The sequence below is a fragment of the Aythya ferina genome, assembly GCF_964211825.1.
Source record: "Aythya ferina genome assembly, chromosome: 2".
Taxonomy (NCBI): domain Eukaryota; kingdom Metazoa; phylum Chordata; class Aves; order Anseriformes; family Anatidae; genus Aythya; species Aythya ferina.
In genome coordinates, this window is record NC_140297.1 from 69,702,749 (window position 1) to 69,774,837 (window position 72,089).

The window sequence follows — 72,089 nt, forward strand, 5'->3', positions numbered from 1 at the left end:
CAAAACGCCTTAAGCACTGGTGGACAATAGATTCTATGGGAAGGAGTGAATGACTTAAACTAGATTAGAGCTGCACCATTTAGGATTCTTCAGGCTGAAGTCAGGCCATCAGGACAATTCATCTGTTCTTTGTCAACCTATTTCTCCTGGGGAGGCCTTTTTGCCTGCATGTGTCCAGTCTGCAGGTGGTACTTAGTGTATGATGGGCAGCTAGGTGGTCACAAGGTGGAGATGTGTGTTAAGATCAGGTAACTCAAACTGTATATGCTTCCCATTTTTCTTTGTTGGGTATTTGCTGATGTGACAGGAAAGATTGTACTTTGGATACAATCTCATCAATGGAACTAAATTCTACTCTTCTATGCTCTCTGTCACATATTGAGTTTCTTCTTTCTTATTTGGCTGTGCTATTTGAAAAAGAAGATCCTCCAGTGCCAATTTTATTTTGCAAGAGTTGGGTCAATGTTAACACATCTATAAACTAGTTGAAGGGAGAATTAAATCAGAGCAGGAAGGGACAGTGCATCTCAAAAGAAAACTAAAATGGAAACCCTAACCTCTTCTAATTTACATATGGTGACATTTTGCAGAAATATTGTAACATTAGCAGTGGCATAATGAAATTCTGCCTATCAGCCGTGGAAGGAATAATGTTACTGTAAAGGTAACCTGTTCACAGTTTGTTATCAAGAAAATATTCATGCCAAGAAACATACATTTACCAAAGAGTGTTAAGAACAGTATTTTTTTTTCTTATATTTTTTCCTCATGGGCTATCCATCTTCCCCTCCAGATTTACTGCATGATCACTCCCTTTACATGCTAATTATGTGCAGCTCTGGTGAATTTGTTAGTAGTGACACTTTGGGCACCCAGTGGGACTGCAACTCATTATGTGGCAATGTCCAGATATATCAGATATTATTAGCTGTCATTAATCTGCTGTGGAAACATTGAGTGCACAGCCAGGAGAGAGACCAGGAAATAGAGTAAAAATGAAGTCTGCAACTGCCCTGGCCCCCAAGAGGTCAGAGAGCAAATCAGCAGGGGAGAAGAATACACCTTAAAATGGCCAGTGCTTAGCAGCAGACTTTTAACCCATTGTAAGCCAATATTTCTCAGAATAGGAAAGACAAAAAGAAACGATCCTGTTTGTAATGTTTCTATGACTGTGCTTTACTGGAGCAAGCAGGAATATGTTCTCTCAGACTAGTGCTTTCTTAAAGGGATGTTGTACAACTGCATCTCAGAGAGAAAAGAAGTATGTGAAGAGGAGGCATAGTAGGCAAAAGACAGTATCTGCCTCAATGTGGATAGTGCCAAAGCACAAGGCTTTGAAATTATGCACCTGTAACTCAGAATAGGATTAGGCTCACTCTCCATTTGAACGTCATGTTTTATAGAATCAGACTTGGCAGCAGAGAGAATCCTGCAGGAATTGAGAACTTGCTCTTGCTATTCATCTTGTTCTGGAATTCACCTGTCTGTGAGCATTGTGCCAACTAGCATCTGCTATGCAGCTTAAGAACAGAAATAACAATAAGGTTCACTTTTGGCATCAATTCTGAAGAACAGTCACTTGTAGGAGTTATGCATATTAATTTCATTGCTTGGGTAGCAGAAGCAAAAACAAAATAAAGTTTCTTCCCAAAAAGCTCCACAGAATTTTCAGTTTCCAAACTGGCTTGTAGAATATGGCCTAGAACTCCAGGAAGTCATATCTTCATTCTTTAAACCAGGTGAGCTTAAAGACAAGTGACGTCATCTCTGGTCTGAAATAAAAACAGAAAACACTGAAGTACTGTCTGGAAATCTGAGTTTGGTTTTATATTAATATATTAATGAGGTAGATGATTTTCAGAGCAGGAGAAAGGTAATGGGTTGGTTAGTCTGCATGCAACTTTAAAATTTGGGTGTTACTGACCTTAATATAAAAAGTCAACAGTGAGATAGGGAGATTCAAAATAGGAAAAATTAAGATTTATCAACAAAAGTAAAAAAAGATCTTTCGCTTCCAGGATAGCAAGGACCCATGCTCCTTTATCTAGAGGTTGCAGTGCTCTTGTTGGTAGGTTTAAGCATACTTAAAGGAATAAAAAACTCTTAAAATTCCTCAACATGCGATTGTTGTGAGAAGCTGAAGTAAACTTCTTCACACAGCTGCTTGGAAATTTCCAGGGAGATTCCAAATCCTGAAGGAATTTGGGAAGTAATGATTTAACTCCAATTAAAGGGGTTGACTAATGTTTTGCAGTCTTTCTCAGGCTGTGACCTTTTGCATGATCTAATCTTGTCTTAATGAGGATAATAACAGATTTTTATTTTTATTTTTATTTAAAAAAGCTTGATATTTTATTTATGGACCTATCTTCCATTAGGCACACTCTGATAAACCTGTATAAAAACAACCATGGTGCCCTCTGTTATAGGTTGTCTTAAATTCTGCACAATCCTGTGAAAGAGAAAACAGTATTTGGTCAAATGGCTCCCCTTAATAGTTCCTAAACTAATAGTCATTCATGACCTCAGATTCTAGGAAAAGATTTAGAAGTCATTTTGGTGGCATTGTGGGCTTTGTGGAAATACAAGCGTTATGGAGTACAGTGTTAGTCATGGGGCAGGTGGCAAGTACCCAGGGAAATAAACAAGAAGCAGTTTTATCATTGGTCTTGGGACCTTTGCAATTTTGGTGTAACAGAAGGGTTTGTTTATTTTTATTTGAGAGCAATGCAATATCAAAAAAGAGTTACAGTCTAATGGTGTTAATGCGGTAAAAAAATAACTAAAGCCATTCTGAGTGCAGTATGAATATATTTAGTAGGTCAGTAATAGGTTCTTTTGTAGTCTCATTCTAGTGTTTATGAAATTTTACAAATGTGGCATGGCTTGCCCTTTTTCCAGGGGAGGGGAATAAAAATGCATTCTGTTTTCTTTTTCCTTTGAGTGCTTCGAAGAACCGAACAAGAGGTGAATGCTGTTTTAGTGGTGGGTTAATGAGTTACAGGTCAGGCTTATAGTGGAAAAATTGCAGTCAGCCTCCATGGTGCTTTTTGCCAAATTTGCTTTGATGAGGCTATTATAGCAGGCTTGGGTGTTTGCTTTTTCTTGTCTGCTGCAACGTTTGTTATTTGCCCATCAACATTATGCTGTCTTTTCAGTGTCTGTATTACTCCTTATGATCATGCAGGCTCTTAGTTTCACATTTAACATGACACGCATGACTAGAGATCTCTCAACTGGCAGAACTAGTCAGGTGTAAAACTCAGATGCATGGATGTCCGTAGGGCTGGGGCCTGGGCAAATTCCACAGAATATGAAAGTGTGTTATGTTTGACAGAGATCTGCAGTATTTCTTACTCCACTGTTTGTAGCAAGTTGAATTGTCACCCAAATAAGCCTGTATGAGCAATGCTACCTAGGAGGGATATCTGCATAGCTGGCTGTGATCTTTTCTGTACAGAAAAAATGGTGTGTTAAATGCTGTCATGTTTGTTCCTTTAAAAGATAGGTCTTCAAAAATATATACTCAGAAGAATTTTCAAAGTAAATTCCTACACATGGGTTTAAATAGACTGTAAGGTGTAACATAACAGGAGAAAGCCATCACCTTCAATTTGGAGTGCAGAGAACCAGTAAACAGAAAGTGCCAGATTGCTCTTTTTCTTGAGACTCAGAAAATTAGGAACTATAACATAAAAGCTTCAGCAGCAATTATACCTTCTTGGGTATAATTGAATACCCTTAGGTATATCCTAACTCATGCGCTTTTTTTAATGATCAACTTTGTAAAAACTAATCATGGTTATAGATCCACAGTGTATGAAGTGTGCAAAGTTAGCTATGATTCATATTATATTCAGCTTTCTGAAAACTAAGAAACAATGTCAGTTCTGAATTGACTAATATATTTGCTCAGGAGTTGCTTTGGTATGTGCACTTTTAGATCAGCTGCAGTATTTCTTCTGAGAAATGCCATGGGAGGGCCCTGTCCCCAGAATTTTTGGTGGCATGATACCAGGATCCAACAATTCTTCAGTTCCTCTGCAAATGATGGCAGGTGGCAGGGCTCTATCACAGCTCTGTTCTCATTACCTCATGTAGTGCTTTAGAGCATGCAACACTGCCAACACAGTAAGTGATAGGTGCCATAAATTCTATTACCCAATGTAAAGGGTTATCAATTAATATTGTGTGATTCACTGTTTTTGTGGTGATTGCAGGGAAAAATTGAAGGACAGATGAGTTGAATTTTTTCATTGAGGCTTCAGTGAGCAGACATTGCAGCTCTCCTCAAATTCCCGGTCATTTATTCATTATCGCCTTCACTGATTCAAGTGACTTACATTTTTGCAGAATGAGTTAGCATGAGTGAAGAAGGAGGAATCTGACCTGAAATTTCTAAGAAGTGAGTTCTCATTATCTATTTATTTGAAAGGATTCGTGTATACCTGAGACAGGAACAATAATATGCAACCAGAACAATAACACCACTAAAACCCAAGGTGAATTGTCAAGAATGCTTACTGGAAAAACAAATAAACTGAAGACTCATACTGTACTTTGAAAAGCTGGGGGTGGCTGTTAGTTTTATTGGAAATTACTCATTATTTTTATTTCATTATCACTAGAAGAATGGAAAACAGTGTCTCTTTACTGTTATTTTAGTAAGAAGAAAGATCTTTTTTTCTGAATCCCAGAAAAAATGTAATTTAAATGAATAAAAGCAATAAAAGTGGCCAATGAACATTTGAGAATTCCAGCTCCATGGGCACAAATGGTTGCAGAAATTGAGTTCCATGTGTTTGTGTATAAGTATGTTAAAAGTGCATGCTGTTGGAAGGGTAAGTAACAACTCCATAAGACTCTGCTAGCCAGTTGTAACTGTTCATTTCAGACTCAAACGTATTACTTCACAACAAAATATAGATAAATATCAAATTAACTTTAGTTTCTTTTAATGATAAATTACACTGTGCAGTACCAAAATGTAATCATTTTCTAGATTTATTGTGATCTGTTTCTAAATGTTACAGGTGTTTACAGAGGTTTTGTTTGCTTAAAAGCATTGCGGTTATGCATTCAACTTTTGAACCTCATTTTGCACAGAGTTGTAGAATCAACTGCCTCTGAATAATAATAATAATTATTATTATTACTATTTTTTTCAGGTAAGGGGAAATGTAGAGGTTCAAGGGAAATTTTGATATTTACCTTAACAAGGGCAAGATTCAGCCCTGGTAGCCCAGACCTCTATCTAGCATAACACTGCATTAGGTAAATGCCTTTTCTGGGTGCGTTAAAAATGCCACTGATCTTTCTCACTTTCTTCCTACTCTGAGCACTTGAACTGACCCTTGACAATGAATTTTGATAGTGTCCCTTTTGAACAGCTTTGTGATTGCTTCCATCCACAGGTTACTTTTATTCAAGTGGATTTGCCACAGAGCACTTGCCCATTAGCAATCTTTTCTGCTGCCTGCTTTAAAATCTGCTTATGGTTATGGTCAGATAAAAGCATGGGAGGTCAGTTTGATGGAGCAGAGACAAATACTTTAACATAAGGTTTTCTATTCTATGCAAGCAGCTAATAAAAGTGCCCGCAGGTGTTGAGAATTATCCTTCTCTTGGAGATTTCTTTACAATCTGAACCTAATCTTGGCAAAAGCTTTTGCAAGGATATCTGGCACATTAATTAAATGACTCTCCCTCCCCCACAGGTCTTGTGTTGTAACTGTGATTAACCACTTCTGTGCCCAGGAAACGAACTGCTGGTAAGACATTATCAGTTTTGCAGGTGTATGGATGTTAGAGATAACATGGGATTCCTCCTTTATCTAGATGGATGCTCCTTACTGTTTCAGCACTGCACAGCTTTTCCCCCAGCTGCAGCTGTAGTGATCCTGCAGGCATGTTATGAGATTTTAGTATGAGAACCTTTTTATTCAATATATATCTCTGAATGGCCTCTGCTGAGAAGTTTTAGATCCTCTGGGGGAAATGCTTAACTCCTATAGAGCTCCCCCTTTATTTAAATTGTTTTTCCTTGCTTCAGTATCACAGCTGTGACACATCAAAGCTGGTAGCTGGTGTGGCAGGACATGCATGCCCAAATCAGTCTCAGTGACGAAAGGCACAAACATAGGTGATTTGTGGTGACAAGTTTCATATTGTACGGTGTCATTTTCATGAATGATTTGGCTAATTAAATTTAATGTGGAACAAGAGCTTGCTTACATTATGCTAGGCTTAAGATGCTCTTAACTTGCACCTTACTTAAGGAACAATTCCTACTGTTGAATAAGGGCTCCAGGATTTAGCCCTCTGTTAGCAGTCTTCCATAAACTCTTTGTTTTCCTAACATGTTAAAAAACAAGGCTTAATGGGTTCATGATGACATCAGTTATCAAGATTTGTGTGGTGTTGGCAGATGTTGAATTTTCAGTGGAAAACCATTAAACAGATTTGAGTCAATGCAAGTTTCACAACATGCACGTATTATACTGGTGGTTATACGCGTGCTGACTTCAGGTTTATTTATTACAAGGGAAAACAGGCCTGTACTTATACAATAGCTATGAGAAATTAATCTTCCCAATAGGAAAATCAGTCTTGTCTTGTTAAAGGTACTCAAAGTTGCATATTGAGCATGCTGAGATTGCAAAAACTGCAATTTTCAGATTTATTAGATCTAGAATTAAATTAAAAAATAATAATAAAAATAAGTTTTGGGTACTTTTATTTTTGGACATCCAGTGTAAAGACAAAATTTCAGAAAGTGCTTAATGTCCATTCTTTGACAACTGTCCTCTCCAAAATGTCTTGTGTATGTTTATTTTCATATGTATTTTTCATATCAGCTCACAATATATCAGTTCTATATTCTAATATTCTTTTACTCTGCAAAACTTGCCCAGTGGTATTGTCTAGGACAGTGATGCAGGCCTACATGTTATGTGCTATGTGAATAAGAAATATATGCTATGCATTGAAACCAAGTACATGGGGAAGAACGGTACTCAAATAACAGCAAGACCTGATATAAAAACAACAAAAAGCAAATAATAAAAATAAAAGGAGAACGGGCTGGATGTGGCTCTGGGCACCCTGCTCTAGTGGTTGGCAACCCTGTGCATATCAGGGGGGTTGAAACTAGATGATCTTTAAGGTCCTTTTCAGCCCAGGCCATTCTATGATTCTATTACAGTTCCATTCTGTGTATGCATATAGTAACTTGCAATCCATTAGTTGAAGCAATGTTTGGTTCCTACATTATTTAGGACTTGAGTTTGGAGAGGTACTCATGCAATGCACCAAAACAAAAATGTCACTTTCCATTCATCTCTAAACATGTTGAAAACTTTGTATTTTCACAGAATCACAGAATTTCTAGGTTGGAAGAGACCTCAAGATCATCGAGTCTAACCTCTGACCTAACGCTACCAGTCCCCACTAAACCATATCCCTAAGCTCTACATCTAAACATCTTTTGAAGACTTGCAGGGATTTTCTCTGAAACTAAACTTCACTCAGTTATTCTTAATTACTTCAGGTTTTGTTAATGCATCAGAAGGCCTTTAATCTTGGGACATGTTAGAAGACACTAGTAAATTTGCTCTTATAATGCACTCCTTCCCATCCCCCTGAATTATTCAGAAACTTTGATTGTCAGTGGTGCTGTTAAGGTATGAAGTTTTCTGAATACCAGAATTCTCCCCGATAGTGACTATGAGGTTTCAAGAGGTAAAACAGTTCTTTTACAGTTATATGGTGCACTACACAGAGAATTGGTAGAACAAAAGGGGATGTTGCACTGCTGCCTGTTCAAAAGCAAATAATTAGAAGTGAGAGAAAAATAATAGCATTCTAGCTTTTTATGAAACATTACTTAATTTTATATAAATTTTAAAGATAATTTAAGACAATTTAAGTTTTTTTTTTTTTTCAGAATGTGCATATTTTTATAAACTGAAGTGCTTTGCAAAGTTGCATTTATTAAAAAAAATGAAATTAGATATTGAAATATTGCTTTGGTATTGTGCAATTCAATTTTTTTTTTTTTTTTTTAATATTCAACAGCTTTTCATTTTGTTTTGATTTAGCTTATATCTGCACAAAATAAGATCAACGTGTTTTGAACAGATAATGAAATTTTCATTCAGAGACAACTCCACTGTTTTAGGTTTTGCTCCAGTTTGGAACAGGACCAATTTTGTTTTATACAGGATTGTAGGATAGAAAAGACTTTGACTTCAGGGAAGCTCTATACTTCATCAGGCAAACACCCCAAAAATATCCTTTATTGGGTAAACCCAATAAAACTATTGTTTCTTCATCAACAGCAACTGTACCAGTACATGAAACCAAGCACATGATAAGAAGGATAGGGCAGATAACAAGCTCTAAATTAGGACCTTAGTTTTCAGCAGATGAAGAACAAATGATCATCCACAGATGCACGCATGCAAAAGAAAAATTGTTCCTTCCCAAGCTTTCCAAGTTAAAAACAAATGATGAAATGTTGGATAATTATGATTTCACTAGTTACGTGATCTTGTAATTATTACAAATGGGTAAATAGAAAGACTCTGATTATTTATACTGCTGACCTGTCCCAGTTTTATGCCATTCATTATAGTCAGTAATGTTTACAGCAATTTTTTTCCTAACAATAACATTTATAATATTTTAATGTGTGTGTATGGAAGGGAATAGCACATGAAAGAATTTCAGTGCAAAATAAACCTAGTCTATTTTACATTTGGAACTCTGCTGTATTATTTTAGGCCCCTAGTCCTCAAAACACTTATGGTTAACTTTATTCACACAATTCCAACGGGACAACTCATATAGAAAGCCAAAGCTTTTCTTAAGCATTTTCTTTTGTCCTTTCCTCTTCCACTCTTCACTTCCCAGAGTGCAGGGTAGGATAGGCGTGTCTAAGCAGATTCCTGTATACACTGAACTCTCTCTTCATTCTCTGCTGCATGTCACTTTAATGATATAGGGTTTTGTGTATGGATGAATCTACAGATGTTTACACAAATATTAATTAATTTATTCTGTGGGCATCAAGTAATTATCTGTTTTGCTGCAAGGGCAATTTGCTGCCATACTAAGCAGAATGCATTCTTTTACCAGACAAAACAAGCATAGAAGCATTTTCAGTCATGTGCTGAAATGTGTGTTCACTGTTAAAATGTGTTAAGCATGGCATCGTTATTCTAAAACCAGCCACAGAGATATAAAATGCACCATGGTATTTCAAACTGAGCACAGTTTGATTGTAGGACACCCGGGTAAAAGGACTCAGGGGATTTCCATATAGCCACATTTCTTCCCACATGTCCTTCCAAATCATAAACGGTTGTCTTCCTTAGAAATGGATTAGGACAAATTGCATTAGGACACGATTGTGAATCTGATTAAGGTGGAACCATGATCAGTTTTTTTTCTTTTGGGCAACCATGTTTTCTTATAACAACCAGAAGACAAAAAAGCCTTTGGCAAGATGTTTCAAAGGCATTTCTCATATGCACATAAAAGCAGTTTTCATGCAAATTCAAAAATTGGTCCACACCTATAATTTCTTTATATAGCCAAGACAAAGCTTTGGGCAAAATTTGCAGTAGTATATAATTCAGATACAGACTTGTGGTTTCAGTAAAAGCTCATAAAAAGGAAGTTACATGCATAATTTCCTTAAGGAGAAAACTGAAGGCAAATTGCAAGAGACTCGCAAGATTAGGCATTGATTCCCAATCGGTTAAGTGAGAGGAACACTGAGAACAAAAACACCCTGAGTGGGAAAACCGATTTAATATGCTGAATAAATACCTTTTCAAATGAACATACTCTCAGAAAGGCCCAAGCCCCTCCTTTTTTGTTTTAGCCTCTGACCCAAGCCAAGCACATTGCATAACGTTATTTTACATGGAAAGAAACTGGCACAGATATGTCTGTAAATGGGCAGGATTGCAAATGTTTGGACTAAAATTGCTGTTACTTTATTCCTTACTTGTTCCTTTATTTCTCTCTCTCTCTCTCTCTTTTTTTTTTTTTTTTTTTTTTTCTCTTAATTGGTGTTTAAAATGCTGCTTCAAACTAAAGGAAACTTGATTACTGCCATGTTATCTCCTCATCCTAGTCAAAGCCATTGGGTGTTCTGTTGCAACTCTGTGAAAAACAAAACAAAACAAACAAACTGGAAGAGGCTGGGAAGCCTGTCTTCCTTCACCTCATTACATTGCCCATGAGTATTTGATCTCTTGAACTAACATGGGATTTGGCTGAGAAGCAGAACTCTACTGCATTAGGAACTGAAAGTCCGTATGAGGAAAGAAGGTCCCTGCCTCCAGAAGCTAGCATTTAATGTATTAAAATAAAGCGAATAGGTGGATGCAGTGAATAAATTCTGGAAGCCTGAGGAGTTCCATAACCTTTGTGCTTAGTATAGTATCGGTGTTACTATTCTGCTAAAGTAACTGCAGTCTCCTTTATTGCTAGCCTTGCAGGTTTTACAGATTTTTCTCTTTCCTGTTTAGGCCAAGATTCAGTGAGGCTTATTTTAAATTGTTCATGTTTGATGACCTGATATTAGCACTGTTTTGGCAAATATAAGAAATAATCTGAATGCTTCATATCTCTCAGGCAGGCAGAGTCCAGATCTCTAAATAAAATAACAGATCTGAAGCATGGTCCAAATTTCAGGGTGTACCTATCTGAACTACATTTTTTTTTTTTTTCCTGAGGCTGAAAAACATCTAGTTATCTTTTTCTGTTGTTTTTGGCAACTCATTCTGGTTTCATTCAGAAGCTGAGGGCCTGACACAAATGTGGCTGGAAGCTAGACCCAGCAAGTGAATTCTCACCAGATTTCAAGGCTGACAATTGCTGGGTTACCCTCCAGATTTTGCATGTTTATATAAACTGAATGTCTGAATGCATTATGAATCACTAAGATTAGCTTATAACCCATTTTCCACAAGTAACAATGACCAAACAAATGTATTTAAAATGGAAAGCTTTTTTTTGTTTGTTTGTTTTTGTTTTGTTTTGTTCTTTTTTGTCCCCTGGCATTTTCAAATGGATTTGCTCACAACTAAGGCTGTGAACGTGTCTAGAGGAAGATCACATTGAAAGGGACAGAAAATCAACAATGGTGGGACATGTTTCTGGGTTTCTTGGCCAAGCTGTGACTCAGTTCTGAAATATAAACATGGATCTCCCTTTGACACTTCAAAGTATGGGTTCAGCTACATTTCACAACAGTAATTTTCAGCAGACATGGAGAAGGTGCAAAAAAACCCTCCCCGCAAATAGTCCAAACCTTCTCTTTTACAATGTCCTTTACAAGAGGATATCCTGGCATATTCCATTACAGTCATGGATTGTTATAGAATTCAGGTCTTACTAAAATTGTTAGAAAACAGAAAATCAAAAATAATTAAAGTCAGTGGGGAAATAATTGTGTTAATCAGAAATAAAACAAGTCCAAAGAGGAGAAAGAAGAGGTTAGCCAATATTGTCATATCAAGTTTCCTTGTCTGTTGGAGTTCGTCTCAGGATTATTCATCCAATTTATACATGTGTACACATACACATATTGCATATGTATATAAAGAAGAACTTTAGATCAGAAATCCGAAATGTAAAATTAAATAATTGGAGGGTGTAAAAGGCACTGTCTTCAGTAAAGTCTTGTGCTGGATAATCTATCTGTAAGAGCAACTTATTTTTCCTCTCTTTTTCAATGATAAGTAACCTCTTTAATGCAAATTTTATTATTTTTGTACACAGACATTTTGTTGAAAAGTAGAGTTGGTTCAGAGGTCAGGCATTGAAAAATTTCCCTTAAAACAAATTACATGTAGTTAGAAGTATATTCAGAGATTTTCAGAAATTTCCCATTTCAAAAGCTAACCAAGCTACTTGCTAAAGGGGGGAAAATGTTATATTATTTTTCTCTGCTTATTTTTCATGATCCTTTCTTATTTTAAACTGACAAAGAACAATTTCAATATATTTTTTTTTTCAAAATGGAATTTTTATCTAAAATATCAAAAAAGTCAATTGCATATCATGCTAACAGTATTAACTTGATTTTTCTCACTGATTCTGTGCTTGGAATGATTCAGTGCTTGGAACATTCCTTTGAGAATTAACCAATATGATTGTATGAAGTTTTTATCTAAATCATTCAGTTTCTTATTTTCCCCGAATGGGTAAGGTTTTTAGAAACTTCTTTCACTTCCGCTTGAAATAAGGATTATTTATTTCACAAAATTATTTTCATATCACAAATGTATCTTGGTTCGAGAAATAAAAATTCACTGTCTTGACACTGTACTCACATTATCATATTTGTGAGAAGTAAGAATAAAGATAAATTCAGTTTCTTGAAAGTGTAATATCTGAGTATTTTTACCGTTCATTCACTGTTACCTTGTGGCTTGGCCATCACAGCAAATCTGTTCTTTAATTTCTACGCAAAAAGTGGCAAATTAGTCACCAGAAGACCTAGCAATTCAAAGTGTACAGAGAGTAATTGGAAAACCTGACTCCTGGTTGTAATTATTCGTATGATTTACCTGCAGTCATGTCATTTTTATGGCACTCAAAGATATGCTGTGTCTATTTATTCAGTTAATTATTCCAGTCAGTTTTTGTGACAAATGTGCTTAAATCCAATAGAGTTGGAAGCCGGATTATTAGCTAGCTTAAAGCTTTATGTAGGTCAGTGGAGTTGCAGTGAGTTATATCAGATGGAAAATCTGGCTGAGGTGGGGTTGGAAAAGAAACAGACCAGGATGATCCTCACAGCCTACATTCTCTATCATAGTACTGACCTTTACTGTAAAAAGAAAATGACAGAATCGTAGAATATCCTGAGTTGGAAGGGACCCATATCATCAAGTCCAGCTCCTGGCACTGCACAGGTCTACCCAAAAGTTTAGACCATCTGACGAAGTGCACAGTCCAATAGCTTCTTAAATTCAGACAGGCTTGGTGCAGTGCAGTGACTACTTCACTGGGGAGCCTGTTCCAGTGTGTGACAACCCTCTCTGTGAAGAACCTCTTCCTGACGTCCAGCCTAAACTTTCCCTGCCTCAGCTTAAAACCATTCCTGTGGGTCCTATCACTGGTGATTACAGAGAATAAGTCACCTGCCTCTCCACTCCCCCTCGCAAGGAACTTGTAGACAGCGATGAGGTCTCCCCTCAGTCTCCTCTACTGCAGGCTGAACAGGCCCAGTGACTTCAGCCGCTCCTCATATGTCTTCCCCTCTAGGCCCTTCACCATCTTTGTCGCCCTCCTCTGGACACTCTCCAACAGTTTAATGTCCTTTTTGTATTGTGGTGCCCAGAATTGCACGCAGTACTTGAGGTGAGGCTGCACTAGTGCAGAGTAGAACAGGACACTCACTTCCCTCAACTGACTAGCAATGCTGTGCTTGATGCACCCCAGGAGACGGTTGGCCCTCCTGGCTGCCAGGGCACACTGCTGGCTCATATTCAACTTGCTGTCAACCACAACCCCCATATCCTTCTTTGCGGGGGTGCTCTCCAGCATCTCGTCACCCAGTCTGTATGCATAGCCAGAGTTGCCCCGTCCCAGGTGCAGGACCCAGCACTTGCTTTTGCTAACCTTCATGTGGTTGGTGATCGTCTAGCTCTCCATTCTGTCCAGATTTCTCTGCAAGGACTTTCCACCCTCATCCGAGTCCACAACTCCCCCAAGTTTGGTGTCATTGCCAAATTTGCTCAAAACACTTTCTAGTCCTACATCCAAATCATTTATAAAAACATTGAAGAGGACTGGCCCTAAAATGGAGCCTTGAGGGACCCCACCATCCACCAGCATGATGTGGCCCCCTTTACCACAACCCTTTGAGCCCTTCCCATCAGCCAATTGCTCACCCATCGTATGATGTTTTTGTTAAGTTGTATGCTGGACATTTTGTCCAGTAGGATCCTATGGGAAACTGTATCAAAAGCTTTGCTGAAGTCCAAAAAGATCACATCAGTTGGTTTCCCTTGATTGACTACATGGGTGATCTTATCATAAAAGGATATCAGATTTGTTAGGCAGGACCTACCCCTCATGAACCCATGTTGACTGGGACCAATGACTGCATTGTCCCCCAGGTGTGCTTCTATAACATCAAGGATAATCTTCTCTATAATTTTACCAGGCACTGACATGAGACTGACAGGTCTGTAACTGCTAGGGTCTTCTTTCTTGCCCTTGTTGAAAATTGGCACAACATTTGCCAGCTTCCAGTCTCCTGGGACCTCTCCAGATTCCCAATATTGTTGAAAAATAATTGAGAGAGGTCCTGCAATGATGTCAGCCAGCTCTTTAAGCAACAAACAAATGAACAAAAAAACACCCAGACTGATGGGTCTGGCATCTCTGACGAGGTATACAGCCCAATAACTAATTTCATGCCAAAATACCTGATTTCATGAACATGCTGATGCTGCTCAATGTTCCTTTCTCCTCCCAGGTCAGGCTCACCACTAAGGAATTTTTACACTCTCCTCTAGGATTCTCAGGTACTTGTTGCAGTCAGTAAGAAAGGCTCTGAATTAATTCTGCTTTTAATATGAGTATCTGCGCAGTGGTGGATCTAGTACATTCCTTGATACTGGGAATAGACCAGGAGAAAACAACTCTGAGAGCAAACTGATGTCCTGAAATAACAACCTCAAATAGGTGACCCATAAACTTTGAAAGTGACTGAGAAGAAATCATTTTGCTAAATGAGCATATGCTAATTACAATTAAATATGTATGTATGTGCATACATGCATGCACACATAATATTTGATTTTTTTTTCTTCAGTATTTCAGCTGTTTGTTTCAAAAAACACAGACTTGGTTAAATAAAGTGGACTTGATAATCTATCTTGCAATTGAAAAATTAGATATCTTAAAACTTAAAAGATAAGTTGCTAATGTGGGCAAGGCTGATAATATGATTAAGTACAAGAACTTAACTGAAGTGGTTCACGTAACATCTTAGAGCTATAAATTGTTAAAAGCAGTGGAGTTTTCTGACAAAACTGTTGTGGAATAATTATAGGATTAAAAAGCTGAAATAAGGTTATTTCAAAACCACTGTAAAGTAATGTGAGCCAGAACTCTCAAAGTCCCTTAATAGGTGTTCTTAACTCAGTGTTAATACTTTATTTAACATAATGTGCTGTGCACTCTTTAAATTGTTAGCTTGGAACAGATGATTTATGTTGCTCTTGAATCCAAACTAGAATTAATGCCCTTATCCGATTTGACTGGATTTGTTAAGCACGTTTGTTCAAGGACTTATATCAGAATGATAACAAAACCAGAAACCTTTTTAATGAACATGGTGTTAATTCAAAGTGCTCTGATTTACAGGTATTAGAGCAACACTCTCTTTCAAGTATTTACTGGGGTGTTAGAAAGTTTGTGCTCCCATTCAGCTCAGACAGCTACTGTACTGCAGTTGCTTTGCTACCAAAATATTAGAAAATGAAAGTTAAGTAGACCCACATCATAGTTCAGTCATTTGTTTTCATTACTTTTATTGGCTAACCTAGGTAAAACTGGATTTTGCCAGTATAAAAGACAGTACAAGAACAGTTATTGATGCAGTTGTCCTTATTTTACCAAAGGATATGCAATTTTATATTCAACTGTACAAAAGATTTTCACTCCACTTAATTTTATTTGAACTACTGGGATAAATGCATGTACTTTCTTTTCTTGTTATTGTCCCTGTGTAGGTTTTGTTGGTAAGGGCAGGAGGAACCACTGTCTGCAGTGCTGCTGCTGGCTGTTAGAGCTGCCCAAAGGAAGTAAAGAATAGGTTCATGAGAAGCTTGTTAGTATTCTCAATTTTTACGAGTAAATCTTTTGTCCAAAATTTTAAGAAAGGCTAAGCTGTTTTATGATCTGACATGTAAGGCAAGAGATGTCTTCATCTAGGCATGGATTTGATATAAATCTTAGTGGAACATCTTTAAAGGGCTATGTAGAGCATATAAGTGATGTCATGTTCACATATATTCTGGAGAAAAAAAAAAAAAAAAAAAAGAAGAAGAAACATGAGCCGATGAAGGCTTCTTGTGCACGTAGTTGAGAGGAAAGTGAAAATGAATGTTCAATCCATGGCAATGTGAGATGACATTTCCTATGGCACTGTTAAATGTAGGGCACATACATAGAAAAATTCAGTGAGAATCATAAGATGGCAACACTGAAATTGTCCTGAGATTAAAAAAAATGTGAAAAAAAATAGTGAATATCTAAGGCTGGTGGGATGAACACTAGCAGAGAACCTGATGTTTCTTTCCAAGCCTTGATAGAGCACTTTGGATTCCCTTGCTCTGCCAGGGAATTCCCTTGCTTCTGCCTGAAAATTCATCAAAATGTGATTTCTGATGATTGCATGGGTCTGTAGCTTACCTCAGTCTCAACAGGCAAAATGTTGGTGAAGTTAGAGAGGCAGTATGCAGTGTATTTGAACCTCCTACGCTTGTTAATTTGACAGATTATCATGGTTTCTGTCTGCATTTGTAATCAGATGTAGTGTTGTGGTTTAACCCAGCAGGCAGCTGAGGCATTCCCTCACTCCCCCACCCCCACTACAATGAGATGGGGGAGAGAATTGGGAAAATAAATAAATAAAATAAAATAAAATAAAATAAAATAAAATAAAATAAAATAAAATAAAATAAAATAAAATAAAATAAAATAAATACTCTGGTTGAGATAAAAGCAGTTTGATAGAATCAAAAAGGAAGGCAAAATAGTAGTAATAATAATAAAGGGTATAGAAAAACAAGTGATGCACAATGCACTTGCTCACGACCTGCTGACTGATGCACAGCCAGTCCCCAAGTAGTGGCAGACCACCCCCTTGCCAAAGTGGCAGACCACCCCCTTGCCAAAGTCTTTCTGTAAAACCTATAGTGTTGTGGACTAAGTTTAGGAACAAGCTATCAAATCATGCCATATATAACTTATATCAAACAGCTCTGAAGCCCTGAAAGGGTCAAGAAACAGGGATTCCATAAAGTCTATTGAGACATTTACTTTTGCTATTGGTTATACATGCAAAAGACACAGATACTCAGGAGATGAGCAGAATGAAAGCCTGAGGAAATAGCATCCATTTCTGAAAATGTTACAATAAGTGACTTTGCCAAAGTTGCTCAGGAAATGAGAGTCAGACTGTATAAATCCAAAGTTTTTAGTCATGCTAGCCCTCCAAAAGCAGCCCTTTCTTTTCTTTCAGATGAAGCTGCTACAAACCACATTTATATTCTAGATGTTGTCCAAAAGAGAGGAGAAATATTTTCAAATTTTCTTTCTGTTGCATCATCTGTTTAATACTTGCTGTGTTGTTGCACATAATGCCAGGATGTAAAATGATTCAGGAAATAATGTCTTCAGTCATGATGTGGGAAAACAGTGAAGCAGTTGGAGAGTAATTTCTCACACCATTCTGCCATGGCAATTCTTTCTGCTATGATTTAAGAAACTATAGGCAATGGAAAAGGTTCCCTTTGAAAGTGTTTTAAATGTCAAATATAAGATTCATTTCTATACTACTTTAATCCAAATGCCAGAGTTCTGAGCAAAGCTATCAATCTGACCAGAACATCAGGAGCTTTGCCTATCCAAACAGCTGTCTCTTGAACTGGAAGTTCTGCTAACACCAATGCATTATATCAACATATATTCTAGGAAAAGACAAACTTTATTTAGTTGTGATCGTGTGCTGCGGTATCCTCAGGCTAGTTTACTACAGATATTTGAGAAGGGCTCTTTGATGCAGAGCAGACGCATCATGCCTGGTTGTTATACTACGGAACAATGGGCTGTGAAGCCAAGACTTTCAGAGGAGAAGAAATCCTGGAATTATTCAGGTAGTAGGAGAAAATCAGAAGGGTCAGGGATATTTGTTAGAGAGATGAGAAGCCTACAGCTCATCACTGTCATCATCAGATGGCATCATCAGATATGACCTCTGGAACTGATTCTGTTGATGCTGTTCTTGGAAAGAGAACATCTTTTGTGAAAACCATGCAGTACTCTATATGTGTAGATGGATCAATTACTGAACATTTTCTGTGTTGTTTTTGCAAAGGAAAAGATATGTCCATACTAAAAAATATGCCCTCCTTCAGCTCGAAGTTCGACTATTGTCAGCTAATTCTGTTTCTAATTTCCCTTTTCATGCTTAATCTTTTACCTCCAGGAGAAATTTAAAATTTCCCACTTTTTTTTTTTTTTTTTTTTTTTTTAAGTTCTTTAATTTTGTGATTTTTCTCTTAAAATTTTCAAATGATCTGCCCCATCCTTTACATACAGACATCACGGTATATGACCTACTTGCTTCTTCAGGATATTGTCCTGCCTGTACCATCAAGTTAGCCCAGTTTGGCACTACAGTACACTGAGATCCCCCTCCTCAAGTCATTCAGTGTCCTTTCTTCTGAGCTGCTGTTTCACATTTTGCATAAGGGCTATGCTCTTTGATACAGTTTTTCTCAAAACTGTTCTTGTGAATTTTTGGGTCTCCACAGAATTGTTTTTTGCAAGATAATCCATACTTTTTAAATTTCAATGGAATGGAAACTAGATGACAATTCCATTCTGATCTGTGAGTAGTCCTGGATCTCAACAGCATGAAATGACTTAGCCATAAAAACATGTCTGACATTTACTTCTACTGCAATTTAAAGGCCATCCAACATGAGAGACCATGTTTCCTAACATAAAATAAAATTATCTCATATCATTGGAAAGGCTGCCCAGGCAAGCAGGGATAATTTAATGTTTTTGTTTGATTGATTGATTGTTGGCTTATTTTTTATTTTTTATGTGTATTTTTATTTTTTAAAATCTACCTCACCTTATGATTTACCTAAATCATAGTCAGTAGATTCTGAGCAGTCAGACAGTCTCTTTCCAGGATGGGCTGTTCAATAGTTTTCTATTGTAGGAAGGCAATTATAAGTTGTGGGAACCAAATTTTGATTTGTGGGAACCAAAATTTGCCAAATTAGATTGGCAAAGGGAGAGCAACATCTCCAACCACGTCTCACTTTGCCCGTATGTCTCAAAGCCTTTACGGTGCCTTCTGTTTCTTAGTACCATCTTCTAATGTGAATGTCCAGGTGTGATTGTTCATACAAATGTTGCCAGATAACATTTCTTGTGGCTGTATTTGTTAGAACAGACCATTTGAAGCAGGCATTGACATTTATTTTAGAAGTGACTACTCAGTCAACAAAGACTTTACATGCATCATCCCACCTCCAGCTACCACTACTAGTCTAGTGGTAATGAATGTTTGGGAGTGTGAGCATTCTTATTTCCACATAGGCCAATTTGTTTCAGGTAAGCCAAGCTGTTTAGGTACTGGTTAATCTAAACTGAGGTGACTCAATCAGACTGAAATTACATTGACCATATGTGGATTTTTCCTTAATTAAAGCATTTTAAAACCCAAACTAGTGAAGACAAATTTAGTAGCTTTTAAAAATAGGGTCTACAGAGACTTCCATCCAAATAGCAGGATGTCTTTTTGCAGAAGACAAAAGAACGTTCTTATAAAGGAACAGATATACTTTGTATTAACCTGTGGAGATAAAGTGAAAGAACCTGTGCTTTCCTGGAAATAAACTAAGCATGTACTATGCATGCCATAAAAAAAAGTGTTCATACTGTTGAACAACTAATTCCATAGGTATTTGCTTTTTTTTTTTTTTTTTCTAGTGAAGTCCAATAATAATAATAATAAAATAATTAAAGTTTCCCATCATCTACAGACTTCTTTTAATAACCAAAAGAAATGCTCATACAAAAGTTCTATGTAGGCATGGTTAAAAGGAAGGGAAGAATCAGAATATTGCTCAAGCTGTTTGAAGTTCTTTCAACCCCAGTAAAATTCAAAGAGCCAATCACTGAATTTTCTGCAGCAGTTTTTCTTCATGGGAAATGTGTCATCCTTGAAAATTAAGATGTGAAATACTGGTCCTGTAAAATAACCTTGAACACTTCTGATGAATACAGGAAGGTTAAATATTCATCCTAGATTTATATTATAATGTATCCAGTACACAATTAAAGATTAGGCATTTGTTCTTAATTTTTGCTGATTAAGGTAGAGCACTTGGTTTTGGAAGAAAGTATAATCAAGAGACTGACTTTTATGTGGGTTTTGGAGTAGGGAGAGGAGAGCTGGTTTTTTTTTTTTTGTTGTCTTTTTTATTTTTTGAAGCAGAGTTAACAAAAGTGTATAGACAGCTTACAGAAAGATCACCATTTATATTATTTTAGTGCTGAGCATGTTCCTTGTAGGTATATTTAACCCAATATGATACAAAAATCCAGCAATGCAAAGAATGTCACTGTTAAATAAGTACAATAGTACATTTGTGCTGTTTTGAGATATTTCTGTCTTTGCTACCTACTGTGAAAAGTTTTTTTTTCCTATTTTTTTTTCCCTCCTCCCTTTAAATAGGGAGTTGTGTAACACAAATACTGAGTGTACTCCACTGCTGGCAAATGTGCTCTGTATGACTAAATGTTCCATTCTTGTGGTCAACAGCTATTAAGTCTTGAAACATGTGAACTCGGGCAAGGCACACAAGTTTAATTTTTTCTTTTTGTTGCTTTGTTTTAATGTGTAGTTTAAATGCAACGTGGTATCTAGAGAGCCAGCACATTCTCTGGGAAATCCATTCAAATAGTAAGCATGGCCATGTCTAAAATGGGATTTTTCTGGAAAAAGATGATCCTATTCATGCTGTTGCAGATGAAAAGAAACAATCGGAAATATTTGGGTTCTTTAACAGAAAAAAAAAAAAAAAAGTTATGTGAGTGATAAAGGGCCCTAACTTTTTGCTTTTACTTGCATAAATAGTTTCTTTAACTCGGTGATTATACTATGTCTAAATGGGTTGCTTGGGGGGGGGGGGGGTAAGGTGTCAAATGGTCCTATAGAAAACAGTGTAATCTTTGTTAACGACAGGAGTCCAAATTTCCTTTGTAACCGACAGGCTAATCAGTTGCAATTAAGAGGCAAAGTAGCAAACTAATAAAGTACACTTGTCACCAGTTGTCATTTTAGTGATCAATTCACACCTCCATGACAATAACATCGACCTTCAAGTGCTCTAATGACCCTGAATCCCTAAAGTGACAGGAGGATTAGGACAAAGATAATGTGCTGGAATGGTGCTAATGAAGTGGTGGGGTTATAAAATGAGCTTCATCCCTGATAAACAGTAAAAGGGAGTGTTGAGTCCCACACGAGCAATGAGGTTCATGTAAGTAAAGTCGCATTGACTTCCACATCCAGTCAGGATCAGGACCTTAGTTTAATTAATTAGAGATTTTCATTTCTTAGTTAAATCAGAAACGTGTAACTGTGGCAACTCTGCTTCCTAAAAGCAGCAGATATTTCTTAGGTAGTTTATTCTACTTTGCTGTTTCCTAACTTCTCTCTGTAAGTTTTACTTTACCAGCATTGATTGCTTGTATCATTTTAACTTTGTACAATAATTTTTAGAGAGATTTATTTTGAATAGAATGTACATAACTGTTTTCCTTTGCACTGATTTTTTTTTTTAATGAGAAATTGAGTATGTAATTAAAATATAATGTTGGACACATTTAATATCAAAAGTGTCATCTTGTTCAGCATTACAAGTATAAATACATTTATTGATTGATACTTTATGATAGTAGCATTTTGAGACACAGAAATTATATTCTCTATCTGTTAAATGTGTCCAGTGTGTTTACCATATAAGCACAACAATCCTGGAACTTCTATCTCATGTTGAACTCTCTTGTGTCATATCCATAACCAAATCAAAGTAATGTATCAATATTAAAAAGGGGAAGAGTATAACAAGACAATGGTATTTTAAGCCCCGGTCTTCATTAGATGAAACTCTGCTGCTTCACTGTAGCTAATTAACTTGTATATTGAAAACACTTTAGAATGATTTGATACAGGGAGATGTGGGAATACGCCGTGCTGGGATTAGCACATTTATATTGCTTTAGCTGTGTCCCTGCTGCTTGGGTGCTGGGGGAGGTAACCATTTACAAATTTAGCTGTATTAGTATAAATTAGTGGTATAAATTCTATTGATATCAATTTCAACAAAATCTGCTTTATTTCAGTGGGAGATGTACAGATAGATAATTTGCTGCTGTGCACAAGAGTATTGGAGTCTGGCCTAAAAGATCAGCTTTGAGAATGTTTGTGTTTTTGTTATTCTGTGATTTTTGAGAAGAGGAAAAAGTAGAGCTTTCAAAATACTGATATAAAAAAGTTGGATTTTGAAATTAAATATTGTGCCTTTTGATCACTCAAAACAAAACTTTTAAACACATTTGTGTTATCCTCTGCTCCCCTAAGATTTTGACTTTCCTGTCTTCTCTTCCAGCTTTACAGGAAAGTAGCTAGGTGAGCTTGCTCTACAGTGTTTTTTTTTTTTTTTTTTTTTTTTTTTTTTTTTTTTTGTTTTGTTTTGTTTTTGTTTTCTTTCCTCTTGTCCTACATTAAACAATACAGTACTATTACTAAGTCTGTAAAATGTTGCATGTGCACTAGTTAATTAACTCTTCATGGAAAGCTTAGCTTTCTGTGGAAAATTGGCTCTCAAGACCATGAAAGACTGCTCAAAACATTTTTTTCCTATTCTAGAGTAAAAATGAAAGAAATCTGTAGTACATAGCACAGGTATGAACTTCCAAACTCTGAATTCAAGCCAAAGAATGTCTCAGGCATTTCTAGGAGAAAAGCCACGAGTGACATGTTTCAGCATCAGTCTGCAGAGTGGGATGAGCCTGAACTAGGAATGAATGGTGCTTTCTAGCTTGTCATTAAATCAGTTTTTTTTTTTTTTTTTTTTTAAATTAACTGAATTACATTGTAATGCATTTAAGGTTATTCTTAAAAATAAAAATGAACAAGGCATTTATGTTCTAGGTCTTAACCTTGGCTTGTAATACTCATTTTGAGGAAACTGTTCTGAGTGTCATTTCTCTACACCTCTAGAGAGAAATGGAGACACCACAAGATTCATTTTGCACAAGATACAAAGAGTTTTTGAAGAGAATTGACTTTTTATCACTGCCACCCAGGGTTGGTAGAGATTTGATGGTTTAGTCTAGCAGCAGGTGGCACTATCCCTGTGCCAGTTCTGTTGCACAGGTCAACACACAGAAGATGCAAATCCCAAACCACAACTGTTTACTTGGGATATTTTGCCTTTGGTTTATTTATATAAATTTGGGATCAGATCCTGTCGCTTCTGTAAGGCTGTTGAGTTCAATATATCCCAAATGTGAGAGGAACAGCAAGTAAAGATGTTTATGCAATAGCAATCTTTATTGCAGGAATATAGTCTGAATATTTAATATTTCATAGCCATGTGAATGCATTTTAGCTTTCTGTGATTTTATTTTACAGACCAGGTTTTGAGCTTTCTTTACGGCTGCAGTACATTGGGGGTAAAGACACTTATTTTGCTTTGACATAGCGCAGTGAAACATTTTTGAAACAATGCATGCAGTCAGTCTTTTATTTATGATTTTATTTGTGCTCAACAGATTGCCCATTTTAAATGGGAGGGCATGAACACTGCCTTCTCAGTCACCTCGCCGTTAAGTTGAAGCATAGCAAATGGCTAATGTATGCATATATGTGGGGACTGTTTTAACCCACATTTCACACCACCACAATAGATTCATTGGTTTTGGGGGACAAAACAAAACTAACAGCTCTTGCCCAGCTGCAGCAGGCAAGAGCTAGAACATATGCCGGTATCAAAGAGGGGGTAGGGCAGGAGACCCCTACCCAAAATGATGGAACAAAGGGAGCCCAATTGTCTTGGCAAGGCATGGGGTGACTTAAAGGCTCTATTGTATGAAATATGAATGGGTTGGCTTTGTGAATCACAGTGTGAGGGACTCCTCTGTGCTGCCTATTAGCTACTTGATTAACCAGATTACATGGGGAAATGGCTAAGGTAAATAAAGAGAGCCTTCTGCTGCTTCCTCCCCAAGGCCAAGTGCAGGGTGTCCACAGCCTTCCGTGTAAGGAGGAACTGAAAGGAAGGGGGTGGAGAGGACCAGGAGCTAAGCTGCAAACACTGTGATCAACAATACCAAAGATTGCAAGGGTAACAATGTGAACACATCTTTCTGGTCAACTTACACTTCCGCATTGTTCCCTGTTGCCACGCAATGTGGAAGTAAATTGTTTGGTCTTGTGTCCTCTCTGTTTTCTCTCTGTCTTCCCAGATTAAGGGAGACCCACTGAGTCATGATCACAAAGAATGCTGCAGGTGCAGTGGGTGTCCTGCCGCCTTCTCTTCCTTCTGTAACCTTCCTAAAGATGGTTCAGCTCTCCACTCCTTCCCTACCATGCAGCGCTTATGGCACTGGGGTAAAACTGTGAAAAGAGCCATCTTGGCAGCTCAACAGAGCAAGGAGAGCTTACTTCAATCAGAGCTATTTTGTGATGGAGGAGTCTTATGGTACATACAATCAGCTGTGATTCAAAATAAACATACATTTACATTATGGAAGATCAGGCTAGAGCAACTGCACTTTCAGCTGCCTCAGAGTGTTCAGTCTTCAAAACATCTGTTTGAGATGCTTAGAAAACCAGTGGCGAACTGAGATGGTGTGCTGACACTGTCCATGTCTCTGGTTCTGTGTGATGATTTCGAAAGAAGCTATATCAGAAATGATCAGCAGTGTGTGTTCACAGCATGGAATGTATAATGCAAAATATATTTGTATGATACATTATAGATTTAAATAAAAAAGAAAAAAAAATGTCTCAAAGAAGCTGTATAATATCTTAGCTTTTCAGAAGAAAAGGCCACTAATATTTGTAGGTCTTGTAGCATTCTTTAGAGCACCAACCTCAGTCTCTTTTATCCTGTGGAGGGTTAAATTGGAGGTACTGTATGACTGACTCATTGCAATGGAGCTGTCAGTGCCTAAATTGGGATGCAGCATCCTTGCAGGGAGGAGCCCTTATGCCAGGAGCTCTTTGACGCAAGCAGTGTGCTCAGCTACAGGGCACTTGAAGCAGGTGGACTCCCAAAGGAAACCACAGGTCCCTTAGTGTTTTTAGGGAGATTCTGGTACCTAAACTTGGAGATGCTCAAAAAGCATTAAGTGGGTTAAACTGAGACCTGGTTCTCACTGGAATAGAAGAGAATTTAAAGACAGTAACTGGAATCATAGTATTGAAATAAGGGGAAAGGGGCAGCCTGATTTTAGTGAATTTCTTTCTTTTTAGTTTCAGGTGACCTAGTAAAAAACTCAGCACAAGTTTATGAATAGTTTGCCTCGGCCCAAATTTTCATTCTTTCCTAAATAAAATATTCAGCCCAAGACTAATTTGGGCTACTACATTGAGATTACTAGTTAATGGCAAAACAGGTTAAGAAACAGACTGGCTAATAATAATAATGCTAAACTCTTCAGTACTCTACGGATGAATAGTCATAAATGTTCAAATAGTGCTCTACTTAGGAAAATGTTCACAAATCTTAAGTTTTCCTGCATGTTTCACAGAGAAAGTGGTGTAGTTTTCACTTTTGCTTTGATACACATTTGGTATCAACTCTGGTAATGCAGTCTAGGTGTAACAAACAAAATCTGTGTTCAGTCTCATTGCTACAGAAAGCTGTCAAAGTGGGAATAAAAAACAACACAACACCACCAAAGTGAAAAGGCAGAACTTTTTAGAAGAATTAAGTGGACGTTTCATTGTGTTTAGCAGTTCTTCTTTCAGATCTTTACACACCTAGATGTTTGGTAAAGCCCCCAAAATACAATTGTGCAATGCTCATTTCTTAATTACCATGTGGAGTGTTTATCGCAGTTTTCCTAAAGTTTCTGGTGAAAATCAGCTCTTTGCTCCTTGTTCTTTCTTTCCTGGGAGTGTTGATATCAGTGTCCTGACCAGTTTGGGTATTTATATTATTTTTTGTAATCTAAACTACTCAGAATTTTCATTTCTTGCCCTAATCTGCTGTGCATTGTCATTTTGCTTAGTTTTATGGTAACCATTTCACCCACAGATGGATGGATGCTTGCCTATCCTGAGGCAGTCTCCTGAGTCTGTCTGTGTATACGTTTTGAATAGCAGGTGTGACCTCTTATTAAGCTTGTGGTTTTTAATACAATATTTGATTACTTTTTTGACTTGCAAACATGTTGATTTTACTGAATTTTATTGAATGATTCTGTTGAAGTGGAATGAATGAACCCTGATTTATAGTCATTCTTTATTTGAGTGCAGGGTTTGATTTTTTTTTTTTTTTTTTTTTTTTTCCCCTGCATAGCCATCTTCATTTGCAACATAAGGATGTCTAGAGCTTTGTGTATGGGCACTCTATTTGTTTTTTCCTAACTAAATCAAAATATCTTGTTGGAATAGAATATTCTGTATAATCTATATCTTGTCTACAAATGGTGTACTCTTACTGCATCCTCAAGTTTCTGTTAGCTTGTATATAGAGAAATTTCCCATGCCCTTCTTGTTTAAAGTACTATTTCTGTGATTATCAGAACAGATGTAACGGTATTGATAAAAGCTCAATTCTTATCCTTTGTTACCTTTAAATCTGATTCTCTACAGCATTGTTTTGAGTGGCTGTTGTGCTTGCATGCTCAGAAGAAATGTCTGTTGAGCCATCCATACGTATGTAGTCTGCCAATTAAAAGGAGAGTAGCTTCCTAGGTTCTTTCCACTGTTCTGCTTGTTGTTAAACAGATGTAGTGGAAGAGTATATTGGTTCCACTGTGAGAAGGAAGGGTTAATTGATCTGATAGTGAAGTGATAGGTTTTTGCTGAGAGGAATTTTTTCCAGTGGGGAAGGAACAAATTGACTTATTGGTTAATTGAAGGAGAGAATTGACTGGGAGAAGCAGTGAGAATTTGATGAATGTTAACTGCAGGAAAGAAGGGCCTTTCAAATATATGGGCAAATACTTATTTCTTTCCTCATTTGTCTGTCTCAATGTGAAATGGAGATGTGTGGCTTTATTTTGACTCCTTTTGGCATGGTCTATTTCCTTTATTTCCTTGGACTTGTGCAAGATGGGCAGCCCTGGCTTTGTGTGAAACATTTTCTCTTCAGAAGTATGACTGGAAACATTCCCACGTTTAAGTCTGCAAAAGTTTTTTTTTTTTTTTTTTTTTTTTTTTTTTTTTTTTTTTTCCCAAAGCCGGTTTTTGCACTTCAGTTTGCTGAGCCTGCCAGTAAATGTTCTTTGTCATTAACTGCAATTGCCTAATCCAGGATTGCAATGCAAGTTAGGTATCTAACTCCAACTAAAATCAATATGAATTAATACTTTTTCCTCTAAAAAAATCTTCCAAACTTTACTAGGTAATTCTCTGTATTGCTAGGACCAGAATTGCCTCCACAGATGTTGTCACTGCCCCACAAACCTTTGAAGAAAGGACCTTGTTTTGTTCTGCATCCTACAGTACCTGGTGCCATAGCCTTCTCGTTTCTGGCTAGGGCCTTGAAGAGCTACATTAATGAAAAAAATAAAATAAAATAAAAAATAAAACAATAATTGTAATACCAAAAACAGTAACACCAGTAGTAATAAACAGTTGCATATTGGTGCCACACAACTATTAATTACTTCAATGTTTAATTTAATTTCTAATTAATTTAGAATTAATTTCCCAATTTCTGTCTGAATGCAGTTGTCATAAACTTCCTGTAAGAGACCAGTAAGAGACCAGAAGTGTTTTAATTTCCATTTTGTGGAAATGGAATAAAAAGGCTCAAAACACTGTCATCTGAGTACTCTAACTCCTAGAGTGACCTCATGGAAGTTTGTCTTCTTCTTGGGAAAACCGTGTTTGTAACGGGGTTAGGGAAGGAGCCTATTTGGGGAATTTTCCATGTTGTGGGACAGCAGACAACAAAGTCCCCAGGGGTCAGAGCAGTTACTGGAGTTCAGTATTGTAATGTTACAATAATTTCCCTCTTGTGTTGACATTACCCTAGGGATTGGGGGAAAACTGAATGTTGCAGACCACTCTGACTTGTGAGGAAGCTGTATTTGATGATAAGAAAAAAGTTTTCAAAAAAATTGGTATGTAAGAAAGAATTCTTGGGTGTGGGTGGGAGGTAGCCTTATTTTAAAATGCACTATGTTCAAAAAACAGGAGCAGCTTTGCTCCAGGTTGCTTATCCCAGGCAACGAGTTACACCTCCACGCAATTGAGGCAATACCAGAGGGAAGTGATTGGGGAAAGGTATTAAGGGAAATTTGTACAGCTGGAAAAGATCTTTAAATTTGAATTCTTAATGGGAAACTTATGAACACACCAGAGCTGAGCAAATATTTCATACTTTATATGACAATACTACCAATAGCAGTGAGCTGCTGCAATTCACGATCTGGCTAGCGCAGTTTGGCTGATAGAGCAGGAGAGGTGTCACTGTCATATGATGATAGCCTTTGCTCTCTCCTGGACTGCCTGGGATTTCACCTTGGACTGAGCCAGTCTATCGTTCTGCTAAGGGAAAAATAAGTGGGTTTCTCCATAAAACAAGCGAGTGTGATTGAAGGATGTTTTGCTCCCCTTTCCTCCCTAATAATTTACAAGTTCTCCCTTGCAGGAAGTGGAACCTGAGAAAGTTTCTTCCAAAATGAAAAGCTCACTCACAGATTGACTGTTAAAAGTGCACTGTGTGTTTGTCAGGGATGCTCTAAGTGGTACTAAAGCTGACAGAATATAAGCAGGAGCTGACAGCTTCACTCCAGTTACAGCTGATTAAAGGCTGCAGGGGCCTGGGGGCCCCATCTCTAAAAGAGGACCACTGGAAATTCACCAGAGCTCTTGCAGCCTGTGTGTTTTACATTGTCTGGCACAGAGTACTCTAGGTATCACACTCAATAATCAACTTCTGCCTCCAATTCTGGAGTGTTTGATAACAGAAACAGACAAGAAGTTAAACATGCAAATGAGAATTGCATTACGTTATGTATGTACATTGCATTGTGTATGACAAGCAGCAGTGTAAGATGTAAGCACTGCAAATGTTGGGCCTCAGTGTAAAGTTTAGAGCTGTTTGTGGCTCAAAGCTTGTGGTTGGGTCCTCTACCAGCCTCCTCCTCATTTTCATATAATTTATTTATACCATAATAATCCTTTCATGCTGTTCTATGAAGGCAGCTGAGTGCTGGAAGCCTGTCACAGTCACCCCGCTTGCCACTCCTGCTCCGCTCCCATTGTGGCTGGGCTGTGTGACTGCCTGGAAGGAGTTGAACCCTTATCACATCTGCACCCAAGCCGTGGTAGGATGCTTGTTTGGGAGCGCTGCCTTCATTAGATGGCTGAGCACATAGGTTGAACCTTTGTGGATGGAGCATGCTGGCTGCTCAGTTTGGGGACTCTTATCTATAGTTATGTAGCCAAGGCACTCAAGCCTAGCTAGTGATCCAGTCTTCCTCAGTTCTGAAAACCTAACCAGAATCATTAAAAAAAATCTGACTACCAAAAAGTGCTTAGTGCTGTCTGGAAAGAAGAGAGAAATCACATCTGCTGTTCCGATTGTTCTTGTTTGTAACTTCCAAAAAGCTAACAAGCATACTTTTCTCATGCATGGTGCATGCACCTTTTACCTACACCTATGCTGAACCAACTCCTCTTTGAGAACATTTCGTTCTCTCAGTTCTGTCCCAGGTCAGTTTTACATAATGGGTATTTTTTTGTTCCTTCACTAATGCCTAGAGAACATCACATCACAATATACCCTCCCAAATATTGGATAATGAAATATGACACTGTAACAGGTGGGTTATTTTGTTGTTGTTGTTTAGTTTGTTCTGTTTTACTGAAACAATTAGAGATTTTTCTTTGCATTATTTCTACCAGGAGCAGTCTGTTAAGCAAAACAGAAAAGCAAAGACAACCATAAAAAGCAAAACAACCATATTTCCCCCTTCTGCCCTAAATCTCAGTCTTACTTTATTATCACCAGAGGCTGGATTCTCAAAACTGCTGATTTAAAAAAAAAAAAAAAAAAAAAAACCACAAACATGCAATCTTTAGAATACTTTTGCAGAGTGCTTTTTTTAAATACATGAAAATAAATCAAAGCTTGTGGCTTTAAAAATCAGAACTGCAAGCACAATATACATGTATAGTAGGTCAAGTAATAGATTTTCTTTATTACATTAATCTATTAATATATTTTTAGAAATGTTAAATATTTAAAGCTCCAGACTGAGAGCTATTATTAGGGTGATTTCTTTGCTTAAGTTGAGTTTAGGTAATGGTTTTGATCTCCATTTTCATTCACATAACTGGAAATTAGTTTTTCAAATGTGGATAGCTGTTGAGAGGAAGATGTGGCTCAACAAAAGAAACTCAAAAAGCAGATCATTCCTTATCCCTCAGTGACGGGAAATTGTAATTAGTTTAGGCAAATTGTTTAACGACATAGTAGTAGTATATCACCAGAGCGTTTTCATACTCTGAGCCCTCTTGTTGTTTTCTAAAAGGCAGCCAGTAAGACCTAAGGACTTTTAAAGTGCGTCACTCAAGGTTTGCTGATTTCCTCTAAGTGAGCAACAAGAACTCTGTATATTTCAGTAGATATGTATGTATGCATCTGCATATATGTCTCTATATATACATATATAGCCATTTATTTAAGTGTATATGTAACTGTATATATATATATAAGTTCATATGTATATAAATTGTAGGCCAGGAAAAGAAACATATATACAATCTTTATTTGTCCTCTTCTCCAGACTTCCTTGGGTCTACCTTTATATTTATTTGTTTTAAATCTTTTGGGTGGGCTTAATTAAAGCTCTGCTGGAGCTATTAAATTCTGCCTCAGATGGTATTTCAAACTTATTTTAAGATAATACAGAATGTAATAACAATAATAGGAGAATATAATTGCCATTACTGAATGAGTTTATCTTTTTTTTTTTTTTTTTTAAACATAAAATAGCACATATAAATTAGAATCCATGTGTAAAAAATGTACATGCCTCAGAAAAGATGCACCGATCTTTTGACTTGGATTTGGACTAGAGGAAAAAAAAAGAGGAAAAAGAGGAGGAAGTGAGTTTATGTGAGAGACTGGAACAGAGAGAGCTCAGGAAAAGCAAACATGCTTTGCAAAAGTAGTTCAGTTTGCATCATTTATTTCAAATATATATCCTCTCTGGTGTGTGAGTGCTCCCTCACTTGCTCCTCCCTTCTCTTCCTCCACCTCCCCCAGTCACTTTTCTTGTAAAAATAGGAATTCCAGTGCTGCTTGCATTCCAATATGCTAGTTCAAACACGGTGCTTTGCAGTAACTCAGCACCTGTGTACTTGACTACTTACTGCTGATGAGCCTTGCTTGCTGGTAATCTAGATTTATGGTAAGTCTACCCTTTTCCTTCATCTACAAGGTCCAGGGACGTTCAGATAGCCAATCTGCCCTTAAATATGTCTCTGAGGAAATGGTGCTAATTAGTATTGGAATTTACAGCCTTCCATTTTATTGACTTGTCCTACTTTCTCCGATAATTAACTAATGAGTAAAGTAATGAGCTATGTTAGTCAGTCATGATGTTCAATTAAACAGCAAATCAATTATTGAAAATAGTTTTGGACAGCTCTTGTACTGTCATAAGGTAGGAGTGTGGATGTATGTGCATGCATGTCTCCACTGCATGCCCTAGATGTGGCAGCATCTATCTCCAGAGGGTACCTCACTGCAGGGAAGAAGGGGGCTGCATGGCCACAGCCAAAGCAGAGCACTGTCCCCTCTTTCCCACTTTGGCTGCCCTCTGCTCAGCTCCGCTAAACTACACCATGATGTAGGAGATTCCCAAAGTGAGCTGCTTTGGATGGGGTGGAGGTTCCAAATGCTTGAGAAATATGAGATGGCTATAAAACAGTGAGCACTTTTTGTAATGCTGAAGACAGCAAAGAGATGGTATGAGGTACATGTACTCATTCACTGCTCTGATCCCTCTGCCTCTTTTCTTGGTACATGCAACACTTTCCACTGGGAAGGCATGATCGACCCAGAGCTGGCAACAGAGCAGAAGGGACCAATGCACAGATACGAGTCTTCAAAATCCTGCCTCTCTCTTGGTTACAACTGTACTTAGGAGGGACAGAGGGGATGGCAGAGAATTCAGAATGTTTCCCCAGAGGGCTTTCCATACCACCCTGAGCAGCAGTTGCCCACTGAAAGGGGTTCTCAGGATCACTGTGTCACAAATCTCCTGCACCATGCCCACCAAACTTGGGAGCACCACTGCACATTGACTCTTGTGTTGTGTTTTGCCATGGTGAAACAGTGACTCAGGGCTTGACTTCAATCCTTACAACGCAGGTGGTGTCTTTTTCAATGGGCCAGCCACAGATCTTTTTGAGAAATAGGCAGTTATAATCTCCCTGATGTATGTAGAGTTGAGGCTATGAAACATGAGGGGCATACAGAGGGCTGTAATTTGCATCATCATTTAGTAACTTGTCAACTCTCCAGTGTTACTTATCCTTTCATTTGACCTTCATACCCTTCCTGTTTCCGTCAGGTCCTTTCCTTCCCAATTTCTGCTGCATCAGCTGATTGGTGCTGTTGGCCCAGCTCCCAGCAGCTCTAGGTGCTCTCATGTTCACCTTCCAGGTGACACCCAGTGTTGCACTTACTGTTACGTTTAGTTCTTCTTCTGTTGTTTTGTACTTTAGCATTATTTCCACATAGAGCAGGCAAACATGCCCTAAAAATTCAGCAGTCCAGGAAAAACGTTTACATTCCTACACTTTACCAATACAAATTAGTTTTGATTCAGCAGCAGAATTTCTTTGCAGATGGCAGTGATACCACGTTGAGCAATGTGATGATTTAAAGAAAGCAATAAAAAAATAAAAGTTCATACTGGAAAAATTAGGTTGGCCTTAAAATTTTAACCTAATACTGTCAGATATGGTAAATGAAAAATAACACTCCTAAAGCCTTGCCATGCTCTCTTGCAGTTTTGTTTGCATAGCAAGGTGGCACAAATAGTGCCTTGCCATTGTTGTTGGCACTGTAGGCAAAAAGATTTGCCCTATAACTATTCATTATTAATAATAGTCATCGCACAACCTTTTTTTTTTTTTTTTTTTCCCAAAGGTAGTGAGCATGCATTAAGTTACCCCACCTATCCCAAACTGAGAAGGAAAAGCAGGCCAGTGAGCAAGGTGCTTGAATATGGAGACAGCAGACTGAGTGTTGGCTGTAGCCATCCATTTGAATTGAGATTCATTAGAGAAACAACAAGCCAAAACAAATCAAACACAGTTCAAGAAAAGCAACATAAAGTTTTCATTTCCAAACAGTTTTAATTCACTGTTTGTGCTCTTTACTGAGATTATGCAAGGAACACAAACATTCCCATATGAATTAAATTACAATTTACATATGAATTACATTAGAAATATGAGCTACACTAAAGAGATAATTAGCGCTGTCCTGGGTTATGTGTGCGCAAACAAAATTAAATAAGAACAATTTCAAAGCCAAATTTTGCTTTGCCTTTTCAACTAAGCTGGTTTAATCAGTGATAATGACTGAAATAAATCCACTCCATATAAAACAATGCACAACATATCAGACTGTGTGAAATGCCATTACTAAGTCCCGTGCCTTGGTAAATCATGCAGTCAAGCAGGAGTACGATGTCACAGACACTATGCTACAGAAAATGTGCCACTGCTGGGTGCCAAATGCTGAAGGTGATGGTCCCTGAGGCTTGCAAGAAAGCAGCGTCTACAACAGGCCAGTGTTGCCGCTCTGCAGATAGTGATGGGGGCGGCCACAAGGGTGTGTACCAGGGATTTTTTTAATCTTTACATAGGAATGAGAAAGGTCAGCCCTAGGAAAATACCAGTGCTAGCACAGTGCAATGGGAGGGAGGGGAGCGGGAGAAGCAGAGATGTTGGGAGAGGAGCAAGTGAGAAAGAAAAAAATACCCAGCAGAAGACTACCTGCACAGCAGTGCCTTAGCCCCTAAATAGAGCTATGGTTTATGACTACCTTGCCTAATGAGCTAAACTCTGGTGACCATAAAACTGAAATATAATTATGACATTAAGGATGCCTATATTTGAACTTAATTATTAATTAATTTAATGAGAGAATAGGAGGTTGTAAAACTGCTAATTAAACGGCTCTGTAAAACTGCAGACGGCAGAGGATTTACCAAATGATGAATCCCACAACAGTATTTGGGCTATATCAATATTCTATTAATATACAGTATGCCAGAGGTACTGGCTAGTACGCTACTCACAGTTAAGCCGATGTGACAGGCATACAGAGTGAAAGAAAATGAAGTACATAAAATTCCAGATGACAGCAGCCTTGAAGACGATCTCTGCCCCCGCCTCTGTGGCAGCTTCTGAAATCAGTTAAACGAACTCAGAAATGCAGGATAAAAATCAATCTTACCATTGCAAATGTGAGTGAATTGGCTCGAAGCAAAAGACCCACCTAAGGTCTTAGGCACTGGGGTGTTGTGCTGCTCGCTCTCTGCTTGCATGCAGGAATGGTCAGAGCTAATCTGGACTTAAGTGCCACGAAGCGGGAGAGATGCAGCCTGAGAGTGTGTGTGGCGTGTGTGCGCCTGCATGTGAAAGAGGAGCTGAGTGAGAACAAAAAATAACTGTCCCTGTGTGATTAGCGAAATGAAGCTCAAGTGAACCTGCAGGAGCTGCATTCAAACCTGCGGGGGACAATTTCAGAGATTCCCACACTGCTCTGTGAGCATGCAATGAATTTTCACTGCAGTGTTCGAATGGCAACGCCAATTGGATGACATTCATTTAAAAATACAGGGAAGTAGTGTAGGAAATTTTTTTCTTTAAACATAGAGCCTGATTCAAGCAATGTCAAAAGAAAACTCATGGGGAGGTCTCACTTTGCATGTGTCTAAATGTCTGTCATGACTTATTACTGGGGGAAAAAAAATTAGGTATCCTTTATAGTTTTGTAGGAAACAATGAAATACCGCTGAACAATGCAACACAAAAACACCAGGTCAAATGTATGAGGTATGTTTCAGTATTTGCAAGAATTCTTAAACTTTTTTTTTTTTTTTTTCAACCTGCTATCTGACATGGCTATCTTACACATTTTATTTTTTCAATGTACTGTTGACAGCACCAAGAGGTGATTTGACAAGAAAGATCAAAGTAGCAATATCAAGAAAATAGGGTGCGAGGAGGAGATGTGCCCCCCACTCTAAGGAGAACATCACAGGTATCACATTAATATCTCCCATTTCTGGAAAATTGATGGAGGCTAAAGATAGGAGTTTTGATCCTGCACCTGAGGGTTTTTTTTTTTTTTTTTTTTTTTTTTTTTTTTTTTTTTTTTTGAGTAGGGAGTAACAGCAGTTTGTTGCCACCTATTATCAGTTTGTTGCCACCTAAATTACCTTTATATCAGTAAACAGAAGCATGTAAGCAATTTCTGAGAAGGTAATCTCTAGAAGTCACTTCTCAGTGACTGGTTTGGGACAAGACTTTAGGAAGTGTCACTTCTTGTTTTGTCTTTTAATATCTATCTTGGGACATATGAACAAGGTAATTTTAAGGAGCTATGTGCTTCACATGATAGTCTGGTTTAGCAGATCTTAGATACTAACACAATTCACAGTCTCTCGATACTCAGAAACCTCACTGGTGAGCTTTGTGTGAGAATCTATAGCTAAAAGAGCTTCTGCTTTAAAAAATCTTGATACCAATTTAGAAAACTACTCTGTCTGGTTTCCATCTTATAATATGTGCAATTAATAAATATGAAAGCTTCTATGCATTTATTATCATTGTTTCATGCCCTGCAGTTTATAGACCCGATTTCTCAAAAAGTGACTCTTACCAGAAATAAAACCAAACAGATTTCTTCTATTGTGAGACCAGCTATCAAGCCTGCCCCACTGACTGAAGGCTTTTGCGAGGTCTGAACTGTGTTTCATTCATACAGGTTTCGATCCCAGCAACACAGACAGTGAGTTAGCAGTTGGAATTGGTGGGTTTCTAGTAAAAAGTAAATGCCAAATGAGTCATCATCACTATGTTGCAAGTTACATATTTAGGCTATTGAAGCAATTGCCTTGTTATGCTCCCCAGAGCAAACATGGGCTGAACTTTATTACTTGTTTATATACTTGTTGTATATGACTTGTGCTCCTTGCCAGAGAAATTATACCTGCAGCACAGCTGCAGGCCAGAAGGGAAAGAAGGGTACAAAACTAGGGGATGTTCTTATCTCCAGACTTCTGAGAAAGAAATATCTTAGAAAGGGAAAATATTGGTGAGAGTTGTTCTCAACCAAAAGCCTATTGATGTTTTTCTGTGATGCTTATTGCCATGCAGTTATGAGGAGGTCCTGGGCAGGACCCTCATTGTAAGGAGTATGAGAGGACCAGCTGACAGCTCTGAACCTGAAGTTCACGGTTGTCTTCACAAAACTGGTCAGTGTAGACCCTGACAGAACATGTTGTTGTCTCCTTCTGCTCCGAGGGCTGCAGAACTGTCATCTGGCTGTGGTTGGAGAATGTGGCAGGCATCTCTCTGGGTACCAGCAGCCATGGTAGCAGTGCCGCTCACAGCCATGTACAAGGGATAACCCCGAAGTGGTCTACACACTGTTACTAGCAACTTGGCCAGCATTTATGTATGTCACAGTTTGGAAACCTCAGGTGTTGTGAATTCCTTGAATGTTATGGGTAAAATCCATCTGTGAGCCAGAGCTAAAGCATGGAGAAGGGGTACCTGCCAGGCTTGATTACCAGGAAAGAGATCCAAAGCAAGAACAGGCATGATCAACTACTACTGGTATTGCAGTCATGTGCCAGGTTCTTGCTGTGATACACATGAAAAGCCTGTACAAACCCCAAACTTTCACTGATTTGATTTAATTCCTAAGGATTTGAAATGTTTGTTTTAACTAGGATTTAAATCATCAAGAAGGTTAACGTGATTTAAGTTAGCTGTTACTTTTGTTTGGATTTGTCCTTTTTTTCTCCCCTTTAGAAAGCTTGACTTTTGCTGGTTGGTAAGCAGTAAAATATGTGGCTTACTTCATAGTAAGCTGCCCACTTCAAGCGTTTGTCACTTATCAGAAAGATGCATTATATCTTTACCCATTTTCTTGCCAGCTTTTTAGTTTAATATAGTTTAGGATCTTTTTTTTTTTTTTTTTTTTTAACTTTTATATAATACTAGAATGTGGTGAGTGTATCTCCTTTTTATTAGGTGAATATAATTTTTATTTTGGTTGTGTTATAATTTATTTCTATAGAACTTGCAACAGCTTTACTAATGTAGGGAAAAACAATTTAAAAATAGTTCTCACTAAGTAAATCTATCTTAAACTTGGTGAGTATACAGAGTGAAAAACTAAATTCACTTGAACAGATATTTTTTCATTTAAAACAAGAATATTAAATAAAAGAAATAGTGTGATGACATACTTAAGCTAACTGTTCCTGTTCATAATATCCATCAAAGCCTTCAAACTGGTAGAGCTCAAACTTTTAAATCTACTATGTACATCAGAGTTGAAAGTCAAAACAAGCTCTTTGAGTTTTTGTTTGTTCTTAGTTTCCGATTGGTTTCTCAGTGTTGACTGAAGTATATATTGAACAGAACTGAGTTCATTGAAACAGAAAATAAAAATCCTGAAAACAAAATTTCTGCACATTGTACAAAAGTACATTGGTGTTCAAACCAACTTTAGTTTATAGTCCTTTACCAGTGATTCCCCAAGACTGGTGTTTTGACTTGTTTTTAAAACCTAGAGTGAAACTAGCAGTGCTTATAATCACGTGGCATTGCAATGCTAAATGATAGAGAAAAGACAAGGCCCGATTGATAAAAACATAAGGTGTTTTTTTGTTTGTTTGTTTGTTTGTTTGTTTTTTCCTTTAGTTTGAAATAGAAGATCTGGAAGTTGAAGTCAGTGAAAATGGAGGATTACTGAATTTACCAAGTGAAAACAGAATTTACATTAGTTTGTGCTATTGCAGTCTTTCTTTAAATCAAAAGAAAAATGAAGAAATGGAACAGAATAAAGCAAATAGGAAATAAAGCAAATAGGAAATGGTTAGATTCAATGTTTCCCTCTCAGGAAAACATACCATTTATTACATTTGGTTTGAAATCTGAAAGCTAAAAGGTGTTCTACCAGATATATGAATTACCAGTATGATAAAAGTTTGAAATTATATCAACAACTCTGTTGTTCCACAAGATGAAAACAGTGAAGCTACATCCACAAGATAACTGAAATGGGATGTGAAGAAATATATGAATATATTAATCAAGTAAACCCGCGTAGCATTAAGATGGTATTTTTGACAGATGGTTTATGATCACATGATATTGGAGGAGGTAAAGTGATCTGATTATTTTTTGTTAGGTTTTGAGATCACAAGTTCTTCTGGTAGGAAGGTATAGGAAACAACCATAGGGTCTAAAATCTGAAGAAAGCTCATTCTTAAATTTTATTTTGCTACTAGATCACACTAGTAGTTAATCTCTCTAGCCAGCTTCCTTCACTGTTTATTTATGAACAGTCTGTGAACTTTTCCATACCTTAATTAGATAATTATCATAAACTCTCTTCCAAATGCAAGTGTATAGAGGACAGCAAACAGATTTCAGCTGCTTAAGCAAGCTGCCATGACCTCTGGATATTTTGCTGCAGGGAATTACACAGCCTTTCAGATGATGTCACAAGGAAGGTGGAAGCCTGGCATGGTTGAACCCTTTATGCTTGGCATGTGTTTGAGAAATCTAGCTAGATACTTTTCTTTTGTTTCAAATCACTAACCAGACAAGCATCATAAAAAAGAATGAGTCAGTCTTTCTGTTCCCAAACTCCAAATGTATTAATCTTTTCCTTACTCTGTTGGTTTTGATTTATTTGTGGAGGAAAAGGAAGGTAAGAAAGCAGCCTGGTTCAGGTTAGCTGCATTCTCCTGCAAACCTCAAGAACCAAGGTACCTCTGTTTTCTAGCACTTTAAGTCTTGCCCACGAGGAAAGTGAAAGCAGATCAGCCTTTGCTTTAGCATTCAGAAATGGTTGTTCCCACAAAGCCTGGGTGCCAGGCAAACTGCTGCTTTGACAACAGTTTGTCCAACTGAAGGAAGGCATCAGAAATAAAATCACTCTACAGGCAACCTGGGACAAGCATGTAGCTTTTTTTCTTTTTCTTTCTGTGGTTGTTAATTGTGTTCTGCTTGAACACAAAATTTGTTACAACCTCAGTTGGTCAGAAGAGTGTTTAAAAACTGTTCTAAATACAGTTCTCTGTCCTAGATTTCAGCAGGATTATGCATATAGTTAAAGCTATGTGCCTGTTTAAGTACTAGACTCTGTTTATAGGTAAATTTTAGCTTTTAAGACCACCTTTGGATTTTTTTTTCCTTTTGTTTTGTTAAATTAAGTAATTCTTATTTGTTGTATAAAAATCTTCCCTTATATGTTAAAGGCTTACAGAGAAAACCACAGCCATGCTTGACAAATACATTAAAAACCCTAATAAAAAGAAACATCAGAATAAAAATAATACAGAAAGAGGTAAATCTCAGCTATGAAAAAAAAAATATCTATAGCAAAGGTGTCTTACCTACATGCATATAGTTCAGGGCATTGTTTTCTTTTTCTGAAAGAAAAATATTAATATGGAGTTGACATAATTCAAGTAAATATGACATAATTCAAGTAAATATTGCCTAGAAGAAGAACAATTTTATGTGTTTTCAGCAGATCCACTTGAGAAAGTAAAGGTAAAAAGAAGATTAGCAAAGTGTGTCAGAACTGCAAGTGTGAATGCGGAAGAAAAAAAAAAAAAAAGATTTGTGAAGAATTAAAGGAAGGGATTGTACTGTCATTTTCTTCCTCATATGTAGCAATGGCTTGAAGGAGGAAAGCAAGATAGAAGCATGGATGTCTCTTGTGAAAGGCTTCTAATGTCATGAATTGATTCATTTATAGCTTCACATTTGTTGTTACAAGAGAAGCCATAAGAACAGGGAGATAAACCATTCTGCATTCTGGGATAAGGAGAGAAACCTCCAAAGTTCTGAGTTCCTACCATTAACAACAGAAGAGATGCCTCATATATTAAATCAGACTAGAAGGATTAAATAACAATTTGGTCTTTGCATTATGAAAAGTAAAATGCCATCTGCTTTGAGTTTGCTTCCTGTTTACAAATTACTTAATCTGAATGAAGAATAGAATAAAGAGCTATCGCACATTCCCTTGAGCTAATGGAAAGCCCAATTTATGAGGGTCCTCCTCTGTAGGCATGTCAGCAGTATGGCATTTATAAATGGCCATGGATACACTATTGATGTCTCTAAAGATAGCCCTATATATGGACATGCAGTTGGCCATCCCCAAGTTTTTCTGGTGATGTGAACTCCCTTCAAATATATATTTTCTTTTGCTGCATTCTGTCACAGTGATATATATTCTATCAGTGCATCATCAAACGATACTAGGACACATGACAATATCCACCCAACTGGATGACCTCACTGTCACCCAACTTTGATCTAGTTTAATAATTTCTGGTGATTCAGGTGTATAAAGCAATTTCCAGGTAAAGGCTGAAAAAATTGCTGATTGCATAGTTTACGTATGCATTTGGGAATACCAACTGCAGTGAACAACTGGCCAGCATGAGTCCATGTTGCACGAAAAATTTAAAACATACATCAGAAAATACGTTTCCTAAGACTATACTGCCTCTAATTACAAGTTTAAACATTTATTTTTCTCCAAGCTGTCTTGCTAAGGGGCCAAATTTGAAAATGCAACCTACAATTAAAGCATTAAAGGTAATAATATATCAGTCTAGCATCTTTCTCGTATTCAATGAGAAGGAAAGCTACCTGTGCACACATAATGAAGAGACAGAAATATAGTAATTACAGCCATGTTAACATAAATTCTTCTCTGTTAGGACCTATGTACCTGTAACGTCAATAGATGTACATGCACATTTATGACCATATGAATGAGAGCAAAATGTGTCCTATTAAGACAAAGGAGATAACAAGTGAGTAGTATTAGTTTTATATTTGGGTCTATATTATTTAAGCTATCTTCAGGAGTAGTTTGAGAGCAGAAGGACTGAACTGTATTTATACTAATAACATAATAATGTAAAATAAACTTAAACAGGGGTGTAAATTACATTTAACCTGCACAACATGATACAAAAGGGACAGTAGTATAAATGAGAAGTTGTCTCAGAAGCTCTTCCCCTGCAAATTGATTAATATATCAATGCTAGCTGCAATCTAGTTATCCTCTAAACAAAAAAAAGACCTAGTGTTGTAACAGAATGGGAGTTTTTTCTAAGCTGCTTGACTTGAATACAGGGAAAAATAGTACATCTGTATTTCTTCTTCTCTTTATTTTTTATTTCATTTTTTATTTTATTTTAATTTTTCCAGTTGGTCAAATGAGAGGCAGTGGTTTTCTCAACATACCTTCCTTCTCTTTTGTCTCTTTACACCAGCACAGTAACAGGATAAAAGTATCTGTTCCATTTCAAAAATGCAGCAAAGGAAAAGGGAAAATTTTTCAAGTCGTTTTTCCTTCCCTCTCTCTCTGTGCTCTTCAAGCTCTTCTGTATTGCCCCTATTTTTCTGCCCTGCTTATAGGGAGGTTTATTTCTACTACAGAAATACATTTTGGAGGCGGGTGGATCACAGTTGTGTGTTAAATCAAGAACAAAACCAATCTCTCTCCCTCTCCCTTACTCCCCATTTCTTGTCTGTTCTTTTTACTTAAACATAGCTGCTAGGTTAATGATTCATTCTTCTAAAAGGCTGCTGTGCCTACCAGATTATACTGTAAAATCTGTCATTCTGTTTATGTTTAAAATACATGATTAAAGCAGTGGTCATGCTGAGGGAAATGATTCTCACACACAACAAGAAAGGATCAATCCGTGTCTGCTGAATCCAGGCTGTTTTAGTAAAGGCTGCTGTTTTGGTGTGCTGCCAGACCCCAGAGAAATATATATGAGCTTTGAAACTTGGTAGCCATTCTCACATTGAGCACAGCAAGGACCTAAAATAAGGCTTATCACACGTTAATGCACCTTTAGAAGTTACAGCAGCCTAGGTTTCTGTAAATTGCAAGGAAAGCATGAGAAATAAATTATTCAGTCCTAATGGGAAGTGAAAAGTTGAAAAAATTTATTACCAGGTGGCCTGTATGGCACCATTTAAAGTATTTGGAATCACTATGGGATCATACATGTATATAGCCAAATTATCAGTGACACTAATGCCTCTTTATAGTGTCAAGTATTATCATAAAGGAAAATCAGAGGCAATGTCAGTATATTCTTTTCGTTAACACAGTGTGACATTCACCAGATCAAATAGGTTGATACATAAAAACTAGTTGGGTATGTAATGCCAGTCAGATATTAGATTTGAGACTTGCATATACTAGAAAATTTACAAAAATAGCTCATTTGAAATAATTGCTCTGGAGCAGCTCTTTGGACATAAAGCTGTAGGGATATTTCTCAACCATTTTAGAATAGTTATCTCAGTAAATTTCTAAGTATAAACACCCTCATGATGTGTCCTGCCAAATGAAGGTAGTTCTATTCAATTAGCTCTCATTAAGGCAGGCAGAGAGGGGTAAAAGAAGATTCTCATTAAGTAGAAATTTTCATATTTATTAAACAGAAGAGAGAATATACAAATTCAATTTCACATTTACTTTTTACTCACTGAGTGAAGCAGACCTTCTAAAGAAGCCACGATTCTACTCGCTTGAGACTTAGTGTCTGAAAATGTTGCTAGGTGTTTGAGGGACCCATGATGTTGGGGACACTGCAGTTCTAGATGGGGGTTTGAATTATGTCTTTGAATCACAATTATTTCCAAGGAAGGTGGCAGTGGAAGCCTTGTTTTTTTTTGTGTTTTTTTTTTTTTTTTTTTTTTTTCTTCTCAAAATTCCTAGCTCAATTTTTGAAGCAGATAGGAAGTATGCTTAAAATAAAAGGTAATCATTTAAGAGGCAGGGAGTGATAGAACTGAAAAGGCTGCATATGAGATGTCAAATTCTCCATAAAAGCCAGAGATGCTCCTGAAAACCTATCATCTTGTCTAACTGCAGGGTTTCAAGCAGTAGTGTGTTTAAGCACCAAGCAAACACAGTTTAAGAAACCCAGACTTCTACCACTTAGACATGCGATTAGAAAATGCCACTGTTATATTTATAATGCATACACTTTTATTTTAGTCATTGGGGATAACCAGTGCAGTCCTCTGCATTCAAGCTGTTCTCTGTGTTTGCATTGCTGCCCATGACTTTTTACTATTTCAGAATACTCTCTTAGAGGAAAAACTTCATAAATCCTTCTAAAATCCCATGACTAAAGAAATTGCTACATGCATATGGGTTAAAAGCTAGACTGTTTATTATACATATTTAGATCCTAATTGGGCATAGATTACTACCCAGGCCAGACTAAACACTTTTAATTTACCAAACCACTGCTGACTATAAAGAGAAGGTGAAATAAATGTTTAATATATCCTATATCATCTTTCCCAAAATGGTTTCTATTTATCATTCAAGTACCTAATCAATGCAACTACATATAAAATCCACAGATTTTATAGTGCAGTAATAAGTACATGCAAATTATGTTGTCATATAAGCATAAAGACTCAAAAAAGATGTATAATACCTATCAGACTAGTTAGTCATTATCTTAATTTTGAAAGGATTATCCTTATAAAGGCAAGGCCATAATATAATAGGAGTTCTGAAATATGAATAATTAATTCAGAATGCACTCACATTCCCATTTCCCCTTTTCTACTTTTTTTTGTTGTTTTGTTTGTTTGTTTTGTTAATGTTTATGTTTCCCTTTGTAAGCAGCAATATGGTACAGCATCACATCAAATGCACTATGAAAGCTCTGAAGAGCCATCCTAAGTATATTAATCCTCCATAAAAATAAATAAGCTATATGAGAGAGAGCCTTTCTATAAGGCTAGAATGGTAGTACTGGCAGCTGGAGCATGAGGTGCTGAGATTGTGCGTGCCAGCTCTGAGATTCATGCATAAGAAAGCTCTTTGTAGTATTTTTTCTGAGACGGGTTTTGTTGATGGATTTTATGTTATTTAAATTTTTTAATGCTCTTAGTAAAGACTTATCTGTAGTAAGGTTACTGTCTTTATCCCTCTTTCTGTGGGTGTTAAAAATGCCTTCTGAGGCTCGGGTAAAAAATTGGAAAGTCTGAAAGGGATCAGGTCACACAAGAAAGATGTTTCACAGTTGGGACTTTGCAAATAAAAAATAGAAAAAGCAACAAATGTAAGAAGCAAACACCCATCTCTTCCTAACATTACATTTCTTCTGGTGTATTTTCTGAAAGCTGCCCAAGTATAACTATTTATTTTAACTAAAGTAATCAAGATTAATGTCAGCAGTTATGACACACGCTGTTTGCTAAAGAACACATAGAACAATTGCTCAAGGCAAGCTTCATTAAGAAATCAGATAAAATTAGTAAAACTGATTATATTTCAAAACTCAGCAGCGGCAGCAGCTCAAATTGCCATTCAGGAGTCTCCAATTAACACAATTGGTCTTGTTCACAATCAGCTTTGTAATCTCATTAGCCTATTATATTTTAATCATTGGGATAACTGCACAACAAAACTTATTTTATTTTTGCACTTACTGTAGATGGCATAAGTGATCGTGCAACATACTTTTTTGTGTCATGTGTCCATCCCGTCCCCTTTTCCTTCCCAGAGAACAATGCAGACTCCTTGGAACATTAGAAGTTATCCTGGTTAGAGATTATTACCACATACTCCATCAGTGCTAGGGAGTGCTGACAGCAGGCATCTAATTTGACATTAATTGGCAAGGGACTAATTGCATAACTGACATTGCTAGTGATACTTAGTGAGCATGTAAGGTAGGGATGGTGCAAAGTATCAGAAAAGAGAGAGGGGAGAAAGAGAGCAAGCAAACTCCTGCAGACAGCTCTGCAGACACATGCATATAACTCGTTTGCCTCCTTGGTGTGCTGCCTTGTTTCATAAATGTGTTCCAGAGATATTGGCCCTTGTAAAAACACAAAGTCTTTCTGTCCTTTAGGTACTGGCAGTCTGCAAATACCTACAATACCAGTGTTTCATTGATATTGAGTATTGCCTGCTGCAATGAGATTATGTTCTATTGATGGGAACTGGGGTGTAACATAGCCATCTACAGAAAGCAATAGGTTGCCCTATTTTCAAGCTGAAAATGCTATGTATTTTATGAACTGCCTCTATCTTGCACACCAGGGATGTCTCTGTGGCTAAAGCCATAATAGGATTTTCCTAAATGATACAGAAATACAAATATTCTGACTGAGCACTTTTCTGGGCTCGTCTTATTTACCAGCAAGCTTTGATACAGTATTTTGCTTCCATCTTTTAAAGGACATTTTCAATTTCCTATTTCCCTTATGAGTGCTTCCTGTAAAGGTGTCAATAACCACTAATTGCATTCTGCTTGGCCAGTCTGCAAATCAAAACAGCAGAGGCAGCAAGCCAATATGCATTCAAATCCCGTTACTTGGCTGCCTCATTCTCAACTGGAAAGATATGAGAAGGCAAATATTCATACAATTGTACAATGGGAAATTCAGAGTTGTTCCTGTGATCTCCAAAGATACCTATGCAGCTTCTCTTAATTTTGAGACTTTTATTTTTAGTGGGAGTACTGCTACGGATACCTCAATGCTGTTTCTTTTATTTTCAGTCCAGTAAGTTGCGTGTCTTAGACCAAAGCAAATGTAAAAGGAAATAGTCCTGCAATAAAGCTGAGAGTGTGTAATGATTAAATTAAGAGCCTGCTTGTACTGGCAGAGCACTAGTGGCAATTGTAATGGCAATTTTAATGTATTGGTGGCCTAAACTAATGATGAGATTTAGTTGCATTGAACACTGTACTGCAAAATCATTGCTTTGATTAATTTTGCTCCTGTTTCTTGACTTATATGTCAGTAGAGTGCTGATTTTCTTAAATTTATTGTTCATGCCAAAGTATTAGCTGACTAATATCTGTTTCTAATATTTTGCCTGGTGTTTGGTTGAGAGCAGTTTGTTGTCATCATTTGCTATTGCAGTTCCAACTGCTTTGACTTCAGAATTTTGAGTGGGCTATTTGCCTTTTCTGATTTGAGAAATAAGCTTTCTAGGGTGGCTGTCCATGAGTGGAGATTACAGAAACACTTTGTACATATGTTTTCCCAATTTCACTTAAAATTTCAGATTGGGCAAAAGTTTCCACCAGAGAAATTCATATACATAGGAAGGATCTCCATGAGAGCTTGCTCAAGCAAGTATTATACATGTATATACTTGCCTATATACAGGACAACACATTTACAAGCCTACGTGGTTCTTTGGGCAGCATCCCTAGAGGTATGGTCCCTGATACTTCCAACCACCACAACCCAGCTTCAACCACACTTAGCTTGGCTACCAGGTGGCCACAGGTCTTATAATCCTGGTAACTATAGGGATGACCCTTTCTGATGATGATGGAGGATCCCCGAGTCATATATTTTTTTCTTCTCTTGTGCCGACAGACCCAAAAGCAGCAATTTGTCCCTCTTCCACAAAATAGGTAATCAGGTGTATAGGTAGGTGGAGGAAGATTAGCATTGAAAGAGAGCAAAGGAGGATCTTTCTTTCAATCTGCTAACTAGCATATCTGACTGCATTGATAATAAGCAGACATTTATAGAAGAAAAAAGAAAACACCTTTTTTTTTTTTGGGGGGGGGATAGTAGTTTAATAGACAATGTATTACATTATTGACTTGAATAACCTCCACTGTTTGTTGCTTTTAGTTTAGTAAGCAATTTGTGACCATCTACCCTATTCTGCTTGTTTTCTAAGAAAGACAAAACACATAGATAGGATAAGCAAGTGATACGATGTTTTTTCTCAAACTAAAAATTGTAAGGAGAGGGACATAAAATACCAACTCAAGCTCTTTCTGAAAATCACAGAGAGAATACAGTGGTACAGCAGCTAAAGGCGTGCAGATATTTAAGGCCCATCTGGATGCCTACTTGGGCAGCCTGCTCTAAGGAACCTGCTTTGGCAGGGGGGTTGGACCCAATGATCTTTTGAGATCCCTTCCAACCCCTTCAATTCTGTGATTCTGTTATTAAAGGTGAGGCAAATCTGGCAGAATTTTGTTGTTGTGAGATATCAGCAAGATATTCATTGACATTTCTTTTGTTGTCGTCCCAGTTTTAAGAGTTGTTGGCTTCTTTCTTCACACTGTGTTTTGCTGAGATCTTTGGATAGAAGCAATTTCAGAAGGGCACTGATCTCTAGACTGTTGTGGCTAAACACATGGATGTAACTACTCCCCCGCACACAAACACCATGTCCTGTGTGTTCTGCATTATCACTTGATTACATAAACTGGTTGATGAGGATTTCTGCTTTCCTTTAAAGGTTTGCTGGGAGGGGAGCTGAGGCTGGCTCATTCCTCATTCTCAGTATTGAGTGATGCTGTTCTATGAAGATACTGCAGAGTGTCAGCCAAATCAAACTGATGCTATTTAATGCTATAAGACATGGTTTCTGACAGCTGCTGGCTTATTGGTGTATTTTGTTCACCAAGCATATTTTGCATGAATTACAAAGGTGATGATATCAGTGGAAGTATGTGGAACTGTGATGGTAGGCAGAAATACACAGGCTGGCAGTAGATGCCAGGGCAGTGGAAAAGATTTGGGTGAGGAAGAGTTGTTACAGTGTTTAGACGGAGCCGTGTTTTGCTTTAGAATCTGTAACTGAGCATTTCTGACCTGTAAAGGAGAGCTGCTTGCTTCTGTCACTTTGACCGTGCTCTTCCTTTGCTCTTGAAGCTTAACCCTGTTGACTTCAGTGCGCCTTGGAGCAAGCTGCTTGCTACCTGCAGTCACAATGTGTGTGAATATACTCCCTCACTGCATCAGGAGGGTGTGTGGGAAAATTGATGAGGTTATGCTTCCAACTCCTTCATCCACTTACGAGACAAGTAAGCTCCTTCTGGGCAGTAGAATGAAGTACTCACAGTAGTGCCTCCTTACAAACACATGCACTGTGCCATGATGTTAAAAGTCACTGTGGAGTTAAAGTGCATTTGCTATTTAGGTATTTTTTTAAGATATTTGTGGCAATTATGAAAGGCTAGTACAGCTTTCTAAATATACTCAAAAACAATCATTCATAACACTAAAGAAAGAAGCATCTTTTTCCTTCACGATCAGGAGTATTTACTAATATATTTCTTTGCCCTATAGAGGGGTGGTTCTCATTTTCTCTGTATCAGGTTCTTTGCAGCACCAGACAGGCATTTGAAGACTAGGAACACAGTTAGTACATTGTATACAGTTAAAGCCAGCTTTTAAAATACTGCTTACACCTAGGGAGGATCTCCAGGTCTCTCCCTTACAGAGCATCTTCTCCCTTCAGACCTGTGGTGGTGGGGTGCAGTGCACCCTGCAGGCACAAACAGCCACGTGTGTGGTCTACTGTGCAAGTCTGGCTTTCCCACTGTGGTTGAGCAGCATGTGCTGTTCGTTGTGTCTGCCATTTTCCAGCCTTTCCCTAGTAGTCCAGGCACACAGTGACTCCAGAAGACCATACGCAAAGCAAATTAAAATGATGGGTCTTGGACTGTGCGCTATTGGGTCTCAGTTCAGCTTCAGAAGTTCATTGTTAGTCTTTTGATGCAATATCAGCTCCCTCAGCAGCTCAGACAGCAGCAGCAGATGGGCCATAGAGTTATGCTCCTGAGCGTGCCTGCCCCTCCTTGCTTTTCCTGCCTGTCAATGTGCTCATATTTTGTGTTGTAAAATCACACAGCATGTATCTCAACACCACCCCCAACAGCAACAACAGCAAAACCCTGGGACTAGCAGAAAAGGCATCTGTGGGACTGAAAGATACCTCAGAATCCCAGGATCCTGCTTTCTGCAGTCCCAGGTTGCAATCCCTAGTTAAGCACCATCAATATCAATACTTAATGGTATTCTCTAAGCTCAGGCAGTGAAGAAAATAGGGTTGTTATCTATCAAAGCACATTTTAGTTTTTGACAAGTAAAAAGCAGCATGGGGAATGCAGTAAGTCTGAAATGAAAGCCTAAAAGAAAACTCATATAACATCTGGTGTCATTTATCCCCTGTTGGCCTTTCATAGTGTGATATGATGAGCTTGTTCTGATTTAAGATCAGATGATGTGGTTTGAAAGAGGGGAGTGGGGGATGCAGCCAGTCTGGCAGCAAATTGGGATACAAAATCTGCTCAAATAATTGGAAACACGACAGATTTTCCTTAACTGATGCCAGTGGCATCTTAGTTTATCCATTTCTCTCAGCTGAATTTGTTAAGTGCATTATCTTATTGGTTTTAAAGTTTTCATCTCACTTATTTGCAGGGGAAAATGTGAGCAAATCAGTCATGATGGATTGCCTAATTTTCTGGGCTGAATAAACCACTTTTATAAGACTGTTGATTCCTGGGTTATTAGTTAATAGAAACATTTATCAATTTCTTTATAGAGAAGGAAAAAAAAAAACAACTTTAACCAATGATTGTGTTTTAAAACTTTCATTAATGTTTCCACATAATGGTTAGTGTTGGACATGAATATGATAATCATAGATTTAGGGTTGGCTTGAAGCAGAATATTTTTGTCCTCCCTCCCCCCTATCTCTCTCCCCCCCTTTTTTTTTTTCTCCTAGATAAATGTAAAAAAAAAAAAAAAAAAAAAAAAAGTCAAAGGATATCATTAGATTGGTAGTTATTCTTAGTGTTCTTTGACCAAGAAAAGGGGAGAGGAAGAGAAAGATAATTTCCTAGATGGCAAATGTTGTTCCTGTTTCTATTACCAATTTCTTTCACAAAAATGGGGCCCGATTCTGTGCCCTTGAGCCCTAGTGACTTAGCAGTCTCTGTCTCCTTGGTGTACTCAAACGGCAGTCAGATATCAACTTTGGCTTCCGTGTGACTTAAGGACATGCCTGAAGTTACCAGTTACCTATGGTTCCCTCAATCCTTTAGGATTCCTTAATCCTTAAAAACATAACAAAGCAAAACAAAATGACAACTACAAAAAAACAAACAAACAACTGCTTGTGTGGTTCACACACAACAGTGGAACCTCTGAAAATGTTGGTTTGTTGATAAAAATCCAAGTGATATAATCTGTAAGGTGACCCTGTTAAAAAAAGAATAATAATAATACTGAAACAAACAAAAACAACAGAAAAAAAAAAAAAAAAAAACAAAACTACACCCCCAAACTCAAATATTTTGCCTCTTAATGACAAGGGGTCTCTTTTCAGTTTCAAAGTATCAGGTCTGAGTCTTATCATGATTAATTTTAAAAATAAGGTCTCCAAGCAAACAAAATGATACTGTAAAGGGAAGGGGGATGTGGCACTGTTCACTGCCCCATATGATGCAAGCAGGGAAGAAAAAGGTCCTCTTCTCCTTATCCAGGGTGCATCTGTTCCTGTTATCAACATGTTACAAAGCCCTTTGTGTAAAGGGTTTTAATGTAACTAAGGATTCTAGCACACTGATCAAACCAAAGTATCTTCAGCCTTAAAAAAGATACCAAGTTCAGAGAAAGAATGCATAATGTTTGAGCTGGTGAAAAATGAACTCCTGATCTAGATGAGATGCAGTATGTCCATTAATTTTTTTAACACCTCTATTTCAGACTCCATCTCCTTTTTAACATCTCTGATACCTGTGTTGAGCCTTGGTTCCAGAAGTGCAAAAGACACTTCCTTCAGAATAAGAATGAAGGGAGTTAAAAAACTTTTATGCAAGTAGACTTTGCTGTGAAATGTTATCTTTTGTTAGTTCAAAGGTTTCTGAAGATATAAATTCTTCACGACTGCCCTGAGGTACTGAGAATGTAAATTGAATACTTTACAATTTGTAGACTGTTCCTGCAGTAATGTGTATCTCCTCTGTGAGTGAGTGTTTGGGGATTTTTCAATTACTGTAGTCTGAAAACTCCCTGAGATTCTTTAGGGCAGAAAAAGACTTCCAAGTTGAGTCACTGATGTTCAAATTAGCTGCCAAAAGCATTCTAATGATCTGTGTTCCAGATTTTGCAAAACAGGGGAAAAAATTGGCCCATTTCACTAGGGGAAAGAAAAAAAATCCCCCACTGTAAGTGTTCAAGGGTGGTTAGGCATCTTGCCAGGGTCAAGAGTGAGATGAATTATTGACAAGGCGTGCACCTTTTTCAATAGGTCAAGGTCATTATTACGGGATTCAAAGGAACTTCTTTACATTTCCAGGGCTGTAGCATTTGTGTGGCCTCCAGGCTCACAGCATTGTTTAATAGCTTTTGTGAAACCATAAGTTAAATGATAAATTGGTTGAATATGTCTTTAAACTTAGTACATTTCAAAATCATGTACAGGACTTTCATGTTTTTATATACTGTGATCAAATGTATTTTACAGAGCATAGTGCAAATGGTCAGAAATACCCACACAGTACCAGCTGATTATGATTTATCAGTGTTTACTGTAGACTACTCCCACTACAGTTTATTGCTGCTAAGGTCAATAACTAATACAATTTAACAGCTATTGCATTTCTAATAAGTAAAACATCCTAGCGTATTTCTAAATGTGATGTGCACTGAAAATGGTGTGGTTAAAACCACCCAGATACTAGGGGCAAGGGAAGTCCATAATATTAAGTAACTCCTTAAGACATCAGCAATGCCTTCTGTGACAGCTAGTGGGGATGGCCATCTTGCACCATCTGATTGCCCAGTGTTGAGCTGCTTTCTGGTGTAAGAGTGGGCATCTGGGGTGCCTCTCCAGGCTGTGTAGTCTGCAGGATCTTCCCTTCATGAGTGTATCAGTCATCTGTCTCCAGATGCAGCACTAACAGAATTAATTCCCAGATGAGTGAATGTGATTTGCTTGCCACAATTTGGGTTGCTTCTACCATGCTGTTTTGGTATTGCAAACAGTCCCTTGGAGCCACTGCTGACCCAAAGAACAGGGAATGTTTTCTGAAACAAACGGCAGCAGATGGAAATGTGATGAGAGGGTGGCTGTCCTACAGGTAACCTGTGGAATTAATTGCTGCAGGGTAACATACTCTGAGAGCTGGGAAGTTATAAATGAATGAGAAACTCAGTGGTACTGGAAAACTGCTTCATTCTGCTGGTACCCTGGGGTACGTTCAGCCTGTCTTCTATCCTGACATTGTTTGAAACATAGCATTGTAGAAACAAGTATTTTAGGTCTCCAAAACGATCTTTTTCCTAGCCCCTGAGAAAGTTGCTCTCTGGCAAACCTTGTTTTCATTCAGATCCTGCCTATCACAATCATTGTAGTGTCCTCAAAAGAGGAGATCTACTGAACAATAGACCTACCAAAGATTCACCCTATTTCATTACAAACTAACACCAACACCAGTTTGCACCGTCACTTGCACCACCACAAAGTCACCTTTGTGTGACTTCCTAGGTCATCCCCGAGATATTGTAGGTCATTTAAATTAAGCAAACCATGTATGCTTTTCAAAAACAAAGTACGCTGCCTCCCCTTTTCACCAGCTTCTGAAAGACTATAATTGTAAATGAGAATTATATCTTTACAGTGGGTAAATTCAGTTCACTGTTACCCGTAAACTTTGTTACCCAATATGTGTTTCTCCTCTCCCTAACCCCAGTTCTGCAGGCAGCCCCTTTCCGCCCCGTTAGTGGGCCGGTGCATTTTTGGCCATGCCAGAACTGCCACCCACCCTTCTCAGCAGCTCTGCCAAGGGTCAGAGGGTACACAGTGCACACTTCTCAGCCCATCTGCACAATGCCTGGTTTTCAAGCATGTGGTCCAGCAGGGTGGAGATTTGTCAGCACAGGAATTCTTCATGTGATGCAATGAATGCATAATTAAAGGAGATTTTAATTTTAAGGATCAGAAACATATCTTTGACCACCACGGCAGGGCTAAGGCATAACAGAAGCCTTTTGGTGACTTAAAAAAACAAAGTCACAATTTATAAGCTTTCCCTAACTGATCACTTTTTAAACTCCTCGGATAATTCACCATCAATAATATGGTTTTAAAGCAGGGAAATAAGGATGCTGCCAAATAGATTGTATGCTACAGGTGAATCCTGTGAGACTTAGGAATTATGGTGTCAAGAGCAGCTGGGTGAAGGCACTGCAGGCACAGCAATAATTTCTACAGGGTGTTTGCTGCAACCCAACTTTTTAACCTTAGCTCTTTGACTTTTCTCTAGTACTATTTATTTGCACAAATTACCCTGGATACATGGAGTGACTTGGACAGATTATACAGTTTGATGTGTTTATTTCTTGACAAGCCGTTTTTGGGTCCTGTTAACATCCACCAGCTGGGCTGTGGAAGCACCAACTTTCTCCATCTCTGGAGCATGCCAGTGTTTTTCCCAACTGGTCCCTCACCTGTGAGGAGGACATAGGCTGCCATTGGGCCTGTTCCCTGGAAACCATCCCATTTCTCAGCTCTTCCAGCTGAAAGCCCCGTTGAGTTGTCCTGAACATTTTCAGTGCATCAAACAGACACAGGCTAGAGTTAATCTTGTTAGCACAATGAGGCAGTTTTCAAACATTGCAGCAAATCAAATCATCCCTAAGGACTAGGAAGGAGGAGAGTGTGGAGGATAACCATCCAAGGTAGCATTAACGTGGAGGGAGGGTAATGAATAAACCACAAGCATTAAGGTGGAGGGTAGCATTAACATGGAGTGAGCCTGGCTGCTGCCAGAGCGCTCCTTGGCCAGGCACTGCTAGGCACCCCAGTGCCAGGTCCCCAGCATCACCCCACTCTCGGCCCGTCCCTGCATCAACATTGTGCTCTGTGCAAAGACAGCAGTGGGCAGTGAGAGCGAGGAAGCTCATCTATCTACAAGGAAAGAAGCAGCTTTGATGGTTCCCCAGTGGATGTAATTGTGCTCATTACTGCCCATTTACATTTCATCACTCGATTATCGCAAATGCCTCATTACTGTTGATAAGGGTTTGCTGTTGAACCACTTGCTAACTATTCATTCCTGAGCTTTTCTGTCATCAGGTAGACCCATGCAGAGCTGTGAGAGAGGGGGGAGCATGGGTTAGGCATGGCGGGGAGAAGAGACAGGAGGTGAGAAAGGTCTTCTATCAGATTTGATTAAAGGCTGTGATTTAAATCGATATTTAATAAAGTGGCTGCTGCCACATAACGCGTGCAATTCCCCATGCAGGCAGAATCATGAATCCGAGGACCTTGCTGCCTGCTACATAACTCAATTGCGTTTTGTGCACTGGTCTGGCACCTGTGTCCCTGAGCACAGCGCCTCCGAGGTAATGGGTTTATGAGCCGATGAACAGAGCTGATAGGTTCTAAATGGATTAACTAGGTGTCTGCAGCCTAGTGATGAATACATCAGGAAAAAGGAGAAAAAAAAAAAAAAAAAGAGAGAGAGAGAGCAAGGGAGAGAGGGGGAAAAAAAAAAAAAAGAAAAAAAAAGTCTGCATAAGTAGAGAGTGATAGAACATGTTGACAGACACTGTGGCTGTTGTGAGCCCCACAGGGTGAAATACTACTCAGCTCCCGTTAGTCAAGTGCCCTCCAAATAATGGGTGAAGATATCAGGCAGTGCAGCTTCACAAGCCTGCAGGTGCCACGTAGCATCACCCTGCTGCTGCTCTGTCAGCTGCTGCAAAAGGCTAAAGCGGGGCATGGCTCATCTCACAGCCATGGATGGCTTGCAAGTTTGTCGAAGGCATTGCACATCTCTTCAGTTTGTGGGCCTGCCTTCCGTGACAGCTGAGATGCATGCTCAGGCCAACCTGTGTATGTATTTATATTGCTGGAAATAGATTATTGTTGCTTTTACTGTGGTCTTGTAGTTGTTCCTCAAGCAGGGTTGGATCTCTGCAGTGCTGATCCCTGTGCACAGACATCCACTGTAGGGCAATTCCTGCCCTTAAGTGCTTTTTAAATGAATAAACCACAAGAATGACAAAAGAAGTATTAACGTCTTCCCAGTTAGGGGATAGGAACAGAGAGATTCAATAATTTGCCCAAGATTCCATAGGAGAGCTGGAAATTGAACCCAAATCTCTTAAACTCAAGTCTAATACCTTAAATGTGAAGTCATCCTTTCTCCTGTGGAAAGGGCCATGGAGTCTCATCATCCGTGATTGATGTACAGAATATGTGGTAAGTGGAAAATGAAATCAGATAGACTTTAATGCTGACCTCTGTTTACTACTATTAAGCTACCAACAGTACAGTAGTAGGTTGGAGAATTTAGTGGAGTCTTATGTCTTTCCTACAGTGTTTCATATCGGATAACAAGATACGTCTTTTCCAAGTGCCATAATGTGCCATAGCACTACACAAAAAAATATAAGTCATGCTATTATATTCAGACATTAAATAAGGCATCATCTACCATCACAGTTACAGAGGAGTTAACCAGAATGGATTGAAGTAGGCAGATGTTCTGTGGAATATGTCGACTCTTGAACAAAAATTGAAAACTGAACTTTTTTTTTTTTTTTTTTTTTTTAAATACTTCCACAGTGCTCATGGGAGCTATATTTTGGATCTTTATCCCATCATTGTTATTGCTGTGTGATGCTCCCTAAAAAGATTACCTAGCATATAGTTTTCATCTCTTACTGAGCTGCTGCAATGAATTGTAGAATCTATTCACTTCCAGTGGGAACTGGAGTCTGAAATATCAGTATCCCAGCTATTTCCAAATTGAAATTTTTAGTTTTAAAACAAACAAATGAAACTCATGTAGGCTCATTTTGTGAGAAACAGCAGATTTTCAGTTTTATTGAAAAATTGAGTCATTTTTAGCCTTACATATGTGTAACATAGAAGAGGGTTGGCATACCAGATAGCTATGCAAGATATCGTTGCATATAAACCACAGTTTAAAACCATTGTCTGGTCATCTTAAGCCATGATTTCAAGAGTCTGCTCAATCTAGATACCTTCAGGAGAGCAGATTCTCTGAGGATGCTGACCACCTGTTTATTTCTGGTATTGTCCAGCACTCACAATTAGCGGTTGCTTTTGAAATTCTTGTCCTAAATTTTACTAAGTCTATTTCTAATCAGTGATATGAATTACTTTTTTCTACAACACAACATCTACAATGAAATTGCATGCATTTAGAGTGACTGAAATCATTCAGTATTATTCAGACCACCTGTGTGAACTATAGTTCTGCCATTCTGCCTTTAGTAAACTGCATTCAAAACTATTAAGAAAAGAAGCAGGTTTTTGTGCAAGGGTGCATTTTGGGAAAGGAAAAGAAAGTTATGTGCATGAAGGCAAAAATATCCACCAGAGGTTGATCAAAAACGATTAGCTGTGCAAAACATAATACAAACAAGACCCTTTCCTCCAATCATAATATTTATCTGACACACTAAATTTCCAGGGAATTACCTTCTCATTCTAAGTTCACCGTGTGTAATTCAGTCAGTTGATTTCAGCCATACAGGCACCTTAAGACCTGGGACACAAGCATTAATGAGTTCAGAAGTCTCTAAATGATGTCTGTGACTATTAATGACACAGTAGGTGTTATGGTTATATTTAATCTCATAGAAGTTTGCTTTAAATGACCAGCCATTAATTGAATCTTATTATGTCTGTATCTGTTATGACTTTCTTCATATTGGTTAGTTCATTGCAAAACAGATGAAACTAGAGAATTTCCAATTACTGTTTGGAGATTTTTCTGCCTGAAAAGAAAGTTGAGACAAAAAAGGGTGAACTATCCACTGGAAACAATAGTTTGACCCATCAAAATGAAAAAGTACTTTTATATTGGAAATACTAGTGCGACAAACATGCAAGACACGTTAATGGACTCAACATGGAGGGATGTGGTGTGTCATGGCTCATAAACTGTCTGGGGAGCAAAGGCCTCAACATGAAAGTCTGAGGTTAACCTACAATTTACAGTTCTCATCAGGTAAAGAGGTAATTTTGAAAGAAAGAGAGGCTGCGACTGGCCTCAAGGCCACCTTTCATTGAGACTATCCTTAGGGAAAATGTAGTGAAAATTGATCACTTTTAATGGAAATTTTAAGTTCTGGAAAATTCTATTTTGCTTAAAATTCTACTTTTCTATTTGTTGTTCTCCTTACTGATGAAGTTTCCTGCTTAATAATTATTCTCTTGAGATGTAATTTAATTCTGTAGATAGGTCACATGTACCAGCTTAAGGCTGCCAACGCTTAGGACATCAGTTCCTTAGTGGAAACTCCAGTACAGATAGAGTTGGAAAGATGTAGACATTCAGGTCTGTGTACTCAGTGTGAGAAGAAAGTGCAGATGCTTCTGCTCAGCTAATTGGGAGAAACTAAAGTAAAACCTTAGAAACAAAATTAATCTTTTTATTTCATGGCACAATGTTGAGAATGTACAGAAATGCATTCTTAGTATTTTCATATTAGAATGATTAACTTAATTAATTAACTTAATTAAAACATCAATTAAATATTCTTGTCCTGCCCCTTTGCCCCTTAAGAATAAAAATTATCCTCCAAAATAAAAATACTTTTATGGAGGAAGAATAGTTGCCTCCTGGCATCAAAACATGGGCTTTATGCACCCATCTGTTCAATGGAAATTAAAGAACCTTGAGTTACACTTAGAAACTCAGAATTAGAGTGAGATGACCTTGAGGAACTCTCTGACAAGCCAACTCTTATGCTTTTGTTATGGTTTGTGATCCCTGATCACACCTCATTGTGCCTCCTGAAGAGTTTAATTTTTGTGTTGGGTCTGTCTGGGATGGAGTCACCTTTCCCTGCAACAGCCCACACAGTGCTGTGCTCTGCACTCGTAGCTGGAACAGCACTGGTATCACTCCAGTGTTGTGTCTATTGCATAGTGCTGGCACAGCACCAGGACTCCCTCCAAGCCCTCAAGAGCCAGCAGGCTGGGGGTGGGCAAGTGATGTGGAGGGGACATCTCCAGGGCAGCTGACCTAAACCAACCAAAGGGATATTCCATAACACCTGATGTCACACTCAGCAATAAAAAGGAGAGCTCTCATGGGGGAGGGGGCTGTCCTCATGAACAACCACTATGCATTTTGAGGCCCTGTTTCCCAGGACATGGCTGAATATCTCTCCTTGATGGGAAGTAGAGAATAACTTTTTTTCCCCTTTCTCTGTGTGCTTCTGCATGGCCTTGTTGTTTCTTTTGTTTCTTTTTCTCCCCATTCCCTGTCCCTTTAATTAAATCATTCTCATTTCAAACCTCGAATTTTCTTGTTGTATTTTCTATTATTGTTGTATTTTCTCCCCCTTCAGTTGTGGTGGAGCTCAGCTACCCACTCAAGTAAAACTACCACAGTCCTCTGGAAAGTGCAGTCAGAAATAATTTCTTTGGGCATACCAGGTGCTAATGTACCATAGGGTGCACTTTGATTCTTCTTATTAAAGGTTCCTTTCCTTCTGTTTGTTGCTCTCTTTGGAGAGGGAGTTTTCCTTGGTCATCCTTGTATCACGATCACACCAGCTCAAGCTTACAAAGTTCTCTCAGAAGTCTTAGCCAGCACTATTTTCCTTCTGCTCTCCCATTCCCACCAGGAGCATTAAAGACTTGTCCCTTCTGGTCTCACCCCATGAAAAATGAGGGACACATGTATATTTATATGTGTGCTGAGGAGTGGTCCACAAGCATTTCCTCTTTAGAAAAATTTTTCAACACTGAGATAAGAAAAATTGCTGATAAAATGGTTTAAGGTGTACAACTGCCTATAAAATGGTTCAGGGTGCTGAGCTCTCACAGTCCTTACTGCAGGAAGAACAGTTCTCTGATTCTTGGCCACATGGTCGAATCATAGGAAAGATTTACTCATACCTCAGCTGAGAAATATTTTGCAGATGCAGCTCAGTGAAAGCATCTGGATCAAGGAAGATAATTAAACCAGGACAGAAACAAAGACAAACTCCTTTCATAACCTAAAGAAGATTTGACCAATTGAGTTCTTTTGTTTGCATCAGCTAAACATTCATGCACAGAAATCCAATGGTTAGAATAAATATTTGGTGCCTACTTGGTAATATTCACAAAATGCATTTACTTGTTTAGATTTTTCCAAATCTGCATACCTAAACTTCAAGCATATGTGCAATCAGCTTCAAATTTTCCAAACAAAAATAGATCAAGAAAGGGGGGAAAAATAGCATCTGCTCCTGAGTTAATCAAACCACCCAGGGAGATTGTCCATAAACACTGCAACTACCAGGTCCTCATGCTGCTTCTTATTCCTTACATGTCACATTGTGTAATGGTGTTTAACTGAAAGCAGATCATTAGAGATAGTTAAAAAATATTTTCCAACCTTGGTTGGTACAGCAAACCCAGGTTTCGCTGTAGAGTCTCATACAGCTTCGTTTTCCAAGTAAGGCAGTTTGGACCAGACCGGATGTCAATGTGAATGAGTTTAGCTCCTTTGAAATAACAGAAGTTATGCCTGGTTAACATAGGTGTGGTAGGAATGGCACTGTTTCATTTTTTTTCCTTTGCTTCTCACTGTCCAACTTTACTTTCACTGGTGATAAACTAAATTAACTTTCCCCAGTTTGAGTCTGTTATGCCCAAGAGGGTAACTGGTAAACAATCTCCCTGTCTTTATCTTGACCCATGTATGTTCTCCCCCTAGTCCTGTTGAGGAGGAAGAGTGACAGAACTGCTGGGTGAGGCCAAAGTCAGCTCACCAGAGGAGGAAAGTCCTGACAGAAGGCAACAAGAGGATTTTGTTAGCAAGCAGAGCTATAGTATTTTTGAATAGCAGGGTGCCATCTGTGAGTGTATAACATAGTTTATAATAAAATAACTGGAACAAACTATCCAGTGTGTATGTGAAAACTATTATGTTTTGCTGAACAGAATGCTATCTCTTCCTGGCATACCTGCATATCGGTTAATAAGAGTTATCTGCCATCTTGTCTAATGAGAGCTTGTGCATTGTGAAAAAGAAAAGGGAATTTCTATCTTTGTGCTGTTAGTGTGTAAGTATATGTTCAATATTATTTTCTACTTCAAACAGTATTACATATGGGACTTGTGGGAAACTGAGATTAAGAAACATGCCAAGATAAGGAAGAAGGGTGATGCAAAACCTAGCTGTTTTATCCATTACAATTTCATGTTACCGACAGCGACTTGTTAATTCTTGGTGTTTTGCTCCTTGCTTCTCTTCTAGATGGGGATTTCTCATGGCCTCATATAATACATAACAGTCTTTCATTTGCATATATATATATTTTTTTTATTTTATTTTTCCCTGTTGGGTGGTCTTTCTGGCAAACATGTTATCATGTTAAAACCAGCAAAGGGAAAGGTATTGTCTACATTGGAAAAGACTTAGCATAAGCAGGATGGAAAGTGGTTGGGGTTTTGGAGTGGAAAGTGGTTTTCCACCTCCTCCCTCCGAGCAGTGTAAGGAAATGGGGGAATGGGGGCTGCGGTCAGTCTATAGCACTTTGTCTCTGCTGCTCCTTATCGGTCCCTCTCTGCCTCTGCTCCAATGTGGGGTCCCTCCCATGGGATGCTGTCCTTCCCAAACTGATCCTGCGGGGGCTCCCCACAAGCAGCAGCTCGTCAAGAACCACTCCAGGTATGGGTCTGTACCATGGGGTCCATACTTCAGGAACAAACTGCTTCAACCTGGGTCCCCCAAGGGCGGCAGCTCCCCCCAGACCCCTGCTCCTGTGTGGGCTCCTCTCCACAGGCTGCAGCTCAGGCCCAGGCCCTGCTCCTGCAGGGGCTCTCCATTGGCCGCAGCCTCCTCCAGGCCACATCCACTTGCTCTACCAGGGGCTCCTCCATGGGCTGCACCATGGAAGCCTGCTCCGCCATGGTACTCCATGGGTTTTAGGGGGACAGTCTGCTTCACCATGGTCCTCACCACAGGCCGCAGGGGACTTCTGCTCTGGTGCCTGGAATACCTCTCCCCCTCCTTCTTCACTGACCTTGACAACTGCAAAGCTATTTCTCTCTCCGGTCTCTCCCAGCTCTGCTGTGTAACAGCATTTTTTTTTTTTTTTTTTTTCCCTTGGCTCAGCTCTGGCCAGCAGCAGGCAGCAGCAGGGCCCTTACCTGACATGTGGCAGCTTCAGTATTCTCCTTGCAGAAGCCACCCCAATTGGCCCCCCCACTACTAAACCTTGCCAGCTAAATCCACTACAGCTACTCAGAAGAAAGCCCGTGCTAGTAAGGAAACAGTGATGGGGGGCAAGAACTACCACCTGTGGAGGCAAGGAGTTGCTTCCCTTCCTTATACTGAGGGTGGTGCCAGCCATGTTGCAGCAGCCTTGAAACTGTGCACAGGAGTATTGTTGTGTCACTTCACAAATTCTTTATCTATATGATTGGTATGGGCCATTCTGCACTTTTTAATATGTGGGCTGCAAGGGGAGTTTGTTACTAAGCAAGGTATTTTAGAGTGGAACTGTCAAGTCACTCCTACTTGGAGTTGTAATATGCTGTAACACACAGTGGAGGTAGCTATATGTTTTTTGTTTGTTTGTTTTTGTTTTCTCTCTCTGTTAATGCCATGCCACCTCCTGACTGTGAGCAGAGCTTAAAGCAGCAGCTAAGATGTATAGAGAAATTACTTCAGATTTATTTACAGAGACTCATTTGCGTTGAACTAGTGGTTTCCTATTGTGCCAGCAATTCTCTATTTCATTTATTCGTTACTGTGACATTAGGCAAGAGTACAATCCTATTGAACCTGTACATTACATTTCACAGAATTGTAAGCTTTTTCTGTTTCATGGAATGAAAAGAAACATGAATTCTTAGTGCTGAAAATTCCTGTTACAGCACTCAAGAATAAAAATACAGTCACTCTTGGAGTAGAAGTTTTATTTTTCTTTCATTTTGTTGTTGTTGTTTTATAAACCTGTGTGTTCTATAATAACTTTACTCCTATAATAAATTTTATTGTTCTGGTCCACATATCCAGATGATAAGGAACATCCTGAGACTATTTTTAGTGAGGAATTATCACTCCATTCTTTCCAGATAGCTTTATATTTAACAAGGGGTTTCTTTGTTTTTAGTTTACCTTCTGTCATTTGTTCTGCAGTTAGACTATTAATACACAATTCCAAAAATCATTTTTTAAGAATTTGAGTTTAAAATCACAATATCACCCTATCAACAATTTATATCTTATCTGCAACAAATACCAGTACAATAAGTTATATCTACATGTATGTCCTTTGAAAAGTTATTTCTTTTCCCTTTAATATGGTATGTAAGAAAGGGAGGAAAAGGAGTTGTGATTAATATTATTTTTATATATATATATATAAAAGTGTCTGCTCTAAATCTATACTTTGACATCTGAATGCAAAATTATTTACAGATATACGAATTTTCGGAGGCAAGTTCTCAGCTGTCATAGAGATACATACTTCTATGAGAATGCAACAAGTTCCACCCATTGAAGATTTGGCCTGTTGTATTTGTGTTAATAAAACTTTTACCTAAAAATACATTAATGTTAAATATTAGCAACAAGTCAATTTATTTTCTGTCATGCAGTTATCTAGTAATCTACTTATCTAGTAATATGAAACTTACCAGCCTGAATATTTACATCTTTGTCTCAAGGGGTCTACTGTGACAAAATAACATTTTGTACAGAACTGTTGAGTTAATTTTGTTGTCAGTTTCTATTCCTTTATTAATGGATCATTATGCAAACTTAAGTGAATATGTGTTTTCCCTATTACTCATTTAAATAATTTTCAAATGCTTATACAGTTTAGAATTTCAAATCCCATAAATAGTTGTATCAACATGTAGATTATCTGCAAACTTGTCTGCTCTGAATCATGTGTGCTAACATGATAATTGTTTCCATGTATTTGAATGGTTGGGATATTAAAAGACTTCTGAAATCTTACCTGGTGACAAAGTTGGAGGTTTGGGGAATTTTTGTCCTGTAAGAGCTAAACGAGGCTTATCAGATCTCGGTGTGAAAGTCTAAGAAGACTCACAATTATTTGTTGGCTCTTCTTGAGGTAGCCAATATTTTTTGCTTTGGGCAACTATTCACATAAGGATTTACCTGTTTTTCTCCTTCTAGTAGGGAGACATTTATCCATCCTAACTCTCTAATGTGATGTATAAAGGTCTGGAGTATTGCTTTGAGTCCATTTTCAGTGGATTTCCTTGGATGAAATTTCCCTGTGCAAGTATAGTCTAGAGGCAGCAGAAAGGAGGGCCAAGCAAAAAGGGGTTCCCCAGAGCAGAACCACTGACTTCTGAGGTGTCAAAAACTCAGGCAATTCTGCAGCAGCCCAGTGAAGCTTCCACAGCTCAGACAGGGTGAAGAGACTTGTCTAAAGCAAGGAAGGATTTTTCAGGCTCTCAAGCGATACACCAAGGTCAGAAGGCCGGTTTTGTCTGCTTTCTCAAGTGTGAGTACAGAAATAAAGAGCAGAGTTTCCTGCTGGTACTTCAGAGTTCAGGCTGAGGTTGGAAAGTGCTTCCCATCCCAACACATTTTAAAAAAGTGAGTCATGGTTGCACATGCACAGCATGAGACAGCAAAAAGATGCCAGACTCACCAAGACTGAGTGTTTGTTTTTTTTCAGTTGCAGCCATCTCAAGCTAGTCAAGGAGCATGAATATATGAAAGTACTCAAAGTCTCTAACCATGTTTCAAAGGGTAAAGTTTATAACCTATAATCTGTATTATAATCTGTAGAAAAACAGGCATACTTTTCCAACCCATGATATTTGTATCATGACATCCCCAATTCCTTGCAAAATACTCTGCACAGCCACCTTGTTTTTCATGCATAGGAATATCTTCTTGAAGGAAGATATACTTATTGGTAGGTGACATTGTCAGGTTTCAGTTTATTGAGAAATGTTTTTAAGACTACTTTCTGTCATCTACATTTTTTGATTTGAAGAGGTGTTTAACTATTTTGCGTTGCAGTATTTTACCACAGATGTCCTGGGTATTAATTCAAGTTACTTTGACTGTATTGTGTGAGTCTGTGGATAAACATTTACCATTCAGCTATGTTCTGTTTGAAAATGCAAGCCTATATCATAGCAGCATAATTTCCCTTCATAGTAGAGCATATGAGTATTTCCATGAGTATTTGACATCATACATAGACAGGAGCTCACAAAAATGAGACACCTAGCCTTTAGTGAAATGGATCTTTACTCTTTTTCTTTCATGATTTAGCATGATTAAGTACTTGTACTTCTGTTAGGAAAAATATAGGACAAGTTCATTGACTTCTGCTGATGGTGAATCAGGAAGATATGGTGAAAGTTATATCTAGCATAAATCCATTAATATTTAAAACATGACATAACCTTACGATTTAGTTGTTGTTTTTTGTTTGTTTGTGGGTTTGCTAGAGAGAGAGTTGGAGACCAGATGCAAATCTGTGTTTGTCTGATCTGTCATCTACCTCTCTCCACCAAATGTTGGACTTATTTTTTTGGAAGGGGTAGTTTTTTTTTGTTTGTTTATAAATATGCTTGTTGTAATTTAAATGTTAAATATCATTCATCTGGGAAAATACCCAAAGAAAAGAATGTGTTACTTTCCAAGGAAAACCTGATATTTTCTAGAAAGTCAAATTCATTAGTTAAATGCTGATGAACAAAGAAATATAATGCAAAGTGTAGGGAGCCCTTGGGAAAACTGAGATGGCTGTAGTCTATGATTGTAATATAATAACTGATGTAATATAATTTTAAAATGTTTTGCAGAATTTCTTAGCTGAGAGAAAAAAGAAATCTGGTCTCAGGGAAGACAGAATATATCTCATGGTACTGCAAAGTGTAATAAATCCAATTAATATACGTGAATATTAGAAATTCTGTTAACAAGTATTTTGTTTCCATTGCTAAAGAAGGGATAACAGATCAGTTTTCTGAGATTTATAAAATGGCTTCTTATTTTTTTTCAGTACAAAATCATCTGTTAGAAGAAAAGCTAACATTAAAAAGTTTCCCAAACTTTCCTCTGATTCTTAGTATGTATTGGTCATCTGTAAAAGACCAGCTTTTACTAATAATTTTTTATGCAATAGCACTTGAGATCCAAAAATAATGCTACAGTTCAGAAACCACTCTGTGGTGACAGCTGGCAAACACCTCCTTTCTTAGTGGCAGTTCCAGTGATACATATTGGAACATATGCTGGAAGATGAAACAAATACTGTGAGGACAGCTCAGAAAACTCCCAGTTTGTAATTTATTTTTCAAGATGAATTCAATTTGTTTGCTACATCAAAAAATCACCAAAAAGAATAGCATGAAACATAAAAGAAGTGTCCAACAATTGTAGTTTGGAAACAGCATAATTCCCCTGTGTATTGCTCTGAAAATTGTTCTTTTGAGAAAACAGTGTTGTATCAGCAGTCTCTAAGACATCACTGTAAAGTTTCTGAGACAAATGATACTGAGTGACTGTAGCTCAAAAGAGAGAATAAATGAGGTTATTGTTGAGGCAGCATCAAAAAGATCCAGAAGACTGCAAGGGTTAAAATGATCTGTTGTATATTCACAGATCAACTCATCCTAAACTACCTAAACTATAAGGTAATGTCAGCATTCTTTTTCTTCTTTACAATATATCATCCTTCCTATTTGTCAAAAAAGCTGTGTGGAAACTGTATAAATATTGACATGTTTAAAGAATTTTCCAAAACTATGTCACAAAGGAAGGTATATAGCTGATAATTGGAATAAGTTCTGTGCTGCAGACGGTGCATCTCTCACTTATTTGTCCTGTGGGTCTGAACAAAGGACATCAAAGCATCTCCTATGCTTATCACCTTTGTCCGGAGATATTTCTTTTTAGGGCACTTTGGACTATCTTTCAAGATCCACATTAAATTATATTTAATTCTTAGATATATTTTCCCTGCTCTATTTGTTTTAATCCAAAATAGATACATTCATATATATATAAACTTAAATATTAACTAAATATAAACTAGTCTTTGTAGGTGCATTTCAAAGTTTAGAATTCCCAAATAAAACAATATTCCCAGAAGTATTTTCCTAGTTTAAAATTATTCCTACACATTCTCCAGGGTATTGGGAAAGCAGATAGCAGTAGCTTTTTATATACAGCATATAATTGACAAAATCAGGTTCCTGGCATCCAGATGAAGAGGTGTCCCATTTCTGCTAGACACACTTTTTGAAAACTCATGTGGTGTTCTTTGATTCACCGTGGGCTGAAAAAAGCAATGGCTTGCGAAGAGCTGGGATAATTCTGCGGAGGGAAGAGACTGGTGTTTCAGGAAAAGTGATTACTCGGTGTCCAGAGATCATCTGGGAATGAAGCAACAGAGAATGTGTGTGGTCTGAGGTTAAGTGTCCCCATTGTTCCATATAGTTTGTCTCTCAACAATGAACTAGTCTTTCTGCAAGCTCTGCCTTTTTAATAGAGCCAAGAATAGGGAAAGGTTTTAAGAATGCATCTCACTGATGCTCACATTTGCCCCCTTTGAATTTCATATATGTTTTAGCATTGCTTTTGAAATGTTACCCACTTATTCTTACTCCTTTTGCCATCTGAGGGACAGGCAAACCAGGGGAGGGACAAGTGCTTGCTGGTGAAGTACTGGCAGATCCAAACCTTTAAATCTGAGGAAAGTGTAGACTATTGAGCCTGACTTGCATGGTACTGTAAATAATAACTGCTAGTTCTACTTCTGAGGCAACATATACTATTTATCTGTTGTTGAATTAGGCTATATGTAGGTTATTTTAAGGTTTAAAGATGATATTGTTAAAATTTTAATCTTCTAACACTATTTGCTGCTTTGGAGACACCGTGGGCTGTGGGTAGAATTATTTAACACTTTTTGCCAGACAATTTGGAACCACAATGGCTAGTTGGCTTAAATAGTTGGGGTATTTGAGGAGTTTCTTTTTTTTTTCTGGAAAATGTTTAAAATCCAAAGTTAATGCTATTTCATAAATATTTTCCTTTCCTGAACTCTTTCCTCTTAGAGGCTAGGTTCAGTTTCAAACATTACTTTGGACAGTTCTCATAAGCAAATGTTGGGACACGTTGGATGGGCTGATTTTGTTGGAATTGTTTCCTTTTGGGGAGACTTTATTCTAAAATTTTAATTTGAATATTAGAACTAGTCACCCTAAGGTCCTTGGACACATACAAACATTCCAGAAGCAAAGAGGATAGCAGATCTTTGTGTTTAATAGTTCTAATAGACTTTTCTTCTAGATAACAATCTAATTGCTCTTTTAACCCCTTTATTCTCTCTGGATCCATTATTTCCTGTAGTGATAAGCTCCATAGTTTAATTAAATGAAAAAGTATTTCCTCCTGTTTGCTTTAAAATGGCTGGAATAATTTCATGTTCTTATGTATAGAGAAGTAATGATAATCATTACCTGTTCATTCTCTCTGTGCCATTGGCATTATGGTTTACTTTTCTGGTATCCTCATTTATTTCTTTCTGAAGCAGTGGAGTCCTAATCTGGTCTGACACAGAATGTCTACTACATTGCTGATTCACTGCATGCAATGGTCCCTCTCTTTCTTGGAGAGAGAATGCCATGGTGAAATTCACTTACATAATCTTTGCATTGTCCTGGTCTGTGTTAACTTTGGAGTGAGGAGCAGAAGCATCCCATTTGATTTCAAGTGATTTGATGCAACACAAGAATAAGGATATTCCTGTATGTACTTTCTCCATACCTTTTAAGTTTTAATGCACTAGTGGAGCAGAATATTTGCGGTTTTCCAAAAAGAGTACAGGTCTGATTCATACATGCTTGTCTGAACAGTGAGAGAGCGGTCACCTTCTGCAACCACAGCAGTTTTCCAGTCAGCTTCAAGGGAATCCTGACGATGAGCAAATTGTAATAATCTAGTTTGTGGAGAGTGTACGTAAGCAAGTGTAGGTTTATATTGCATATTTTATGCCAGATTCTGCTTAGTTTTAAGTGATGTCTGAGTAAAGGTGTGTGAAAGGAGAGGGAGATCAGTATCAAGTAAGAGTGAAAACCTGGAGAAGCTTTCCCTGTACCATGTTTCCCTGTGCAGGGACTGGGCTAGAAGTCCATTTGGGTCAGGTTGCCTGCTGGAATAGCTAGGCTTTGGTGGTGCACCCCTGATGTTTTGTACCCTGGTAAGACTTTGTATTAAACAGACTGCAAGAGTAGGCAAGAGCTGAGTGATGAGCGGTAGGCTTCAACAGCAAGAACCACACAAAAAAAAGGAAAGAGAAATAAGACCTGGCAAACACCAATTTCATTCCCAGTACAACCTGCTTCAGAACAGAATTTATGCTTGTATTAAAGAAAAAAAAAAAAAAAAAAAAAAAAGTGTCTTTTTCATAGTTGTGTCTCTGAGTTAAACAGAAGGTTAAAATGCTTGGAACCTAACAAAGCTGATTCAGTACTTCTTCTTAAGGAGTTTTTTTCTAAGAACTGGATTCACAGTGATGTTATTTTCTCTTTGTACATTATTCAGGATCATCATAGCTAACTGATACTACAATCCTTAGGTCCAACTGTTCAAGAATTAATTGTATTCTCTGCTATGAACTTTAAGTGAAATAGAGCCATCCATTCAAATATTTCTTTTGGAGAGTTAGATATTCTTCAAAATATAATACATGAATCATAATGTATTCAGGTCTTCTTTTCTTAACCATTTTCTTTTGGGGAAGCAGAAGGAGGTGAGGAGAGAAACAAGACGGAAAAATAAGCAGAAGTTGAAAGTCAGTTTTCATTTTAATTAGGGAGGTGAAACAAGAACTTCAACAAAATTAAATTCTTCTGTCCTAAGGTTTAGTTTTAATTTGGGGCAGGACATTTTGCCTTTTGTCTTGATCTAAAGCAGTGAAATGGGCCTAGTTCATATATCCTTACTTGACTACACTGATCATTAGTCAGATAGAAAATTGTACCTTGCCTAAAACCTTTGCCTGACTGAAAAAGTAAAGGATTGAGCCCATTGACTGAGACTACTGTCTGAGTTTTTCTAGACTTGTGGTTGTTTGTATTTTTGCATTGTATTTAATTTCTCCAGCCCACGAGTTCTATCCAGACTAGATAGAACACAAGTAGCTCTGCTGGAATGCCACTGTCTAAGGAAAAATACTGTAGGTCTGCCCCCTTCTGGGCAAGGGGGCTCCAGAGCCTGCTGTGACAACAGGTTTTTTGGTTTCCCTCATACTCTGTCACAGCCAGCTGTGTAAGATTTGAGGGTCAGTGCACTGCTATTGAGTAATCGTGGTTACCACCAACCAGACCCTGTGCATTCTGCTACCTCCTCCTGTTTGTTCTCCCTATTGTCTCAAACTGTGATGCTGCCATTCTCAAATCTGTTACAAAAGCTTGCTGAGAAGAATAATCTCTGCCCTTCTCCCTCGCGTGCTCTTGTGGTATGTGGAGTGCTCATCATGAAATGCTTTGGGATATGGCTAACACAAATCCCAATCTCTCTGTGTTGAGTGTCCTGCACAGTAAACATGATCTTGAATACCACAATACAGCAATTGGCAGATGTCTTCTCAAAGGTAACATACATTTCTATATTAATCCTGGATCAGGATCAGAACGAAAAAAATAAATAATCCAGAGACAGAAATCTCAACTTAAAGAAAACATATGGCAATAGTCTGTCTAATTAGGAGGTGCAGTTTCACTGGACTATACACAACAGCATCCTGAAATCCAAAATGAGCATTTGCTCAGAGGCAATTAAAATTACTCTTTCTTTCTGTTCCATGGGTAAGTGAACATGAAAACATTTCACTGTGTTGTTATTTCAGATCTTTCATTCAGTTGCTTTACATATTTGGATTCTCAATTGCAGCCATCTAAATCCTCAGTGTTTCCTAAATATAAGGGGATATTTGTCAATATCTTTCCTGCCTGGGACCAACAGACACTGATACCACCTGTACCCAGTTGCATTTGTGTGGCTCTGCAGTTGATTTAGGGCACATCCCATGCTGTGAAATGACATGGTCAGCCTCCCCGGGTTTGCTCGCAGGCACATTGTTTGGGGCCTGATTGCTGGATTATCCCAGTGTCTGTGAGGGATGTTGGGCATTCCAAATCGTGGTCTCACATCTTGTTATAATCTACCTTATTTCTGCATGTGTCGTCAACATTTGGCAGTTTTCTTCTCGCTGAGGCAGTGTTTGTGTATCAGATCTCTGACTTAGTCTGGAACTAAGAACATTCCCACCCCTCATTTTGTTTTTGTGAAGCTCAGCTTTCATGGTCGCTTTCCAGAAAGACAATTTGCATATTTCATCCATTGTTAGTAAACAGATTATAAGGCACTCATTTGTGTGCTAAATCACAGCAAACTGTGCTTTGCGAATCTGATTCTCATCTTCCCTTCATTTTAACCTGGCTTAACTTCATTGATTTCAGTGGAATTACTGCTGATTTATGCTGTGAAAGTGAGAGGAGAATCCAATGAGCAAATTTCCCTTTTGCACATGAATGTGCCAAAGTAAGTCCTGATTTACCACTGTGAATTTCATCCAATATTATGCTTACTTAACATCTTTTGAGTTACTTCACTGGTATGCTACTGCAGTGAATCAGGCTCAGGATCCGTATAATTCCCTTTTGTATGTTTTTTTTTTTTTTTTTTTTTTTTTTTTTTTTTTTCTCTCTCCCTTCTATGTATGTTTTACTGCATTGAGACTGAACTTTACTGCCTGGTTTGCAGGTGTCTTGCATGTGATTCTACAAGAAAATCCATGTTAAAATCACAATGTCAGTTCAACAGCAAATGACTACTAGAAAGAAGAATTCCAACACAACAAATCTTTCTGTTTCTGGTTATGTCATCTGTTAAGGTATCTCAGTGTGCACTATAATTGCTGAACATTTTTGCTATAACACATGCTTGGTAATAACATTAAAATATTGTTCTGCCTGTCCTTTTATCCTGAGAGGACAACATAATATAGTTAAATAAATGATAACTGCTTACCAGTGGACACTTGTATCCAGCCCTAACTGCACAAAATTTACTGTTGTCAGAAGTCTCCTCCGGTTCTTCTCTCTCTCTCTCTTTTTTGTGAATCTGGTCTGAAAATGAATATACCAACACATTTAAAAATAAAATACAATAAAATCAGTCCAGATTTTTAATATCTTAGTGAACTATACACACAAACTGATTGATGCCATACTGAAATCTATACATGATGTTGGTAAGAATAACTGACAGATTCATGTGTTACGAATCTTCTGTAGAATGAAGAATTTTCTGTTAGTATGAGCAAATGATACCATTTTAACTCATGCTGTTTGCACTTACTCTAGGCAACTTACAAAAATAATATCTAAAATGAAAATCTTTGCAATGATTGAGGTTCCTTAAGTTTATTAGTGGTTTTTGCACACTTGGCAAATCAGCAGGATTTGGATCCATAGTTTAGGATTTCATAGAACTGCAGCTTCCAAGGTCCTTCTTACTTCCTGTAAAAAAGGACTAGCTGAAGAATACAATGTTAAAATTGGATCCCATTAACTTGGTCATTACAACAGAGACTAATGAATAAAAGGAAATCTGGAAACATGGAAAGCTGAAGACCATGCTCACCAATGGGGAGGGGGGGTGGGAGGGGAGAGAGATGGGGTGTAGATAATTGGAAGGGAGAGAGAGAGAAAGGAAATGCCTGGATCTTTTATAACTAGACTATGAAACCCTCAGTTCTGTAGAATGTCAATGTTAACATTATTACAATGAAAAATAATTAAACGAGAGCAATTTTAAATCAACATTCTGCCTGAACACCACCTAGTGAGTAACTAGTATTGCACCTTATAAGTCAAGCTCCACACACTAGAGCTATTGAAATATAATTTTCTTGTACTGCCCTGCAA

The 72,089-nt window shown here is 37.9% G+C and overlaps 1 long non-coding RNA gene across 1 annotated transcript; it reads right to left on the bottom strand.

Annotated features, from left to right (window-relative positions):
- Positions 1-1,149: 1,149 nt before the first annotated feature.
- Positions 1,150-34,646, bottom strand: LOC311431983. Its single transcript, XR_014689751.1, has 3 exons — positions 34,563-34,646; positions 34,363-34,470; positions 1,150-1,772 (listed from the first exon to the last, which is right to left on the bottom strand). It is a non-coding gene; the product is annotated as an uncharacterized lncRNA (long non-coding RNA).
- Between the last annotated feature and the right edge of the window lie 37,443 nt (positions 34,647-72,089).